Consider the following 72,089-nt stretch of genomic DNA (forward strand, 5'->3'; position numbering starts at 1 on the left):
TGCTCAAAGGTCTGAAGAGAAGGCTAGACAAAGCCAAAGGGGCCTGGGCAGAAGAAGTTCCTAGAATTGTGTGGGCTTACCACACTACCCCCAGTCCACAACCAAAGAGATGCCCTTTAACTTGGTGTACGGTTCAGACGCGATGATTCCAGTAGAAATCCAGGAAAACTCGTTGCGTTTCTAGAATTTCGTGGTTGAAGAATCCAATGAAGAGAGGAAGGTGAACCTGGATCTACTGGACGGAGTAAGGGAGGAAGCAAGGATTAATGTTGAAGCCTCAAAGAGGAGGGTGGAGTACAAGTACAACTCCAAGCTGAGACCTCGGAGTTCCAGGTCGCCGACCTGGTAATGCGAAAGGCCCACCTGTACCAGTTAGAAAACAAGCTATCTCCCAAGTGGATTGGTCCTTTCAAAGTGACAAAGGCCTTTGGGGACGGAGCATACAACCTCAAAACGTTGGAAGGCGGGGCGATCCCTCGTACCTGGAATGCGACCAACCTTAAGTTTTATTTCAGTTAAGTTGTTTGCATTGTACATAGTCTTAGGGGACACTTTTTTTTCCCTTATATGGGTTTTTTAATGAGGTCACCCCCAATAAAATTTCAGTTATTCAGTTGAAAGTACGTTGTGCAATGCAATTAAATGAACCTCTCCCTTGAAGTGTTAAGCCAAGAGAGGAAGTAGTATGGTTCCTCGGTGAACCTCCCTCTTGCGTGAGTTCATCAAGGCTGAGAATAGTATGGTTCGAGAGTTAAATGAACCTCTCCCTTGAAGTGTTAAGTCAAGAGCGGAAGTAGTATGGTTTCGCAATGAACCTCCCTCTTGCGTGAGTTCACCAAGGTTGAGAATAATATGGTTCGACAGTTGAACGAACCTCTCCCTTGAAGTGATATGCCAAGGTCGGAAATAGTATGGTTCCTTAGTGAGCCTCCCTCTTGCGTAGGTTCACGAAGGTCGAGAATAGTATTGTTCAGCTGCTAAAGACTTGTCCCTTGACTTTTTACAACAAGGTTGCGGTCAATTATTCAGACCTGTCTCTTGACTTCATACAGCAAGGTAGCGGTCAGTTGTTAAAAACCTCCCTTGCCTTATGGGTGAGGACGAGGTTAGTTAAGAACCGTTCACATCAGTTAGAAACACCAAGAGTGAAGCAACATGGTTCCTTGGGGGACCCCCCTTTTGTGTCAAACACCACTCCCAAGCTAGAGAGTAGTTGACACATCTCTCGGTCTGGTGGAGTTAGGTCCTTTACACTCCTTGGCCTTTTTAGTCCAGGCTTCTCCACCCAATAGAGGGGGAACCCATCCAGGAGGGTGGGGTCGGGGATGCTACAACAAATCTTCAAGAACTTCTTCTTGAAGCCCTTGTATGACTGCTGGAACAAGGTCAAAAGGGGCCTCCCCACCAACCCATTGAAGCTCAGTCATAGCTTCTTTCCCGGGTTCTTGGCCTCGAAGAAGTACAAGAAGACATCTACGAAGGGAGGATGCCCCAAGTAATTGCAGAGGATCACAAAGGCTCGCACGAACGCCCAACTGTTGGGATGTAGTTGGGATAGGGCCACGTTAACCTCAGTGAGTAGGGCGCACTCAAACCCCGTGAAAGGAAGGCGGAGTTTGAGCCGCTTGAAGACTGTGGTGTACAGGAAGAAGAAGGGCTCGTTAGGATCCGCCCGATCGCCAGCACACACAGGAAGAACCTTTAGGAACGCGTCGAGCTCTTTCTCGAAGACGTGGAATTTGTCTTGGGATTCGCTTTGCTTATACTTATGTATGTCCTCATGGGTGTTCAACTGAGAGGTCTCAACAAGGAGGGCTTCAGTGGCCCAGTGGTAAAGGGCTTTGTAGTTAACATGGGGTGGAGGGTTCAATGTTGTTTTCGTTATGGCCATCTCGTGAAAGCTAAAAAGAGAGAAGAGAAAGGAAGAAAATGAGGGTTCAGAAGAAGGCGAAGACGCGACCCAGAAAACCCAAAAAAACAGAGTCACGAAGCGTAAAACAGGGGAAATGAAAGTGCAAAAAACCTAAAATGTAGAAAACATAAACAGTCCCAGAACAGTTATGGCATGTTATAAGCAGTGAAATCAAAGAGCAATCGGTGAGTAAAAATCATACCTTTGAATGAGTTGAGGTTTGAGTTTTGGAAGGAGAAGAGAGAGCGTTTTGAAGAAATGCTTGAGAGAGGGTTTGCTTAAGTGAGAGTAATGAAACAATGCACGAAGAAGTTCAAGCGCCAACGAGTCCCAACCATTGATCTTGCCACGGGTATGCTGGATTAAAAAGTTGGTGAGACGTCACTTCGGTGTACTGTTCACATCCCGTTACCCAGTGCCACGTAGGTCGCCCAGGGCGATCACTTAGTCTCTTCGCTGTTCGCTAAAACAAGTTACAGCTCGAGATTGGGGGGCTTGTGTCCCAACCACTCCTGGGTCATTAGTTCCAGAGACTGACCTCAGACATCTCACACCAGTTCCTGATAGTGGAAGGGGGCCACGTAAGGGGGGGCCCAGACGCACCTATCAGGAGACTGGTCAATCTTCAGACATCGGTACCATAGACCCCGATGTTGGAGATCGACATCAGACCTCGACAACAGAGGGAGAGATCGGACATCGGCGGTCTGAACGTTATAGTTGTTGAACCAAGTGGTGTTCAAGTTTTGAAGAATCCAAATCCTTTGAAGGATGTTGAAGCCTCTGCTTTGCTTGATGTTGATGTGCTGGTTTAGCTTAGTTCTGGGGTAGTTTATATATTGTAATCCACCCTTTTATTAAATCTAAAGCATTAGCATTCTCAATCTTTGTGAAAGTAAAATGTTTTCAAACTAAGTTAAAACAACCGATTGTTTTGTCGAAACAACCGATTGTTTATACTTAGGTGTTTTGAGGAAAAGATTGAAAACTATTTTTAAATGGTTGAACTGTTAAGTACCAAAACAACCGAATGATTTGAGGAAACAACCGATTGTTTGTTTTGGGACTATAACATAAAAACTGTTTTCTGTTTGACTGAGCTTTAAATGATTTAACTACTTACGCTCCAGTCATTAAATGTTTTGACCAATCTTTTAATGCAACTTAAGAGTTTGTTAAGATTTGATAACAAACTACATCCTTGAATGTATTCAGAAAAACAGATTTCAGATTTAAGAATCTTTGACAAGTTTTTCCTAAGAGTTTTTTGAGTTTTTCAAAGAGCTGAGATTGCTAAGAGTTTGTGATTGATCAAAGTGTATGGAATAGGATTCTGCTTGTATTGATTTCAGATTATCTTCTGTAACAAGTGTAATCCTTGTACTCTGTTGAACAAGTATTCGTTTATGTGTTTTGCTGAGATTGGCTGTGTGTTCTTGAGGGGATCAAAATCAACAATCTTAGTGTTGGTGTGCTGAGCAAGGAGAGTGCGTTTCTTGAGGTGTTCAAGGTCATTCTCTTTGTTGTTTTGTAAGTGATCAAGTGGTGATTGCTTAGTGGATTTCCTCAGGGTTCTGAGAAGACTAGATGTAGCTCTGGGTTTGGAGTGAACCAGTATAAACAACTGTGTACAATCTCTCTATCTCTCACTCTTTAAATTCAATTTATTTTGTTGTTTACCGGTATAAACAACCGATTGTTTCTACGAAACAACCGATTGTTTTTCTGGTACTACAACTTTTGTTTGCTGTTTTGGCGAACTGAATTTCTGAATCAATTGTTTCCTGAGATAAATTCTAGTTTTGAAAAGTTTGCGAAAACCCTCTTTAAACAATTCACCCCCCCCCTCCAGTTTAAAGCCATCTTTTCTAACAATTGGCATCAAGAGCTTGGTTCTTGAAATTTATTCAAGTTGATCCTAAAAATCTTTTTAATGGCTGATAGACTACCTTTTGGGGAAGGTGCTTCAATTAACAGACCACCTTTGTTTTGTGGTTTGAACTACCAGTTTTGGAAAGTAAGAATGAAAATATTTATGGAATCTCTTGACTAAGGAATTTGGGATGCAATTGAAAATGGTCCTTTTATCCCAAAGTTTGAAAATGATGGATCTGTCATTGAGAAACCATAGTGTCAATGGACTGATGCAGAAACCAAAAAGGCCAAATTCGATTGCATTGCCAAAAATATTATAACCTCTGCTTTAAATTCTGATGAGTTTTTCAGGGTCTCGCAATGCAAATCATCAAAAGAAATGTGGGACACTTTGGAAGTCACTCATGAAGGAACAAATGAGGGGAAAAGAGCTAGAAAGCATGCTCTTATCCAAGAGTATGAGATGTTTAGAATGCTTAAAGGAGAAATAATTGCTTAGGTGCAGAAAAGATTTATGCACATCATCAATCACCTTATGAGCCTAGACAAGACCTTTGAAAAGAAGAGCTGAACATCAAGATCTTGAAATGTCTTGATAGAGCATGGCAACCAAAGGTAATTGCTATTTCTGAATCTAAAGATCTAACATCATTAAGTGTTGCTTCTTTTGGAAAGCTTAGGGAACATGAGCTAGAGATGAATAAACTCAATGTTCAAGAGAGTGAAGATAAGCACACAAGGAGCATAGCCTTGAAAGCATCCAAACACAAGGGAAAGCAAGATTCCAGTATTGATAGTGATGAGGAAAACCTTAGCTTGCTGTTAAGAAAATTCAGAAAATTCTTAAAGAGAAACCGCAACAAAGACAACAACAAGGATAGGTATGGAAACAAGAAACCCAATGAATTCAATTCAAATAACTATACTTGTTTTGGTTGTGGTGAGCAAGGTCATATAAAGGCAGATTGTCCAAACAAGAGCAAAGAGAAAAAGACTAGTTACAAGGAGATGAAAGGCAAGACAAAAAGAGCCTACATCGCTTGGGATGAAAATGAGGTGTCATCATCAAGTTCTTCATCAAGTGAAGATGAAAAAGCAAACATATGTTTGGTAGCTGAAAATGATGATGAATCTTGCAGCTCAAGTGAGGTAAGTTCATGTGCTTCCTTAAATGAACAAAATTACAGTGAATTGCTTGAAGCTTTTCAAGAAACACATGATGAAGCTAATAGATTGGTTCTTTCAAACAACCGATTGAAAGATCTTAACAGTTGGCTTGAAAAGAGAGTTAAATCACTTGAAGAGGATCTGGAAAAAGCAAAAAGTGATTTTGAAAAATTGGAAAATCATTTCAAAAATGCTTCTTGCAAGTGTGATACTCTCATTTGAGAAAATTGTGAAAATCTTGAGAAAAAGGTTCATTATCTTGTTGAAACTGTGGACAAGCTTTCAAAGGGGAAATCAAACTTTGAGAATGTCTTGGCATCTCAAAGCTGTGTTTTTGGAAAGGCTAGTTTAGGCTTTAATCCACAAAACAAGCAAGATAAGTTTTCAAAAAGTTTTTCAAGAAAATCAGAAAAACAACCGATTGTTAAGACGAAACAACCGGTTGTTACATGCTTTTACTGCATGAAGAAAGGCCACTCTGTTAGGTTCTGTAAAATAAGGAAATATTCTGTTCCAAGAGGTTTTATGAAATGGATTCCTAAGGGATGTGATGTTTCTAACTGCAAAGAAAAGACAAACGGACCCAAATTTGTTTGGGGACCAAATCTTGCTACTTGAAATCGTTTATGCAGGAAAACTAAAGAAAAAGGAAGGACTGAGTCATCTGATCAAGCTGTTGAAGAAAAAGGCAGTCATTGAAGCTGAATCAATGCTATGCAAAAGACCTCAATAGTGAAAAGAGGCTTCTTGATCATAAAGCATATGACTCATTGAAGAATCAACATAAGGATAAGACTTTCCTTTATTTGTTCTTAATTTCTGTTTCAAAGTTCTTTCTTATGGTTAAACAATCCTTTTATAATCAATGTCATCTGCTTTGAACTCTTTCTGCTCATGGTTAAAATTCAAAAACAAGTTTTTAACTGCTGCAGAAAAACAACCGATTGTTTCTTCGAAACAACTGATTGTTTTGGGTCTGACAACACTATGAAGAAATTGTTTTAATTGCTATTTTGAATTTCTATCCGTTGAAGATCAATTTAAAAGAGAGAATCTTGGTCAAAGAATCTGTGTTGAAAGCTGATTATGTTCAGAGAGAAGTTACAACAGTCATAAAGGAATATATTCCAACATCTTGAAATTTCAAGAGCCTTAATGACTAGTCAAAAATCACATGGGAAGACCATGTGATTTTCAGCTTTTTCTGACATTTTCTGTGCAGAGCAGAGTCAAGTCCTCTCTCTCTGAAAACCAGGTACCCATTGAATGAAATTAAATTCAAGTTGATTCTTTTACTGCTATAAAATCTGGTGCAGATTTCTTCCACAAGAACAACCAATTGCAACATCTCTTGCAATATCTCTTGCAACATCTCTTGCAAAAATCTGTGAAGTGAGTTCTCCTCCGTTTTTGTCTCTGCCATCATGGAATCAACTCCTCCCACCGCAAAGAGAGTCAAAACAAGGGTTGTAAGGTCTGGAAGAAGGCTAGAAGGCTGGTTTTCTGGAGACAATGATCTCATTAAGAAGTATAGGTATGAAACAAGTATCAAGAAGATAAACAACCCCAAGGTTGTATGCTTTGATTGGCTGAAAAGTCAAAAGCTTGATAATGTGAGAAGGCTGCTCAAGGATCAATCTCTCAGAAAGTTTCTAGAGATGAAGGGAAACATTTATCCAGATTTGGTGAGGGTGTTCTACACAAACTTGAAGTTTGAGGAAAACAATCTAGTTTCTCATGTGAAAGGTGTAGAAATGGAGATATCTCATGATGTATGGACTGTTGTTGCTGGTCTTAAGTTCTCTGGTCTGAGAATCAACAAGGGAAACCTTGGAGTGGTGGAGGATTTTAACAAAATCCAATTCTACAAAAGTTGCTTGAAGAATAAACATGCTCAAGTTAGTACATGCTCGGTTGGAGGTTTGAAGCTTGATGAGAGATTGCTTGCTCTCATTGTAACTTGGATTCTAACTCCAAGGGGGAATAATCATTCTGTGCTAACTGAAGAAGATCTGGTATATAACTTCTGCATCACCAAGAAAATCAAAATCAATTGGATCCATATCATCAAAGAACACAAGCAAAAAGCCATGAGGTTAGGAGATTATCATTATCCATATGTTGTTTTGATATCTAAATTTCTACTCTATTTTGAAGTTAATCTTGAAGATGAAACTTCTGAGTTGGTCAAGTCAACTCAAGAGTTGAGCAATGGATCACTTAGCAAGATGGGTTTTACAAAAGTAGGTGGAAAATGGATAAGCAAGGATGGTGATCATGGTGCCTCATCTAGTGGTGCTGCTAATCTTGAACAAGATGAACCTGCTGATATGGATGTTCAAAATGAAGATCAACCTGAAGATTATCAAGACGCTGGACCTAGTGCTGGTGCTAGAGATCAGGAAGATGGAATGCCAACCATGTCTTCTTTTGAAAGATACATGATCAATAGGCTTGATACTTTTTGGGAGAATCAAATAAATCTTCATGATCTGTGTGTTAGCAACTTCCAGAACATTGATAACAGATTCAACAACATGGATGCAAGATTCATGACTCTGGATGAACAGATTGAAGCTGTTCAGAATCAAATCTTTGATCTTCAGTTTGCTGATGAAGAAGAATGAAGGAAAAACAACCGATTGGTTATCAGAACAATCGATTGTTTTCTTGCTGTTACATATGGTTTTTAAATTTCTTTCTTTCTGCTGTTGCTGCTTTAATTCTGATGTAATCCAAACAATATCTTGTTTTATATCTTATCTCTGTCTATTTGTGAAGACAAATAGGGGGAGATATATATGTTGTGTTTTAAGTTTCTGTTTTTAGTTGTTAAAACAGTTTGGGTTATGTAATATTTTTTTTCTGATATTTAGTTCTGAAGGTTATTAACTGTTTATCTGTGCGCTAACAAAATATCAGAAGTTCAATGTTTTGCTCAAAGTTCTATTGCAAGAACTGCTTCAGATTTAATCAGGTACAACACAAGCATCAGGGATTTGTCTTCATCAAATAGGGGGAGATTGTTTACCAAGTGGTGTTCAAGTTTTGAAGAATCCAAATCCTTTGAAGGATGTTGAAGCCTTTGCTTTGCTTGATGTTGCTGTGCTGGTTTAGCTTAGTTCTGGGGTAGTTTATATGTTGTAATCAACCCTTTGATTAAATCTAAAGCATTAACATTCTCAATCTTTGTGAAAGTAAAATGTTATCAAACTAAGTTAAAACAACCGATTGTTTTGTCGAAACAACCGATTGTTTATACTTAGGTGTTTTGAGGAAAAGATTGAAATATCTTTTTAAATGGTTGAACTGTTAAGTACCAAAACAACCTATTGATTCGAGGAAACAACCGATTATTTGTTTTGGGACTATAACAGAAAAACTGTTTTCTGTTTGACTAAGCTTTAAATGATTTAAATGTTTACGCTCCAGTCATTAAATGCTTTGACCAATCTTTTAATGCAATTTAAGAGTTTGTTAAGATTTGATAACAAACTACATCTTTGAATATATTCAGAAAAACAGATTTCAGATTTAAGAATCTTTGACAAGTTTTTCCTAAGAGTTTTTTGAGTTTTTTAAAGAGCTGAGATTGCTAAGAGTTTGTGATTGATCAAAGTGTATGGAATAGGATTCTGCTTGTATTGATTTCAAATTATCTTCTATAAGAAGTGTAATCGTTGTACTTTGTTGAACAAGTATTCGTTTATGTGTTTTGCTGAGATTGGTTGTGTGTTCTTGAGGGGATCAAGATCAGCAATCTTAGTGTTGGTGTGTTGACCAAGGAGAGTGTGTTTCTTGAGGTGTTCAAGGTCATTCTCTTGGTTGTTGTGTAAGTGATCAAGTGGTGATTGCTTAGTGGATTTCCTCAGGGTTCTAAGAAGACTGGATGTAGCTCTGGGTTTGGAGTGAACCAGTATAAACAACTGTGTACAATCTCTCTATCTCTCACTCTTTAAATTCAGTTTATTTTGTTGTTTACTGGTATAAACAACTGATTGTTTCTACGAAACAACCGATTGTTTTTCTGGTACTACAACTTTTGCTTGCTGTTTTGGCGAACTGAATTTCTGAATCAATTGTTTCCTGAGATAAATTCATTCTAGTTTTGAAAAGTTTGCGAAAACCCTCTTTAAACAATTCACCCCCCTCTAGTTTAAAGCCATCTTTTCTAACAATAGTGGGCCACGTAAGGTGGACCCTAGAATTATACTAAGTCAACAGTTAAGACGTGAGGTATGAGGGAAGCCTAAGTCACGAGGGATCCATGCACGTGGTGTGTATAGCGCATACAGGCACGACATGTGAGAATGATCCTTGGAGTCGCGGAGGCCCATTAGGGCTAGGGTTTCCAAGGAAAACTGCATGCATGACACGTGAATACTTAGGGCACCCGCAAAAATAGATGGCGCCAGAGATTAGGTGCACAGGTTGGTACCCAGGCGACCACTCTATTATTTGTTGCACTCTAGTTAAGGGAAGTTCTATGTGCCAGATACACTAAGATCATGTAAATAGCGACGCAAGGACGTTCCCCAAGGAACCCTAGACAATGGTAACAACACAAAGGTAAACTCTAGTTTCAACCTATATAAAGGGTGCCGAGAACCCTAACAAGGTACATAGTTTCTAAGATTTAAACTACTTTATACACTTGGTGTTTCTTTGCTCTTATACTAACTTGAGCGTCGGAGTGCAAACGGTCGTCAAGGCGCCCTTTGTCTTTGTAGGTGAGAGATTTCTTGATCAAGGAAGGACGATTCTCAGGCGGAGATAGTAGGGCCAAAGGCTGCCGTTCGAGTCAACCGACGAGGCGAATCAACCGACAGGAACACATAATACTAGACAACTTCTAAACCTGAAACACGTTAGATGGTCTAATCATCATCATCATCACGTTAGACGATCTTCATTTTCGTAATAGACGGTCTATCTCATCAAGGAGTTTCTAAACTCAATGCTTATATTCTTAAACTACATTCTATTCTTACGAAAATGTTTTAAAACTTCATATTGATAGTATTTAACTACTCAAATAAAATATTTCATTTAAACGCGTCAATTGTAGACCGTTTTTTAATTAATTTACTAGTAAAGTTTCTAGTATATAAGATCTTTTAAATTGGGATTCTGAAAATTAAATATATATGACATTACCCATTGCATTTAATGATGGTTAATAATGATTATAAATTTAAAATTATTTTTAGAAAATTTTTACAACACTAAAGACGCCATATAAGATTAAATTGAATATTTTATTACAAATTGTTTAACGAGAAAATAAAGGTGCTACAATGTCTATTCAAGTAAACTTCAAGTTAAGATGATTCAAATCTCAACGTTCAAATACTTACAAGAGAAAGTTTTTGAAAACCAACAACATCAAATTAGAAGATAAGATGTGCAAATAATATATATCATATCAAAAGTTTCTACATAGAGCATCTAATAGAAAACCGAAGATGATATAGTGCAAGAATTACAAAAATTTCGAGTTATGCAAATTGAAGATTCAACATTCTACTTCATAGAGTTGTAGAAAGTTTTCAAAGTGCAACATTAACAAATACACATTCCACATGTGCAAAAATCTTCAAAGAAGAAGTTTTCTTTTGGAGCGTCTAATACTAAAATGATGAAGTACAAATTCAAGTTTCAACATTCATCTTTTCAAAGCTATATAAAGAGATAGAAGACGAAGAAGAACATATACAACAACAAGACATACAAGAAAAACAAGTTTAAAAGAATGAAAAAGAAAGTAATTTTTTCGTAGATTATTTGCTACTTATAGAGAGTCTAGTGAGTTGGGTTGTTTGTTTAAACATTGTAAATTCTTTACTTTTTGAAGTATACCCTGTGAGCTTTGATTGTTCTTTTTGTTAGAGTGTTTTTTCTCATATCTTGAGAGGTTTTAGTCTTAGGGGGGGATTATGATTGATTTACTTGGAGAGGGTGGGATACTTATACCAGTAGAGATGGAGAATACTTGTACATGGAGAGATGGAGAATACTTGTTCCTAGAGAGGCGTTAAAAGTCGTTGTAGCCAAAATGATTTTGGTTAGTGAAAAGCTCTTAAGTGGTTTGCTTAAGGGAACTAGATGTAACCCACGTGGTAGGGTGAACTAGTATAAAACCGGTATAAATCTGTGTCTTTACTTTTTAGACACTCTTTTTACTTTATTAGTTCAAACTCCATTAACCCCCTCCCTTATGGAGTTAGTTGTTCCTATCTATGAACTTTGAACTTTGGAATTAACTTCTTTGATTTGATTGTTATTCCTACATCAATTAATAATGTAATTTAAAAATAAAATACATGTTTAGAAAAAAAAATAAAAATTCTTAAGATTTCTCTTTTGGTATGCATAAGATTTCTACTTATCCATAAATGTTTTCAAACTTTATTTAAGTATAAAACTTACAAATAAAAAAAATTAATTATTCAACCCTCATTTTGAGAAAAATCTTCACCCTTTTAAAATAATTAACCATATCCTTCCATGTATAAATAAATAAAGTAGAAACGGAGATTATAATATTGGTTCCTCTTAATTAATATGATGTTCTTAATGTATTCTATTAATATAATATAAAAAAATGTTTTAGTTTAATTTATGTTTTAAAAAGAATAATTGTACATAGTTTGGTTTTTCTCAAAAATATGATAAATTTATATATTTATATTGTGAAGAAAAATTAAAACCAGTTAAAATTATTATTTTTAAGAAGTATGCATAAATATTTATTAGTACTCACATTTTTTGTTATTTTTATATAAATTTATAACAAAGAAAGTTTGAATAAATTTTTTATCCAAGGAAGCAAGTAAAGTAATGGGAAGCTATTATGTCGGTAACTACCACACATCTCTCGAGTTTTGATTCAGATCTTTATTTTTTAAAATTCAATTCAAAGATATCTGCGGTTACCAAAGAGACTATTCTTCTATTTCCTTTACACCAATAATAATATATTATAAATGAAAATAACTATTTCCAATAAATAATGTTTTGTTATTATTTTTACAATGAAAATGCTCTACTAATTTCTTTTCACAATAACATGTTTAGAAAATTCCATCTCTATCTTTTAATCTATTATTTTCAATACTCTTTTAATTCTAATTTAAATTTTAACAATAAAAAAATCACCAATAAATTTAAAAAATTACATCGTAATATAAATTGTTTATAATAAATTTAAAATTTATTTCACATGTTCAAAAATGTTAATTTATTATAAATTTTGATTGTAACATAGTATATATTTAAAAAATTATTCATTATATATTTAATTATATGAAATAAAAATTTATTATGTGTGCACTACGTAAACTAATTCTCCTAATATTTAAGTTATAAATAAAAATTGGTTTATAGTGATTTAATACACATTTTATTAATTTCAAAATAATTACTTTAAATTAGTATTAAACATAATTATTAATTGTTTGATAATACAAAGAGATATATGTATATTAAACCCGAAAGAAAAATAAGTAGTTGAATAATTTCTTTTATCTTTTTATAATAAAAAAAGTTGGTATAATGCTAAATTTATTTTTTATAAATTTATTTATTTATCTTTTTTCCATCATAGAATTTCTTTTATCTATCACTAGAGGAAACACATAAATGCATTTTTCTTTTCTACTCAATTTTCATTATTATAGAAATTTAACATATATACAAAAATAATTTTGGATGAGTTTTATTAAAAAGAAAAAATAACATGCAAAAGAAAAATGATGAATTGATTAATCAACCTCTTTTTCTTTTTCTTCTTTGGTTTGATTTTCTCTTCTTCCTCAAGTTTTTTCTCTTCTTCCATTAGTAGTTTTGATATTGAAGGATGTGACGATGTTTACGTTAAGGGTTAGGATTCACTTGATGGTAGATACAAAAGAATAATGACTTTACAAAAGAATAGAGTTGGTTGAAATCGAGTGAAAAGAGTGATTGAAAATTAAGGTTATTTTATTTGATATGTGAGATTTGGTGTGGGGGTGAGAGTATGCTCTTTCTTTATTTCTCTCTTTCTTTCTTTCTTTCTTTCAGATGTTGCCTTAAAATAAAGAATTAAGGAAAGAGTGAAGAGTTTCATTGTATTAATAAAATGAGATATATTAAATAAAGATAAAATTAGAAAAAAAAAATATGTAGATCAAACGGTTGTTTAAAGAAATCCTCTTTTTACATAATTATAAATATTGACAATAAAGAAAAAGTTACGAAAACTTAATTTATAACAACAACTCTATCTAACTTCATATAATCCATTAAAACTTAATTAATATTAATTAACATTAAGACGTTTGGATAATTTGTTTAAGATAAATAAATTTTAAACTTACCAATTATCCAAATTTAACTTATAACTGTTATATTATAGTATATATTAAATTTATAACACATTACATTTATTTCTATATTTAATATTATTATTTATTAATTAATGAAAAACAATTCTAAATATAACTTTAAAATTAATTATAAAGTTAACACTATTAGTCATTAGTTGAGTCGGATGTGGATTTGATACTACTTGGTTAAATATAAAGAAGAATCTAAAAATTTAAAATGATACAAAAATGTGTTTTCATTCACCTTGAAATAAAAAAACATGTATCTACACGCTTTTATCAATTCTTGTAATTCTCCCCATAAGAATGGGTAAAAAATTCAAATTAACAAATCTAATTTATAATTATAATATTATTTTTAAGTTTATTTAAATAGATTTATCTAAAATCGAAATTTATATTTTTAATTTTAAATCTAATTTATTTAATTAAATTTAAATATATGAGATATATTTAGATTATCTAAAATGGATTTTAGATTAGATTTTAAATCAAATTCATATAAATCGCGTTCATCTGGACCAAATCAATTCTAGTTATCATTTATCCATATCAAGGTGCAGAGATAATTGGTCCACAATTTTTTTAATTAACTAATATTTTTACTTTCATTGAAACGGTATTATCTTTATAGAAATTTTTTTAAATAAATATAAAAGATAAAATAGAGTATAAACTGATATGAATTACGTCTCAATTTTTTTTTTAAATTTTCATCGTAACTAACATACAGTAACCTTTTTTAAAATATAAAAATGGATAAAGACTTATTGTCTTTAAAAATATAGGTTTTTAGGAGTTTTTTTACCTTAATTTTATTTGAACTTTTTTATTAAGGTAATTTCAAAATATGAAACGTGTTTTGTTTTTACTAATTATATGTTTATAAAATAAAGTTAAACTCCCGTTTATTAGTTAAGGTAATTAAAAAATATATGTATAAATATAATTATTAAAAGGAAATTAACATTAAATGTAATTAATTTTACAGAAATGATTAAATATTTTAAATTTTAATCTTGAAAAAATAGCTAAAAGTTTTAAATTTACAAAAATAAAAAGAATAATTTTTTCATAAGTATACGTGGTAAACAAAATACATCTTTAATTAGTTTAATAGTTCACAAAAAATTAATAAAATTAAATTATTTTTATTAAAGTTATAATTTTTTTATTATACTAAAAATAAAATATATCAATATTTATTATACTCAACCAACACCTTATTTATAATATTTCTTTTATAAAAGTATTATATATTATTATTATTTTTATCAGTCACCAAAAGAGACTCACGGTATTTATGAAGTTTGAAAGTTTTGAACATATAAAAAGATTAATTGTTTTTGTAAAAACAAAGTACTAAATCAATTAATTAATTCCTTTTAATAAATACATCAGGTTCCTTTGAGTATGACTAAAACAGAAAATATCTGAAGAGAAGACAAGAATATTAATTAAAAGGATCATGTTTTGCGACAGAAGAACTTTATTCATAACATAAGTGCATAACTCAGTTGTTATGCACAGCCACACAGAGACTAAACATATAGTTTTCACATGAAAGTAATACTATAATACATAGTTTATGGATCCAGTGCAAGTCTTATTCCATATATAATAGTTGCTGCTTTATTTTATATCAGGTCCTGGATTTACTTAACAGTTTCTTGTGCACCAACAGCGGAAATCATCCCTGCATCTGCCACGCAGCAAGTGTTCTTTGTTCTTGCAGTGATCATCGCAGTTGCCAGTGGCGAAGCATGGACCCCTGAATGTATCAGCCAGGTTCTCGCAAGTCTTTGCCTCAGTCTGCAACACACATTCTTCTGCATGTTCAAATAAATTCATCAACATATATCAGAGATATTGAATTATAAAGTATTCAGCAGTAACAATGATTGAGAAGAGCAACTAAAGAGACTATATAAACAGTACTTTAATCTTGTAGAAAACTAAAAGTTACACTGAGTATGTAAATACACAGTTATAGGATGGAAGGAGAATGATTAAAGTTATAGACATGCAGAAAAATAAACATAATTGTAGTGACTCACGAGCAACAAAGAGAACAAGGAAGAGGAAGCATAATCCAGCAAATGATTTCTTCTCCATGGCTTATAGTTAGTGAATATTCACTTGTATATGTGTGTGATGAGTGGTTTGTGTTTATTAAACACACATATATATAGCTGTGAGGAGTTGAAAAGTAAACAACAACGAAGTTGTCGCTGATGAGAAATGTATGTAGAAACTACAAGAAACTAATGAATCGAATCTGTAAGAAGTTTGGTGGATTTGTATTTTGATGGTGTAAAAAGTCAACATTGTACCAAGATATATAGGAAAGGAACTTATCATGATATTAAATGTTAGGCTTCTATCTAGAATATGTTGACACAATAAATATACTTTAACATTATTCTAAAAAATATTTCATATAGATCATTATCCTTTTTTTTCATTCATTTTTCTGTTATTTACAATAATGAACTTTCATAGAAGATTTTAAAATATAAATAAAACAAAATGATTTCTTTTATAAATTAGGACTAGCATTAATTTATTTACGAATTAATTTATAAAATTTATTTAAATACTATTTTTAAAATTTTAGTTTCTATAATCTCATTTTAATTTATAAAATCTTTATAGTTTTATTTAAAGATGTTCGAAATATTTCTTTACTTATCTTTTTTGGAAGTTGGATAAGTTAAAAACAGGTTTTTCTCTATTACTTAGGAAAAGGAAGTATATAATCAAAGTTAAAATAAAATAATAATAACCTTTAAATGTTAACAGTGAATGGCGGCTTGACATTCATATATATATATATTTTGTGAACGGGTGAGATGAACTCAAAAATATATTTAATTATTATAATACAAGTTCTTTACATTATAAGTTTGGAATTTTTTAAAATATTTTTAATACATGATTAAGACTTATAAAAATATAAATATATTTACAAATTCATAGTTCAAAATAATCTAAAACCTTTCATACTCTCTTGCACCTGTATGATCATCTGTTTTTGTACATAGTACAATCATAGTACACTAGTGCAAAATGTATAAACAGGTGTGGTTTATTTAGTGCGGCTTTGCGCTCAACCACTCCGTTAAAAACGCGGTGACATTTTTGTAATTAAGTTCATTTACAAGTGCGGTTATTAGTAAAGCCTTGTAAATCAAGCGTTTGGATTTACAAGGGGCGGCTATTTGTACAGCCGCCCTTATTTACGAGGGCGGCTATTTGTATAGCCGTCCTTGTAAATCAAAACGCTTGATTTACAAGGGCGACTATTTGTATAGCCGCCCTTGTAAATAAAAACTTTTGATTTACGAATGCGGCTTTATAAATAGCCGCCTTCTTAAAACCTTTTTAACCTAATTCAAAACGCACCACTTACATTTTGATACTCTTCTTACCCTCGCGTTTCGTTTCTCTTATGTGCTTCCTCCATTCTTTTCTTCCTCTCTTCTTTGCATTGTTTTCGTGCTATCGGTAAGCATTGTCTTCCTCTCTTCTTCTTCACCATTGATTTTTATATGTTTTGCGTTTCTCTTATGTTTTCTTATGCCATTGTTAAGGTCATGCTTGGGAATGTTTTTGTTTGCTTTTTGCTGTGCCTTCCTCGTCGTTGTTACCGCCTTGCTCCATCATATATTTATGTTTCATTGGAGAATTTTTATTTTTGTTTTTTGGACTTCCATTGGGATGAAATACAAAGAGATATAATATAAATGCACCAAGAGATTGAAAGAAATGCTAAAAATAATGACAATGTTCTTCGGAAAAGAACTTTGATTAGAAACCCAATCAATAACGACGAGGAAAGAAACCTTAAACGCTTCTCGTAAATGCGATTTATAAATACGGCTATGTAAATAGCCACATTTATAAATCGAATTTTCGAATGTGGCTATATAGCCGTCTTCTTATCTCTTTGATTTACAAATGCGTGCTCATCAAATGTGGTTATATAGCCGCCCTTATAAATGTAAAATAGTCGCACTCGTTTTGCTTTTCTGCAGCAGTGGTAGTTCATACACAAACAACACATGTAAGGGTAAGCTATCAAAATAATGTTTTTACACGCAAAAATATAAGCAAAATAACTAATTTGATTAGTAATTCATAATTAATTTTGTTCCCTTTTTCTTGAAACACAGTCATACAAAATCCAAATATCAATCACAATAATTCGATTTTATTTCAATCCACTGTAGTTTGATTTCATTTCAATCGTACTGACCTGACATATATTCATTTGCCTCATAATACCTTGATTTCCTTTCAACCCTAAGTACCCTTTATTTCGGGTCAATCATAATGATTGCATATGAATCTTTCGTCTTCCAAAAGACTCATTAATCAAATTTGGGCCACATAAATCCATTTGTTTCACGATACCTTAATTTCCTTTTAGTTTCCAATACCCTTTTGACTTCTTTTCAATTAGTGATAACATATGTATTTATTCTCTTTCGGAAGACTCATTAAGTGATATGAGTTTATTTTAGATGTTTTCATTTATGGTGACACTTTTACTTAAGGTTGGGATTTTAACAATTAATGGTGAGGACCTAAGGAAGATTGCCACTAGACACAAACTTAATCAAGTGGTTAAGTAAGTGTGAAGGTTCACTTCACAGGGAAAAAGATGAAAAACAAGATATGGTGAGGATGAGATGCAATTGCGGAATTGAAAATGGGCACAAGGTTAACATCAATGGTGGTCATGGCCTCCCAAATGATGCACCATACTCATGATTATGAGTGAAACCCAAGAGCAACAAAGAAGAGAAACTAAGAGACAAACACATAAAATGGAATCGAGAAATGGAAGGAAAATGGAATAAGAAAACTTATGATGGTGGGTGAGAAATGTCACGCCACTTGGAGGGTGATGTGCTCCAAGATGAGTGTGTTGGCCGTCACTTGAGAGCTTCCCAATAACTCAAGATAAGACCTCAAACCTAAGAGGACATAAGCTTCACTAAGAGCTCACACAATTTGTGCAGAGTTTCTTTACTTTATTCAAATTCAACTTGTAAAATAAAATGATGTAGGTCTCCTATTTATAGGTGAAGGAGCCTTGGAGAACAAGCATGAAAGGTAGGATGAGAAACACTAAAAAAAGGGCAGCCTTAGGGTTTTACTAAGTCAAACCCGCACCCTAGGCTTGTTTTTCTAGAAACTAGTGTTAGAATTGTAGGCCTTAAACAAGAGAGGGTGAAATGTTTTCAAACGTTTTTCGAAAGTTTTGAAGGTATGAAGAAAGTCAAAGAAGAATTACAACCAAAGGAATCAAAGAACACAAGATAGAAAAGAGTTTTAGTTGATTTTCAGAAATTCAACCGATTGTTTTTGCGATTCAATTGATTGTTTTTATCAGCAGAGTGTAAAAACAACTAAAAATAGATATACAAGAGATAAGGGAGAGAAAGAATCACACAAACAATATTTTATACTGGTTCACTCTTATACAAAGAGCTACATCTAGTTCCTAGAAACCTCTGGGTATCCACTAAGTAATCAAAAACCAGATTACAAACACACAACCACCAAAAAAGTGATCTTGATCCCCTCAAGAACACACAATTCCTTTGGCACACCACAATCACACCACAGTTCAGAACACCCTCTGACTCTGTGAACAATTGTTTTACAAAAGTACAAATCAAGAAGAAATAGGATTGATCACACTCGGTACAAATCAAATCAAAGTACATAACAAGTCCTACTTCACTCTTAGAGAAATATCCAAAGCCTTAAGCAATCTTGGAGAAAACTTGATTTCAAAAACTGATCTTGTAACCTTGTCTGCTAGGAGCGTATAACAGAACATTTCTACTCCAATTAGCAGTTAAAAACAATTATTATAAAAGCCAAATCAAATTCAAATCATTTAAAACAGATTTAACAAACTTAATAGAAATTTGTTAAGGCAGTTAAAAAATAGTCGGTTGTTTTGTCAAAACAACCGATTGAATTGGTTTGAGAGCAAAGTCAACTAAGTTCAAATCTGGCAAAACCAATTTCAAAAACATTAAGTATGAAACAACTGATTGAAACGATAAAACAACTGGTTGTTTTTCTATTTCTTCATAAAACACTTTTTTAAAAAGATTTGAATTAAACCAGCTTTTGGATTCAAACTAAGACCTAATTAATAAATTCAAACTACCCCACAATACACCCAACTAAGCTACAATCAACCTTAAAGCAATCCATGGAGATTTGGAGTCATCAAAGCTCTTCTTCAACAATCTCCCCCTGTTTCATTAAGACAAATCCCTGGTTTGCTTTGTTGTGTTCTGTTTGATTTTGAGGGTGTTAGAATATATGGCCTTAAACGAGAGGGGGGAGGGGGGTGAATTGTTTAAGAGGGATTTTCGCAAACTTTGAAGGTATAATGAAAATCAATGCTGAATTACAGAGAAAAGAATCAAGGAAACAAATACCCAAAACTGTTTTAAGATGATATTAGAAAAACAATCGGCTGTTTTTATCAGCAATTTATAAAAACAACTTAAAAACAAAATTTAAAGAGTTAAGGGTAAAAGATAAGCACGTAAGCAATTTATGCTGGTTCACTCTTACACCAAGAGCTACATCCAGTCCCTAGAAACCATTGGGTATTCCACTATGCAATCAAAACCAGATTACACACACCACACACAAAAAAGTAGTCACCTTGAACCCCTCAAGAAACACACTACCTTTGGCAAACCACACCAAGAATGTTGATCTTGAACACCTCAAGAACGTACAACACTCCTTGGCAACACAACTACAGAAATACAGTAATCAAGGAAGAAGAGAATAGAATACACCTGGGTATTACAAAGCTTAAAGTTCAGAATTACAACCCAATCCTATTTCACACACTTAAGAATGATCCAAAGCTCTTTCAAATCTTGGAAAAACTGTTTTGATAAACTCTTTCTGTTACTCCAAGATTAGGAGCGTAAAACCACCTTTATATAGACCAACCAAGTGGTCAAAAGCATTTAATAAAGGAGCCAAGTTAGTTAGGATCATTTAAAACATATTAAAACCACTTAACAAAATTCTGTTAAGGTTTTCAGGAAAACAATCGGTTGTTTTGTCGAAACAATCGATTGTTTTGGTTTGACAGCAAAGTCCACCAAGTTTTTCAAAAACTGCTAAGGTAAAACAGAAATGAACTTGGATCATCTTAAGGAGTTAATTAACAAGTTTCAAATAACTAGACAACATACACACACCCAGCAGCAAGGTCTTCAAGCTTTCCTCTTGGATTTGGAGACATCAAAGCATCTTGTTCAACAATCTCCCTCTATTTGATGAAGACAAATCCCTTGTTTGTTTGTGTTGTTGTTTTTGAACTTGAAAGGTCCTGCGAAACAGAATTTGTGCATATACAAAGCAAGTATACCAACAGGATACCAAGGCACACAAAACCAGTTTTCTGCATAAGTCTTTAAGTAGAAAAATAAGTCAAATAACCATAAAAACAGTGCCAAAAAGAGACTTGTGTGCAGCAGAACTATGGTGAATAAGAGCATAACGACAACAAAATTTAAACCATGATAAAACCAGATAACACCATAGTGTAGCAGCAGCAACACAACACATAAAACCACACCATTCTCCCCCTATTTGTCTTCTCAAATAGAATGAAAGAAGGGATACAAACAGCAGAATTTCCAGCATTGAAAACCAGCATATAGCAGCAACATGATAAACCAGAAAACCTGTGTGTTGTAGGAACACCATTTCAGCAATAAATCTTTGATACCATATCAGAATTGCAGCAAAATCTATGGTTTATCAGAGCTATGACAGCAGCAGAATCAAAGTACCATAGACCCCAGAAATTTCAACAAGGAGACCACAATTTCTCCCCTATCTTCCAGACATTCCAAAAGATACATTTGCAAATATTCATCAACCCCATGACCACCAATGTGGTTGCCATTCATAAAAAGCTTTGAATTTCAAGGAAAACAAAGAATACATCTCTTTATGATCTAATTCAGAGGCACAAAGAATGCATATTTGACTCATAATGGGTTATGAAAGAAAATAAACAGTTGTAATCATGCATAAGAAATCATAACAACTTTATTCAAATGTGCCAGAGGTAACACAATCGGTTGTTTTTCTGAGACAGCGAAAAAAATGTTATATTTCAAAGCAAATCATCTTTCAAAGTCATGGGAAATGCATAATGAAATACATTCATACCTTTGCATTACCTCAAGCATGTTTAGAATCTCATTTGATCTTATGAAGCCAAAAGCATAGGATGAACATATACAACTTACTTTACAAAGGATGAACATATACAAGTTACTAAGCCTCTCATACCACACTGCCTTGGAGCTTGTTTAAGCCTATACAAGGCATTTTTCAGCTTGTATACATGGTTAGGATGTTGATGATCTTCAAAGCCCGGTGGTTGTTCAACATAGAAGTTTCTAATCTTGCAACTGAAGCAAAGGTTTCACCATAATCTATGCCTTCTTCTTGATTATAACCTTTAACCACAAGCCTTTCCTTGTTCTTTGTAATTACTCCAGATTCATCCAACTTGTTTCGGAAAACCCATTTCCATCCAATGATGTTCTCCACTGAAAGATCCCTTGGAATTCTCCATTCCTTTGGCAACTCTTCCTGTTGAAAAATTTCAACCGGTTGTTTCGCAGAATCAATCGGTTGTTTTTATGGACAGGATTCCAGCTTCTCCAAGGTGATGTTCTGCTCATCTTCTTTTGCATAAACATTTGTAGAACTTTGATCACTATGAATGATTTCATCAAACACCACATGGACAGACTCCTCCACAGTTGTAAGCCATCAACAACACCAGATCAAACTCTTTATTCTTGAAGTTCCTTTACATAGGTCATGAATTTTGACTTGTCAAGAATATGAGTAAGGTGTATATGCTTTTGAACCATAAACATCACATTGATCATTCTTCATCATAGCACCTGTACTTGAAAGGTCCTGTAACATATAATTGATGCATATACAAAGCAAGTATAGCAGTAAGATAACAAGACACACACAAACCAGTTTTCTGCATATACAACATTAGCAGAAAAACCAGAAAAATTGAAGTAATCAAGTGCTTTCAAGTGCAGAGAAGCAACAACATAATGCATCAGTTTTAAAGCTAACTATACAACCAAATCAAGCATACACTTCTCCCCCTATTTGATCTACAAATAGAAAATGAGAAGGGTTGTACAAAGCAGAAAGCAGAAATCAGAATGATAACATAGTAGTTTGACAGTACAAACAATTTTGACATTTCAAGAATAGAACATGTCATAGAGCTTTCAAGAAAACAAGTGGATATAATAATTTATTATCCGATTTTGAGGCACATTCAATTTATATTTGTCCAAAAGCAAGATTTGAAAAAGAGAAAAGGTTTAATCATGCATAAGCAAACTTGGCAGCATTATACAAGGGTGCTAGAGGAAAAACAGTCGGTTGTTTCGTAAAAACAATCGATTGTTTTTCTGTGACAGCAATTTAAGCATTTCACAGATCCAGAATTGACAGGTAAAGGCGAATCAAAAGGATAGACTTCATATTCACATTACATAGATGAAAGATAAAGACTTCAATCAATATTTTTGGGAACAGAAAACCTTCTTACTCTGCAGAATCTAATAGTGTGGCCCTTTTTCATGCAGTAATGACAAATTTCAATCGGTTGTTTCGATAAAACAACAGGTTGTTTTTCAAAGAAACTTGAAAAGGGTTTTGAAACAGATCTGTTATTGCTGTTTAGATTAAACCCCAACCCAGCCTTGCCAAAAACACATTTTTGAGAAGCAAGAACAGGTTCAAGATTGGATTGGCCTTTGGAAAACTTGTCCATGGTTTTTAAAAGATAGTGAACCTTCTTTTGAAGAGATTCATAATTTTCACAAGAACTTGAATCAACACACTTACAAGAAGAGTTTTGGTAAATCATTTCCAAATTTTCAAAATCAGTTTTTGAATTGTTCAACTCTTCTTCCAAGATCTTGACTCTATTTTCCAACGAGTTGTTTAAACCTTTCAACCGTTTGTTCAAAAGGCGATGAGAATAAAAAAGATGTTGTTAATAGGAAGAATGGACAAGGGTCAAAACATCTAAAGTTCTTCTTATTAGTATTTTCAAAAGATGAGGCCCAAGCCCAAGAAGCCCAAACCCAAAAAGGCCAAGCCAAGAAGCCCAAGCCCAACCATGACGAGCAAGGCTAGAGCATTGGGTGAAGAACATCATTTAATGAATCTTGTAATTTCTATTGTTTAGTAGTGTGGATATTAAATAAAATGTGTGAATAGTTAGGGGGGGTGTAGACGCATTTTAGGAGGTGCTAAAAGTAGGAAGTGGATCACACTTACTTCATGACTAGGTGGCACCAATTTGCATTTGAATTTGGAGCGAACTTTGAGTTTCATTTGTGTTTCATTTCAACCCTCTTCTATTATAAATAGAGAGGTTGGGCTCTTGTAAATTCAGATTTTGATAATTGATATAGAGAAACTCTACTCATTTTGAGAGAGCCTTTTGTGAGATTTTGATCTCCTTAGCATAGTCTCATCTTGTGAGCTTTTGGAGAGCTTCCTTCACTCATCTTGGGACTCCATCACCAAGTGGCGTGATCATTCTCCTAATCCATTCCAGCCGGTTCTTCAACCATCTAAGTTCCATTTCTTTCATCTCCTTGTTGTTTTCATTCGTAATCTAGAGTTCTTCAAGTGTTCTTCATCTTTTTCACCGATTATTTTGTGTTCTATGTGTTGTCTTAAGATTCTGTTCGGTTCATCTTATTCATTTGGTGTTTTCAATCGGTGCAACTTGTTCTAGATTCAATTATGTCCAGTTTGATATATTACATATAGCATTTGTGTTTCTATTTGTGTTCTTGATTTGTTCTTGCTTTCCTTTCAATTTTGCCAAGTGTTTGTGATAAGGACATGGCACTCATTGTTCAATGAGTTTGGTTTCTCTCTTGGATGGCATTATCCTCCATTGAGATGACCTTAAGCCTCCTTAATTGTTGTGTATCTTGTTAGTGTCAATCCAACTCAAATGATGTGGTATCTAGAGCTATGGTTGTGTGCAAAATTTTGTTGAGTTGCTGGACACTTTGATTCTGTTTTTGTGATTAGTGATTCTGTTTTTTTTTTTTTTGTGTATTTCTTGTTGTTTTACTTGTTAATTCATTGTGCTTGAGTCTTTTTAATTTTTGAATCCCTACTTGTTTTGTCTAGTCGTTTTTTTTCCTATAATGTCATCAATTCCTTGTAGTACTTTTCTTGCTATCTTTGGTTGATTGCTTTTATTTGAGTACAAATTTTGGTTTATTTTTTTCTTGATCCTTTGGTGCATTTTTTTTTTAGTTTTGAGTTCATGCTTGTGTATTAGATCTATACAAGTTCTTAAACATCAATTCTATTGTGTCTTTTGAAGTTTCTCCATTCTGTTTTTCATTCCAGTATAGGTTCCTCTGTTTTTCTTATAAACGTGCTGACTGTTTGGTTTATCAAAATTTATGTGATTACTAGAAAATTCTGGATTTAAGTAGTTTGAGGTGTTATAAAAGAGTGAAAAAAAAGAAGTACATCAAAATTCAATATAAAAAAAATGATAAATGAAATACGTACAGTGTGTAAAATTCTGACGCTGGAAAACGGTGATTCGACAGTAATTTTTATCACAATTAATTGGCTTACTGTTTTTGAGTGATTTCATTGCCAATTTTTAGATAACATCTCGAATTTACAGTGGTTAAAATTTCACATTCCAGTTCGCTTTCTATAGTTACAGTTAAATATTTTAAGTCACGCACAATTTTAACAAAATAAAATAAAATTCCAGTAGCATTGTTTTTTGTTTTCTTCATCTATTCTAGTACTATTCTTTAGGACTCCTTTGTGTGCTATCCTTTCATTGTGTGCTTTACTTTTCTTGCTTGTCTTTTAATTCATATTATTTTCCAGTTTTGTCATATATTGCATTCTGTTTTGGTTTAGCTTTTCTTGCTTATATCTTTTCTTGATAGTCTTCTTGTTTCCTCTAAGTTTTGTGGTGACTTGTTCTTAAGTGAGTGTGGTTTGCTTTGACATTTTTCATTTGAAGCTCATCCAATCCACAAGAGAGGCTTGACTAAAGAAAGAACACTTTTCTTGGAGTGGTTGAGTACATTCTTTTGGCCTTTTCCAGCAAGCTACATTTTGCTTTATTCTGCTAACAAGTTTCCTTAATTTTTTGTTTCTATTTTTGTGCCTTTTAATTATCATGGATAATTTTTCTAGTGGAGAATCCTGCAAACCTTGCTCACCTCAAAAGGCAGCTCTTTTTGAAGATTTAAGGAATGCTAGACAATCAAATGCACAATATCTTGACATGATAAGACAAATGGAGGTCAGGCTCCAAATCTTGGAGAAGGCCCGTGAAGATGTTCATCAAAACCGGGAGAGAAGACATCATCATCATCATAGGAATTCTTCAAGGACTTCTCACTCTTCTCATGGATATGATGAAGGCAATGAACGGCGACGACACCATCATCATGAAGAGAGGCGCCAACATGTGGCTGGCCCTTATTCACCTATTGTAAAACTACCTAGCTTTAGTGTTGAGAGTGATCCTAATGTGTACTTAGGGTGGGAAGCCAAGGTTGAGCAAATATTTGATGTAAATGGCGTTTTAGATGATCAAAGGGTTAGACTAGCATCCTTAGAATTCTTAGACTATGCCATGCAATGGTGGCATCAAACTCTCGTGGACATTGGGCTAAACAAGAGACCGCCCGTGGTCTCTTGGAACGATTTAAAAGATTGTATGCGCGATAGATTTGTTCCTCCACACTTTAGGAAAGACCTATTGTTGAAACTCCAAAGGTTTCATCAAGGCACGCTAAGTGTGGATGATTATTTTAAAGAACTCGACACGCTTTTAGTTAAAGTTAATATGAATGAAAGTGAAGATGCTAAGATGGATAGATTTGCTAGTGGTCTTAGGAGGGACATTCAAGATGTGGTAGAGCTTCAAGAATACTCTTCTCTCCAAACTTTAGTTCACCTTGCTACCAAAATTGAAAATCAAATTGCAAGGAAAAATGCTTTCAAAAATTCTTCTAAAGATAGCTACTACCACTCTTTTTCGAAAAGCAAAAATATATCTTTTTCAAAGTTTCCTTCTAAAGACACTGCTTTCAAACCTAGAGAATCTAAGCCTTCTACTTCCACTTCCGCGCATAAATCACCAACTAAATCGTCTAGTAAGAAATGTTTTAAATGCTTAGGCTATGGACATATTGCTTCTAATTGCCCTTCTAAACGAAATATGTATATGCATGATGGGGTAGTGGTTAGTGAGCATGAGTCCGAATACTCTAGACATTCCTCACCTTCTAGGTCCCCAAGTGAGAATGAGAGTGAAAGCCCACATGAGGATGACCTATTGGTAATAAGACGCATGCTTGGACAAGTTTTAAAACCCTTTGATGAAAGTCAAAGAGAAAATATCTTTCATTCAAGGTGTCTTATTAATGATAGGCTATGCTCTTTGATTGTGGATGGGGGGGGGAGTTGTGCTAATGTGGCAAGCACAAGAGTGGTAGACAAGCTTGGATTGTCTACCATCTCTCATGCCAAGCCCTACAAATTACAATGGTTAAGAGTGGTAGGTGAGATTATTGTTAATAAGCAAGTCCTCATTGCATTTTCTATTGGTAAATATAAAGATGAGGTCTTGTGTGATGTTGTCCCAATGGAAGCCACACATATTCTTTTAGGTAGGCCATGGCAATTTGATAAAAAAGTTTTTCATGATGGCTTTACCAACAAAATTTCTTTTAACTTCCATGGACACAAGGTCATACTTAAGTCTCTCTTTCCAAAGGAAGTCCATGAGGACCAAGTTAAAATGAGAGAAAAGAGAGAGAAAGAACATGATAAAAAAGTTCAAAGAGAAGCCTTTTCATGTCCACACAACAAGTCAAAAAGGTAATAGTTACTTAAAAGCCTATATTGTTAACTATTCCTAGAATTATTGATTGTGAGTTGGCTAAGGATAGTCCTACGTGTTTGGATAACTTGGTAATGGAATATGAAGACGTGTTTCAAGATCCTCCTAAAGGCTTACCACCTCTAAGAGGGATTGAACATCAAATCGACTTCATGACCGGGGTTTCTGATGTGAATGCAACAACAAGAATACATGATTCTTTGACATTCTTAGGAGCAACTTGAGTTGGTCATAAAATGGCACTTTACTTAGAATTGGATCAATGTTCTAATTCAAGAACTCACCAAGACTTTGCACCAAACCAAAGCTCATATGGAAGTCCATATATTGTCAAATGGAATCAAACAACAAGGAATGAAGAACAAGAATGGAAAACCGAACAGAATTGCAAGATTAAGCTACTGTACCGAACAAAAATTGAACACAAAGCTGGAAAACACACTTTCAATCGGTGGAAATGAATGGAAAACACTAAGCATTGGAAACTACCGAATAAAATGAAAGAAATGAAGGAAGGAACACTTATGGAATGAAGCTTGCTGGATTTGAGACTTTGGAAATTCAGTCACGCCACTTGGAGCCTTGTTCCAAGATAAGTGCAAGGTTGCCGCCACTTGAAGCTCACCATTGGCACACAAGATAAGGCAAAGGAAGAAGAAGACAACAAGACTCACAATTTCTCTCTAAATTTGAGTATAGTCTCTCTACTTCTAATTTCCAAATCTGATTTGTACAAGGGCATCACCTTTATTTATAGCCTATAAGGTGCTGAAATGCAAAGCCAAATGTGTCCCAAATGACACTCAAATTCGGCGCCAACTAGTGCATGAAGGAAGTGTGACTTTCCTTCCTAGTTTGGCACCTCCTAACTCCTATCTACACTCCCCCTAGCATCCCTTACTACTTACAGACCTATTTATTACATCCGCACCCCTACTCTATAAAAGAATAAGAAGAGCCATCTTTTGATACTCTTGTCCCAAAGCTCTTGCCATGCTCCTAGTGATTCGTTGGGCTTGGGCCCCTTGTTGGGCTTGGGCTTCATGGGCTTGAGCATCCTCTACTTGGTTTCCATCAGTTTCTTTACCAAATCGTCCAACATATAGGACCAATCCTAAAGAAACTAAAAGAGAAAATGAAAAAGCAAATGAAGTACATGATAAACTGAGTCATAATACCTTCTCAACTAAATCAATTTTTTTGACTTGTGCTACGCCTACGAGGTATCCTTCTTCTTTGTCTTTTTCATTACCCAAGGTTCCTACTTATACACCATATTGGATAAAGAATGTTAAGGATGATTTTTTCATACCTTCTAGTTTTCCAAATAATATCATTTCTAAAAATTCTTTTCCAACATGGTCTGTGTATAGAACATCTTTTTCTGAACTCCCAACATTTCAAAGTACTAAGTCCAATTTGCCTATTTCTTCCTCTATTCTCTTATCTAATTGCAATCTGACTTTTTTTTATGCAGGAGTACTGAATTCGTGGACGAATTCTCTCCAACTTGGGGAGTATGATGAGAATAAAAAATATGCTGTTAATAGGAAGAATGGACAAGGGTCAAAACATCTAAAGTTCTTCTTATTAGTATTTTCAAAAGATGAGGCCCAAGCCCAAGAAGCCCAAACCCAAAAAGGCCAAGCCAAGAAGCCCAAGCCCAACCATGATGAGCAAGGCTAGAGCATTGGGTGAAGAACATCATTTAATGAATCTTGTAATTTCTATTGTTTAGTAGGTGTGGATATTAAATAAAATGTGTGAATAGTTAGGGGGGTGTAGACGCATTTTAGGAGGTGTTGAAAATAGGAAGTGGATCACACTTACTTCATGACTAGGTGGCACCAATTTGCATTTGAATTTGGAGGGAACTTTGAGTTTCATTTATGTTTCATTTCAACCCTCTTCTATTATAAATAGAGGTTGGACTCTTGTAAATTCAGATTTTAATAATTGATATAGAGAAACTCTACTCATTTTTGTTGAACCAAGTGATGTTCAAGCATTGAAGAATCTAAATCATTTGAAGGATGTTGAAGCCTTAGCTGTGCTTGGTGTTGCTGTGCTGGTTTAGTATAGTTCTGGGGTAGTTTAAGTTTTGTAATCCACCCTTTGATTAAATCTAAAGCATAAGCATCTCAATCTTTGTGAAAGTAAAATGTTTTCAAACTAAGTTAAAACAACCGATTGTTTTGTCGAAACAACTGATTGTTTTGACTTAGGTGTTTTGAGAAAAAAATTGAAAACTGTTTTTCAAATGGTTGAACTGTTAAGAACCAAAACAACCAATTGATTCGAGGAAACAACCGATTGTTTGTTTTGGGACTATAACAGAAAAACTATGTTATTTTTTACTGAGCTTTAAATGATTTAACTGCTTACGCTCCAGTCATTAAATGCTTTGACCAATCTTTTAATGCAATTTAAGAGTTTGTTAAGATTTGATAACAAACTACATCTTTGAATAAATTCAGAATAACAAATTTGAGAATTAATCTTTGACAAGTTTTCACTAAGAGTTTTTGAGTTTTTCAAAGAGCTGAGATTGCTAAGAGTTTGTGATTGATCAAAGTTTGTGGAATAGGATTCTGCTTGTATTGATTTCAGATTATCTTCTGTAACAAGTGTAATCCTTGTTCTTTGTAAAACAAGTTTCGTTTCTGTGTTTTCTAAGATTGGCTGTGTGTTCTTGAGGGGATCAAGATCAGCAATCTTGGTGTTGTTGTGTTGGCCAAGGAGAGTGTGTTTCTTGAGGTGTTCAAGGTCATTCTCTTGGTTGTAGTGTAAGTGATCAAGTTGTGATTGCTTAGTGGATTTCCTCAGAGTTCTGAGAAGACTGGATGTAGCTCTGGGTTTAGAGTGAGCCAGTATAAACATCTGTGTACAATCTCTCTTTCTCTAACTCTTTAAATTCAGTTTTAATTGTTGTTTGCTGGTATAAACAACCGATTGTTTTTGTGAAACAACCGATTGTTTTTCTGGTTGTGCTGATTTTGTTTGCTGTTTTTGTTAAACTAAATTTCTTATCAATAGTTTTCTGAGATAAATTCATTCTTGTTTTAAAAGTTTACGAAAATCCTCTTTAAACAATTCACCCCCCTCTAGTTTAAAGCCATCCTTTCTAACAATTGGCATCAAGAGCTTGGTTCTTGAAAGTTATTCAAGTTGATCCTAAAAATCTTTTTTAATGGCTGATAGACTACCTTTTGGGGAAGGTGCTTTAATTAACAGACCACCTTTGTTTTGTGGTTTGAACTACCAGTTTTGGAAAGTAAGAATGAAAATATTTATGGAATCTCTTGACAAAGGAATTTGGGATGCAATTGAAAATGGTCCTTTTGTCCCAAAGTTTGAAAAGGATGGATCTGTCATTGAGAAACCATGGTCTCAATGGACTGATGCAGAAAGCAAAAATGCCAAATTCGATTGCATTGCCAAAAATATTATAACCTCTGCTTTAAATTCTGATGAGTTTTTCAGGGTCTCGCAATGCAAATCATCAAAAGAAATGTGGGACACCTTGGAAGGCACTCATGAAGGAACAAATGAGGTGAAAAGAGCTAGAAAGCATGCTCTAATCCAAGAGTATGAGATGTTTAGAATGCTTAAAGGAGAAACAATTGCTGAGGTGTAGAAAAGATTTACGCACATCATCAATCACCTTATGAGCCTTGACAAGACCTTTGATAAAGAAGAGCTGAACATCAAGATCTTGAAATGTCTTGATAGAGCATGGCAACCAAAGGTAACTGCTATTTCCGAATCTAAATATCTAACATCATTAAGTGTTGCTTCGTTGTTTGGAAAGCTTAGGGAACATGAGCTAGAGATGAATAAACTCAATGTTCAAGAGAGTGAAGATAAGCACACAAGAAGCATAGCCTTAAAAGCACCCAAGCACAAAGGAAAGCAAGATTACAGTGATGATAGTGATGAGGAAAACCTTAGCTTGCTGTCAAGAAAGTTCAGTAAATTCCTAAAGAGAAACCGCAACAAAGACAACAACAAAGAAAGGTATGGAAATAAGAAATCCAATGATTTTAATTCAAATAACTATACTTGTTTTGGTTGTGGTGAGCAAGGTCATATAAAGGCAAATTGTCCAAACAAAAGCAAGGAGAAAAAGCCCAGTTTTAAGGAAAAGAAAGGCAAGACAAAAAGGGCCTACAAAGCTTGGGATGAAAATGAGATATCACCATCAAGTTCTTCATCAAGTGAAGATGAGAAAGCAAACATCTGCTTAGTTGCTGAAAATGATGATGAATCTGGCAGCTCAAGTGAGGTAAGTTCATGTGCTTCCTTAAATGAACAAAATTATAGTGAATTGCTTGAAGCTTTTCAAGAAACACATGATGAAGCTAATAGATTTGTTCTTTCAAACAACCGATTGAAAGATCTTTATAGTTGGCTTGAAAAGAGAGTTAAATCACTTGAAGAAGATATGGAAAAAGCAAAAAGTGATTTTGAAAAATTGGAAAACTATTTCAAAAATGCTTCTTGCAAATGTGATACTCTCATTTGCGAAAATTGTGAAAATCTTGAGAAAAAGGTTCACTATCTTGTTGAAACTGTGGACAAGCTTTCAAAGGGGAAATCTAACTTTGAGAATGTCTTGGCATCTCAAAGCTGTGTTTTTGGAAAGGCTGGTTTAGGCTTTAATCCACAGAACAAGCAAGATAAGTTTTCAAAAAGTTTTTCAAGAAAGTCAGAAAAACAACTGATTGTTAAGACGAAACAACCGGTTGTTACATGCTTTTACTGCATGAAGAAAGGCCACTCTGTTAGGTTCTGCAAAATAAGGAAATATTCTGTTCCAAGAGGTTTTATGAAATGGATTCTTAAGGGATGTGATATTTCTAACTGCAAAGAAAAGTCAAACGGACCCAAATTTGTAAGGGGACCAAATCTTGCTGTTTGAAATCTTTTATGCAGGAAAACTAAAAGAAAAAAGGAGGGAATGAGTCATCTGATCAAGTTTTTGAAGAGAAAGACAGTCATTGAAGCTGAATCAATGCTATGCAAAAGACCTCAACAAAGAAAAGAGGCTTCTTGATCATAAAGCACACGGCTCATTGAAGAATTAACATAAGGATAAGACTTTCATTTATTTGTTCTTAATTTCTGTTTCAAAGTTCTTTCTCATGGTTAAACAATCTTTTTATTATGCTCAATGTCATCTGCTTTGAACTCCTTCTGCTCATGGTTAAAGTTCAACAACAGTTTTAACTGCTGTAGAAAAACAACCGATTTTTTCTTCGAAACAACCGATTATTTTGAGTCTGACAGCACTATGAAGAAATTGTTTTAATTGCTATTTTGAATTTCTATCCATTGCAAATCAATTCAAAAGTGAGTATCTTGGTCAAGGAATCTGTGTTGAAAGCTGATTACGTTCAGAAAGGAGTTACAACTGTCATAAAGGAAAATATTCAAAAATCTTAGGAAATCAAGATCCTTAATGACTAGTCAAAGATCACATGTGAAGACCATGTGATTTTCAGCTTTTTCTGACGTTTTCTGTGCAGAGCAGAGTCAAGTCTTCTCTATCTGAAATATCAGCTACCCACTAAATAAAATTGAATGCTAATTGATTCTTTTTTCTGCTATAAAATCTGGCGCAACTGATCTCTTCCACAAGAACAACCAATTGCAACATCTCTTGCAAAAATCTGTGAAGAGAGCTTCTTCTCTGTTTTCTTCTCTGCCATTATGGAATCAACTTCTCCCACCTCAAAGAGAGTCAAAACCAAGGCTGTAAGGTCTGGAGGAAGGCTAGAAGGCTGGTTTTCTAGAGACAATGATCTTATTGAGAAGTATAGGTATGAAACAAGTATCAAGAAGATAAACAACCCCAAGGTTGTATGCTTTGATTGGCTGAAAAGTCAAAAACTTGATAATGTGAGAAGGCTGCTCAAGGATCAATCTCTTAGAAAGTTCCTGGAGATGAAGGGAAACATATATACAGATTTAGTGAGGGTGTTCTACACAAACCTAAAGTTTGAGGGAAACAATCTAGTTTCTCATGTGAAGGGTGTAGAAATGGAGATAACTCATGAAGTATGGACTGCTGTTGTTGGTCTCAAGTTCTCTGGTCTTAGAATCAACAAGGGAAACCTTGGAGTAGTAAAGGATTTTAACAAAATCCAATTCTACAAGAGTTGCTTGAAGAATCAACATGCTCAAGTAAGTACATGCTCGGTTGGAGGTTTGAGGCTTGACGAGAGATTGCTTGCTCTCATTGTAACTTGGATTCTAGCTCCAAAGGGGAGTAATCATTCTGTTCTCACTAAAGAAGATCTGGTATATATTTTCTGCATCACGAAGAAAATCAAGATCAATTGGATTCACATCATCAAAGAACACATGCAAAAAGCCACGAGGTTAAGTGATTATCATTATCCATATGCTGTTTTGATATCTAAATTTCTACTTTATTTTGAAGTAAATCTTGAAGATGAAACATCTGAGTTGGTCAAGTCAACTCAAGAGTTGAACAATGGATCACTCAGCAAAATGGGTTTTACCAAAGTAGGTGGAAAATGGATAAGCACGGATGGTGATCATGGTGCCTCATCTAGTGGTGCTGCTAATCTTGAATAAGATGAACCTGCTGATATGGATGTTCAACATGAAGATCCACCTGAAGATTATCAAGATGTTGGACCAAGTGCTGGTGCTGGAAATCAAGAAGAAAGGATGCAAACCATGTCTCCTTTTGAAAGACTCATGATGAATAGGCTTGATAGTTTTGCTAAAAATCAAAGGAGCCTTCATGATCTCTGTGTTAGTAATTTCCAGAGGATTGACACCAGGTTTGACAACATGGATGCAAGGTTCATGACTTTAGATGAATAGATTGAAGCTGTCCAGAACCAAATCTTTGATCTTCAGTTTGCTGATCAAGAAGAATGAAGGAAAACAACCGATTGGTTATCAGAATAATCGATTGTTTTTTATGGTTATGTCTGGTTTTTAAATTTTTTTTTTTCTGCTGCTGCTGCTTTAATTCTGATGTAATCAAAACAATTATATCTTGTTTTATCTCTTCTCGTTGTCTATTTGTGAAGACAAATAGGGGGAGATATATGTTGTGTTTAAGTTTTTCTTTTTTAGTTGCTAAAACAGTTTTTGGGATGTAATATTTTCTAATATTTAGCTCTGATGTTTTTAGCTCTGAAGTTTATTAATGTTTATTTGTGCTAACCAAATATCAGAAGTTCTATGTATCTTGTAGGAACTGCTTCAGATTCAATCAGGTACAACACAAGCATCATGGATTTGTCTTCATCAAATAGGGGGAGATTATTGAACCAAGTGATGTTCAAGCTTTGAATAATCAAAATCCTTTGAAGGATGTTGAAGCCTTAGTTGTGTTTGGTGTTGCTGTGCTGGTTTAGTATAGTTTTGGGGTAGTTTGAGTTTTGTAATCCACCCTATGATTAAATCTAAAGCATAAGCATCTCAATCTTTGTGAAAGTAAAATGTTTTCAAACTAAGTTAAAACAACCGATTGTTTTGTCGAAACAACCGATTGTTTATACTTAGGTGTTTTGAGAAAAAGATTGAAAACTGTTTTTCAAATGGTTGAACTGTTAAGAACCAAAACAACCGATTGATTCGAGGAAACAACCGATTGTTTGTTTTGGGACCATAACAGAAAAACTGTTTTATTTTTTACTGAGCTTTAAATGATTTAACTGCTTACGCTCCAGTCATTAAATGCTTTGACCAATCTTTTAATGCAATTTAAGAGTTTGTTAAGATTTGATAACAAACTACATCTTTGAATAAATTCAGAATAACAGAGTTAAGAATTAATCTTTGACAAGTTTTCACTAAGAGTTTTTGAGTTTTTCAAAGAGCTGAGATTGCTAAGAGTTTGTGATTGATCAAAAGTTTTTGGAATAGGATTCTTCTTGTATTGATTTCAGATTATCTTCTGTAACAAGTGTAATCTTTGTTCTCTGTAAAACAAGTTTCGTTTCTGTGTTTGCTAAGATTGGCTGTGTGTTCTTGAGGGGATCAAGATCAACAATCTTGGTGTTGTTGTGTTGGCTAAGGATAGTGTGTTTCTTGAGGTGTTCAAGGTCATTCTCTTGGTTGTTGTGTAAGTGATCAAGTTGTGATTGCTTAATGGATTTCCTCAGGGTTCTGAGAAGACTGGATGTAGCTCTGGGTTTGGAGTGAACCAGTATAAACATCTGTGTACAATCTCTCTATCTCTAACTCTTTAATTCAGTTTTAATTCAGTTTCAATTCACCCCGCCCTCTAGTTTAAAGCCATCCTTTCTAACAATTTTGAGAGAGCCTTTTGTGAGATTTTGATCTCCTTAGCATAGTCTCATTCTCCTAATCCATTCCAGCCGGTTCTTCAACCATCTAAGCTCCATTTCTTTCATCTGCTTGCTGTTTTCATTCATAATCTAGAGTTCTTCAAGTGTTCTTCATCTTTTTCACCGATTATTTTGTGTTCTATGTGCTGTCTTAAGATTTTGTTCGGTTCATCTTATTCATTTGGTGTTTTCAATCGGTGCAACTTGTTCTAGATTCAACTATGTCCAGTTTGATATATTACATGTAGCATTTGTGTTTCTATTTGTGTTCTTGATTTGTTCTTGCTTTCCTTTCAATTCTGCCAAGTGTTTGTGATAAGGACATGGCACTCATTGTTCAATGAGTTTGGCTTCTCTCTTGGATGGCATTATCCTCCATTGAGATGACCTTAAGCCTCCTTATTTGTTATGTATCTTGTTAGTGTCAATCCAACTCATATCAAAAGGGCCAACCTATTAGCTTCTTCATGAGTCTTATTGAAGGCCTCAAGAAGTTGACTATAATTCTCAAAATTAATAGAAGTGCTTGAACTTACACTGCTTGTGTCACTTTCTTGTCTTGTCATTAGACATAAATTAGCTTCTTCTTCATCACTTGAAGAGGAGCTCGATGAGTCATCATTATAAGCTCTTCTTGATTTTCCTTTCTTCTCATGCTTCTTGAAGTTTTTCCTCTCTTTGTTGGGACATTCAGTTTTAATATGACCCTGTTCACCACATCCAAAGCATGTATATTTGTTAGTGTTAAACTCAGTAGGTTTCTTGTTATCATACCTGTTGGATGAATCACTTTTGTTGTTTCTCTTATTTAGGAACTTGCTGAATTTCTTAAACAACAACCTAAACGTTTCCTCTTCACTCTCATCACTTGAGTATTGACAGTTTTTGTTCCCAGCAGCTTGACGTGATCTAGATTCTTCTTTTGTCATAAGAGAAACCTTCTTTCTGGATTCTAAAGAGAAAGATTCAGCAGAAGATTCTTCTTTGTCCATCAAGGCACTCCTTGGATTCTTGTGATACTCTTTAAGGGTATTCCACATTTCTTTGGAAGAACTACATTTTGAAACCTTGAGCAATTCATTAGAATCAAGTGCAGATGCAATGATGTTCATTAGAAACATTTTCAGATATAGGCATGAGATAGTTATTTGTAATAACATTCTAGATTTTTCTATCTATAGATTCAACAAAGAATTTCATTCTAACCTTCCATAATTGATAATTCAGTCCATAAAACAGAGGTGGCCTGTTAATTGAGGCACCCTCCCCAAAAGGTAGTTTTTCAGCCATAGAAGAAAAAGATTTAGGATCAAAACTTGAATGTCTTTAAAGAACCAAGCTCTTGATACCAATTGTTAGAATATATGGCCTTAAACGAGGGGGGGGGGGGTGAATTATTTAAGAGGGATTTTCGCAAACTTTGAAGGTATAATGAAAATCAATGCTGAATTACAGAGAAAAGAATCAAGGAAACAAGTACCCAAAACTGTTTTAAGATGATATCAGAAAAACAATCGGTTGTTTTATCAAAACAATCGGTTGTTTTTATCAGTAGTTTATAAAAACAACTTAAAAACAGAATTTAAAGAGTTAAGGGTAAGAGATAAGCACGCAAGCAATTTATACTGGTTCACTCTTACACCAAGAGCTACATCCAGTCCCCAGAAACCACTGGGTATTCCACTATGCAATCAAAACCAGATTACACACACCACACACCAAAGTAGTGACCTTGAACCCCTCAAGAAACACACTACCTTTGGCAAACCACACCAAGAATGTTGATCTTGAACACCTGAAGAACACACAACACTCCTTGGCAACACAACTACAAAAATATAGTAATCAAGGAAGAAAAGAATAGAATACACCTGGTATTACAAAGCTTAAAGTTCAGAATTACAACCTAATCCTATTCCACACACTTAAGAATGATCCAAAGCTCTTTCAAATCTTGGAAAAACTGTTTTGATAAACTCTTTCTGTTACTCCAAGATTAGGAGCGTAAAACCACCTTTATATAGACCAACCAAGTGGTCAAAAGCATTTAATAAAGGAGCCAAGTTAGTTAGGATCATTTAAAACATATTAAAACCGCTTAACAGAATTCTGTTAAGGTTTTCAGGAAAACAATCAGTTGTTTTGTCGAAACAATCGATTGTTTTGGTTTGCAGCAAAGTCAACCAAGTTTTTCAAAAACTGCTATGGTAAAACAACCTGTTGTTTTGAAAAAAAAACCTGTTGAAATTTTGATAGCTTTTTAGAAAACACATCTTTTCAAAAGGTTAAAGATTCAAATGAACTTGGATCATCTTAAGGAGTGAATTAACAAGTTTCAAATAACTAGACAACACACATACACCCAGCAGCAAGGTCTTCAAGCTTTCCTCTTGGATTTGGAGACATAAAAGCATCTTGTTCAACAGAAGGTACCTGCAAAACAATCCAAACAACAGTATGAGAGAGCAATTCCATCCAAAATCTCTTATACTACTGAACCAACTACCACTATGTGATTTTCATAAAGAGAAACACAAAATCAGTGTGAAAAACCAGTGAAGTAGGAGAGAAAAATAGAGTTTGTTGCACAACTATATATAAGCAATTAAAATAATTAAAAACGGCAATCAAAACAACAATCAAACCACAAATGTTGTTCCTTTTAGATATTTCAGGATTCTCTTGGCAGCTTTAAAATGAGATTCCCTTGGACTAGATTGAAATCTTGCACAAAGACAAACAACAAACATGATATCAGGCCTACTTGCAGTTAGATAAAGCAAGGATTCAATCAACCCCATGTATTAGTTTGATCCACTGCTTTTCCAGCCTAATCAGCACTCATGTAGCATCTTATAGACATGGGTGTTGTTGCAGCTTTACAATTTTCCATCTCAAACTTTTTGAGAATCTCTTTGCAATACTTAGATTGACATAGAAAAATGCCATCCTTAGTTTGCTTGACTTGTAATCCCAAGAAGAAAGACAACTCACCCATCATTAACATCTCAAACTCCCCCTGCATAGCTGCCACAAACTCTTTACACAAGCCATCATTCTTAAGAGCTTCACTAATTGTCTTAAGCTCAAATTGAGAGACAAATGCCATGTGCTTGCAGTAGTTTGAGACAATTCTTTAGGTAGACAAACCTTTATGAATCTACCCAATAATGTTCTCCACAAAAAGATCTCTCGGAATTCTCCATTCTTGGGGTAATTCATCCTACTGCAGAAATTCAACCAGTTGTTTTGCAGAAACAATCGGTTGTTTAACTTTGATGCTGAGTTCCTCTTTATCAAAAGTTTTCCCAAGACTCATAAGATGATTTACTATATGGGTAAATCGTTTTTGCACTTCAACAATGGTTTCACCCTTCAGCATTTTAAACATCTCATACTCGTGTATCAGAGTATGCTTTCTTGCCTTTTTCACATCATTTGTCCCTTCATGAGTCACTTCAAGAGTGTCCCACATTTCCTTTGCAGACTCACATTGAGATACCCTGAAAAACTCATCAAAGCTTAAAGCAAATGTGATAATGTTTTTAGCAATGCAATCATATTGAGCTTTCTTACTTTCTTGCTCAGTCCATTGAGACCAAGGTTTTTCTGAAATAACTTTTTCATCTTCATCCATGGGAATAAAAGGTCCATTTTTAATTGCATTCCAAATACCTTTGTCAATAGATTCAACAAAGATTTTCATTCGTACCTTCCAAAATTGGTAGTTCACACCAAAAAACAATGGTGGTCTATTTATAGAAGCACCTTCCCCAAAAGGCAGTTTATCAACCATCAATTCAGAACTTTTGATCAACTTGAATATCTTTCAAGAACCTAGCTCTTGATGTCAATTGTTACAATTGTAAGCCTTAAACAAGAGGAGGGTGAATTGTTTTCAAACGTTTTTTGAAAATTTGAAGGTATGAAGAAAGTCAAAGAAGAATCATAGCCAAAGGAATCAAAGAACACAAGATAGAAAACAATTTTAGTTAAATTCCAGAAATTCAACAGAGTGTAAAAACAACTAAAACAGATATACAAGAGATAAGAGGAGAAAGAATCACACAAGCAATTTTATATTGGTTCACTCTTATACCAAGAGGTACATCCACTTCCCAGAAACCTTTGGGTATCCACTAAATAATGAAAAACCAGATTACAAACATACAACCACCAAAGAAGTGATCTTGATTTCCTCAAGGACACACAATTCCTTTGGCACACCACAATCACACCACATATCAGAACACCCTCTGACTCTGTGAACAACTGTTCTTACAAAATGAGAAATCAAGAAGAAATAGGATTGATCACACCTGGTACAAATCAAATCAAAGTACACAACAAGTCCTACTTCACTCTTAGAGAAATATCCAAAGCCTTGAGCAATCTTGGAGAAAACTTGATTTCAAAAACTGATTTTTAACCTTGTCTGGTAGGAGCGTATAATAGAACATTTATACTCCAATTAGCAGTTAAAAAAATTTATTATAAAAGCCAAATCAATTCCAAATCATTTAAAGTAGATTTAACAAACTTAACAGAAATCTTTTAAGGCAGTTAAACAAAACAGTCGGTTGGTTTGTCGAAACAACCGATTGAATTGGTTTGATAGCAAAGTCAACCAAGTTCAAATCAACCAAAACCAATTTCAAAAACATAAGTATGAAACAACCGATTGAAGCGATAAAACAAATGGTTATTTTTCTACTTCTTCATAAAACAATCTTTTAGAAAGATTTGAATTAAACCATCTTTTGGATTCAAACTAAGAGTAAATTAACAAATTGAAACTACCCCAGAACACACCCAAATAAGCTACAATCAACCTTCAAGCAATCCATGGAGATTTGGAGTCATCAAAGCTTTTTTTCAACAATACTAGGTCAAAATTCCTTCCTAAAGGTCTAGGAACAAACTAAAATGCTAACTACACCCCTATTATGCTAAATGTACCTTATTCTAGCCTATCTCTGGTATTTGGACCCCTAAAGTGAGTCCAAATTATTTACAACATATTTTATCTTTTAAGAAGACCAGAAGGAAGAACAATTGGTGCTCTAGTGATGTGAGTTGATTTTAGGTTGATTGATTAGATGACACTTTTTTGAATTAGGATCAAGATTCTTAAGCAATTATGGTGAATGGATGCAAAACAAGATACATATTTATGAACACAAGAACAAGAAAAAATTAAACAATTAAAAACAACAACAAGAAGATTGAACTAATTAGAATTAGAAAAACAAGACAATGAACCAATTGAAACATCCAACGAACACATTCAACCGATTATAATCAAGAAACAACAACATTCTACTGATTGAAATCAAGAACAAATGAACAAGATATGTTTTAGAATTGGATATGGAATGGAAATGGAAGAAGAAGATGAAAAGTTGGAAAACTTATGTGGTTGAAGCAAGGGAAGAGGAACATGCCACTTGGAAGGTGAATAGACTCCAAGATGAGTGAAGGTAGTCACCACTTGAGAGCTCCCAAAGACTCAAAAGATAAGACTAGGAAAAGGAGAACAAGTCTCACAAATTCTCACTCAATTTGAGAAGAGTAACTTTACTTCAAATTCAATGTGTCTTTACAAGAGCCAAACACCTCTATATATAGTGTAAAGGGTCGGTCATAAAAAAGGCAAAAGTGGGAAGAAGCGAATGAAAAGGCATTTTGAAATGTCGTCCCAAACAAGTCACATACTCTATGGAAAGTGTGACTTTTCTACTACTTCCTCATTAGTCCTATACTCCTATTCATACTTCCCTTTTATGTTCTGTTTTAAATCTATTCTAAAGATATTACAAAAAGAGACATCGATTGATGATCATCTCCTAATGCTAGTGCCTTGCTTATAGTAATTCTCTGAGGCATGGTGGAAGATGTAATCATAGGTTGTGCTTGGGCCTCAAATTGGGCTTGGGTTTGTTGGGCTTGGACCTCAGGCGTCCTCTCTCCTTGGTCTACATCATGCTCCTCGGGTGAGAGAGAATTCGTCCACGAATTTTGAAGACCTGTAGAGAAAGGAGTTAGATCACTAATATTAAAAGAATGACTACCAAGGTATGTATTAGGCATATCTAACTCATAGGCATTATCATTAACCTTTTTTATGACTTGAAAAGGGTCATCACTACGTGGCATAAGCTTGGACTTCCTTTGAGTAGGGAATCTATCCTTCCTCAAGTGTAGCCAAACCCAATCCCCGGGTTCAAAGATTAATGCCTTGCGCCTTTTGTTGGCAAGTTCAACATACTTGCCGACCTTTCTTTCAATTTGCAGCTTGATGTGAATGTGCAAGTCTTTAATAAAAGAAGCCTTTTCAAAACTATCCTTGCACAACACCTCATCAAGTACATGAATTGGAAGAAGTTCAAGGGATGTGAGGGGATTAAACCCATAAACAACCTCAAAAGAAGTATGGGCAGTGGTAGAATTTACTACTCTATTATAAGCAAATTCAATATGAGGTAGTAAATTTTCCCATACCCTTGGGTTCCCAAAAATAAGGCATCTTAACATTTGACCCAAAGTTCTATTAACCACCTCAGTTTGACCATCAGCTTGGGGGTGGCAAGCAGTAGAAAACAAGAGTTTAGTGCCAAGTTCTCCCTATAAAGTCCTCAAAAAATGGATTAAGAACTTTAAATCTCTGTCGGACACAATACTTCTAGGAAGCCCATGCAAACGAACTACTTCCTTAAAGAAGAGATTTGCAATAAAACAAGAATCATCTACTTTGTGGCATGGAATAAGGTGAGCCATTTTAAAAGAACGGTTAACTACCACGAAGATAGAATCCATACCCTTCGATATCTTGGGAAGACCTAAGATAAAATCCATAGAAATATCTACCTAAGGCATTGTTGAGAAAGGAATAGGGGTATATAAACCATGGGGTTGCACTTTAGATTTAGCCTTCCTACATGCTATGCATTTATCATAGAAGTTATGTACGAATTAGCGCATGTGTGGCCAAAATAAATGTTCATGCAATGTATCTAAAGTTTTAGCTACCCTAAAGTGTCCCACAAGTCCTCCCTCTTGTGCTTCTATAACAAGATATTGTCTTAAAAGATCCTTGGGGAACACAAAGTCTTTTTCCTTTGAAAAGGAAACCATTATGTATGAAAAAGTCCTTGTGTCCTCCTTTGGAACACTCTTGATAGATAAGAGAGAAATCAATGTCATCATTATAAAGTTCCTTTATGAGATAAAAACCTAAGTATTGAACATTCAAAACATTTAACAAGGTATATTGTCTAGAAAGAGCATCGACAACCACATTTATTTTACCTTGCTTATGTTTGATTACATAAGGAAATTGCTCAAGGAACTCCACCCACTTGGCATGTATCTTGTTAAGCTTGTTTTGGCTTTTCAAATATTTAAAGGATTCATGATCACTATGTATCATAAACTCCTTTGGAAAAAGATAATGTTGCCAATTTTGCAAGGCTCTTACAAGAGCATAATGTTTTTTATCATAGGTGGAGTAGTTGAGATGACTCCCCTTGAGTTTCTCACTAAAATAAGCTATGGGGTGGCCCTCTTGAAGGAGAACAACCCCAATGCCTATATTAGAAGCATCACATTCTATTTCAAATGTTTGAGTAAAGTTAGGAAGGGCTAAAATGGGGGCCTTAGTCAATTTTTCTTTTACAGTTTCAAAAGCATGAATTTGGTCTTGTCCCCACTTGAATTCCACATCCTTCTTTACTATAACATTTAGAGGTGCGACAATGGTATTGAAGTTTTGCACAAACCGCCCATAAAAGCTATCAAGTCCATGAAAACTTTGTACCTCATTAACATTGGTGGGTGTTGGCCAATGTTGAATTGTTGCAACCTTTTCTTTGTCTACATGCACCCCTTTAAAACTTACCACAAACCCTAGGAAGTCTATATGATCTAAGGCAAACATACACTTAGCATGATTAACATACAAACTTTCCTTCCTAAGAGTTTCTAAGACTTGCCTAACATGTGAGTCATGATCTTTTAAAGACAAGCTATAGATAAGTATGTCATCAAAATAAACTACTACAAATTGGCCAATGAAAGGTCCAAGAACATGGTGCATGAGTCGCATGAAGGTACTAGGAGCATAGTCAAGTCAAAAGGCATGACTAACCACTCATATAAACCAAATTTGGTCTTAAAAGCGGTTTTCCATTTATCCCCCGATTTAATATGAATTTGATTGTAATCATTCTTAAGATCAATTTTGGAAAATATTTTAGACCCATGTAATTCATCCAACAAGTCATCTAATCTTAGGATGGGATGCCTATACTTGATGGTTATGTTATTTATAGCGCGACAATCCGTAGACATCCTCCATGTCCCATCCTTTTTAGGGACAAGGATTATAGGCATAACACATGGGCTCATGCTATCTTGTACCCACCCCTTAGCAATTAAACCCTCTACTTGTTGTTGAATTTCTTTTGCCTCGGTTGCATTGGTCCTATAGGCATGCCTATTTGGTAAAGAAGCACGGGAACAAAATCTATTTGCTGCTCAATGCCCCTTATAGGAGGCAATCTCTTTGGAGGGTCTTGAAAAACATCATTAAATTTCTTTACCAAATTTGCCAAACAATGAGGACTATCCAACACTAACTCATTCTCAAGGGTCTTAGGAATAGCTATAAACATATTCTTTTGGGATATCATTACCTTTTTTACCTCTTGGTGGGAAATGAGAAGGCTTATCTTTGAATTCCTTTTTTCTTTTTCGATATCTCTCTTTTCATTCATCTTAATTTGGTCCTCATGGACTTCCTTTGGTGAAAGAGACTTGAGTGTGACCTTATGCCCATGGAAGTTAAAAGAAATTTTGTTGGTAAAGCCATCATGAATTGTTTTTCTATCAAATTTTCATGGCCTACCTAAAAGAATGTGAGTGACTTCCATATGTACAACATCACACAAGACCTCATCCTTATACTTGCCAATGGAAAAGGCTATGAGGACTTGTTTATTTACTACGATCTCCCCTTCTTCACTTAGCCATTGAAGCTTATAGGGCTTGGCACGAGAGATAGTAGACAAGCCAAGTTTATCTACTACTCTTGTGCTAGCCACATTTTCACAACTAGCCCCATCCACTTTTAAAGAACACAACTTATCATTGATGATACATCTAGTATGAAAAATATTTTCTCTTTGACTTTCATCAAAGGGTTTCAAAACTTGGCCTGGCATTCGTCTCACCACCAATAAGTCTCCTTCACAAGGTATCTCACTCTCATTTTCACTTGAGGATCTAGAGGTATTGGGAGACTTAGAGTGTTGGGAACTATGATCACTAACAACTACCCCTTCATGCACCATCATGTTTCGCTTAGAAGGAAAATTAAAAGCAATGTGACCATAGCCTAAACATTTAAAGCATTTTCTATTTGAAGTTTTAGTTGGAGATTTAGTATTAAAAGGTGACGTTTATAATCTCTAGTTTTGTTAGTGGACTCTTTAAAATTTGAAGGAAATTTTGAAGAAGTTTTGTTTTTGTTTTTCCAAGAAGAGTGGTAAAAGCCATCATTGTGAGATTTTTTAAAAGAAGTTCTTTAGAAATTGGGATTCTACCTTGATGGCAAGGTGAACCAATTTTTCTAAAGAGGAATATTCATACAATTCTACTACATCTTGGATATCTCTTCTTAAGCCACTTACAAACCTAGCCATCTTGGACTTTTCACTTTCATGCATATTAATCTTAAGCAACATCGTTTCAAGCTCTTTAAAATAAGCATCCACACTTAGCGTGCCTTGATGAAACCTTTGGAGTTTCAACTAAAGGTTTTTCCTATAGTGCGGAGGAACAAATCTAGCGCGCATGGATTCTTTTAAATCCTCCCAAGAAACCACAGTTGGTTCTTGTTTAGCCCAATGTCCATGAGAGTTTTGTGCCACCATTGCATGGCATAGTCCATAAATTCCAAGGAGGCTAACCTAACTTTTTGGTCATTTTGGACCTCATGTACATTAAAAATTTGTTCTACTTTAGCCTCCCAACCTAAATACACATTAGGATCACATTCTCCACTAAAACTAGGCAATTTTACATAAGGTAGAAAAGGCTTTGCCACATTTTGGCGTTATCATCATATTGGTGCCTCCCCCATTCGGCTTCTTCTTCATATCCTTGAGAATTTTGAGAACTTCTTGAATCATATCTATGATGGTGCCTCCTTTTTCTTTGGGGTCTTTCATTCATCATTTCCAATCTTTGGAGTCTTTCCTCCATTTGTCTCATTTCCTCCTCCTTGGTTCTTTTAGCCTCCTTCAATTCTCCAATTAGAATAGCTTTTTTAGGAGAATGAGGTTTTGAGCATTCACCACTTGAAAGATGATCCATATTAACAAACAAACACAAAACACAATGAGCAAACAATTAAAGAAAACAAGTTAGAGTAACAATATGCTCACGACAAAATGAAGAAAAGGAAAGAAGCACTCAAAGAAAAATTTTCTTTCCTTAACCAAGGTCTCACTTGTGGATTGGATAATTCTCAAGTGAAAGATGCCAAAGCAAACCACACTTGCCCAAAGTCAAATTACCACAAAACTTTTAGGGAAGAAGAGAAGACAATTAAGAAAAGTATAAAACAAGAAAGGCTAAACCAAAGTTAAAAAAGAGATATGACAAAACTTGGAATAGAAGACAAGCAAGAAAAACACAAAAGAAGACTCGAAGAATCTTACTAAACATTTAACTATGATACATTTTGAACTAGAAAAATGCTAAAGCAAAAGGATACAAAATTCCACAAAGTAGAAAGCAATTTGTTAATCAAGTTGAATCCATAAAAGTGAAAAAATGAATTTCTAAACAAAATATAAGCAAGATGCCTTTAGAAACTGTTCTCGCCGGTGGACTCAGCCGTCGTTGACTTCATAGGCAGATGGTGGCTCCTCCTATTTCCTGGTGGTTTTTTCTCTCTCCTTGGGCGGTTGAGAGTGGCTCCGTTGAAGCAGAGGGGGTCATACCTGTTGATTGCACTCCGACGATCAAGTCAGTACTGGGCTAAGAAATAGTAAAGTATGTAAAGCAATTTCAGTCTTAGAAATGGCGTACCTGTCTAGGGTTCTTTCCACCCTTTATATAGGTTATATCTAGGTCAACTCCCTATCCCACGAGGATCTTTCCTTTAGTGGAATTGGGTTTACTGGTGAGGCATACTATGACGTGCTGCACTAGCTTGGCGTAGCCGCGACACAGGACTTCCCTTTCCTAAACAGTATGGCCGCCAGGGTACCAACTCATGTACCAACGTTGCGGGGCCATCTGTTCTATGAATGCCCTAAGTATTTACGTGTCATGCATGCAGTCTATCCTTGGAAACCCTAACCCTAACGGGCCTTAGTGCCTCCAAGGATTATTTACTTGTGCTAGACATGAACGCACTATACACACCACATGCATGAACTTCTCCTGTGACTTAGATCCTTCTTACATCTGGGTAATAACTCATTATTATTTCTGGGGCCCACCTACGTGGCCCATTAATGTGACCGGACCACCGAGGTCCGATGCCACGTCTGATGGCGATCTATGCAGCCGATGTCTGAGGTCTGGCCAATACAGAAACAAATGCTTTGCTGTTTTTAATGTCACTTTTATGTGAATTCGTGACAGTTTTGGAACCAAGCAACCTTTGCTGTAAAGAATTAACATCAAAAGGCTCACTATTATTTTTTGTAGAAAAATATGGTACTATTTTTTGTTCTTTTAATACAAATCCTTGATGTTTTTTTTATCCTAATTGCATCATACAAAGTGTCAAGAACATTCAATTTTCCACAAAAAATTTAGTGGATTCAAGATAATTGAAATCTTGCAATCATATGTTTGGAACTTAACATTAACTTTTACTAAAACACATTTCTAATTGAATTGTAAAGTTCAGAATTAAAAGTAAGCAAGAAGAATCAAAGTAATAACACCTAGAACACTAAAGAACATATGACACAAAGTAAAAAGCAAGATCAATGAAAAGGCACAACAAGGAACATATTCAAAACGAAAAATGCAATGAATATAACAAGATAAATTTTTTTTGCAATGAAATAAAGGTAAAGGTGCTGGAAAATTAAAAACAAGAATGTAATGACAAGAAAGTAAAGGTACTTGAATTTAAAGAAGAATAATGTAAAGGTACTTGAAAGTAAAGGTACTTGAATGTAAATTGCTTGAATTAAAAGTGCCAAATCAACTCAAAAGATGAACAAAACCATAGCTCATGATACCACATGATGTGAGTTGATTTTAGGTTGATTCATTGGATGACACTTTTTAGAATTAGGATCAAGATTCTTAAGCAACTATGGTGAATGGATGCAAAACAAGATACAGATTTATGAACACAAGAACAAGAACAAATTAAACAATTAAAAACAACAACAAGAAGATTGAACCGATTAGAATTAGAAAAACAAGAAATGAACCGATTAAAACACATTCTAAAGAAGATAAACCGATTGAAACATGCAACAAACACATTCAACCGATTAGAATCAAGAAACAACAACATTCTACCGAGTGAAATAAAAAACAAATGAAAAAGATATGTTTTAGAATTTGATATGGAATGGAAATGGAAGAAAAAGATGAAAAGTTGGAAAACTTATGTGGTTGAAGCAAGGGAAGAGGAATATGCCACTTGGAAGGTGAATAGACTCCAAGATGAGTGAAGGTTGTCGTTGTTGAATCAAGTGTGTTCAAGCTTTGAAGAATCTAAACCCTTTGAAGGTTGATGAAAGGCGGGATGTGCTTGTTGTTGCTGAGCTGTCTTTAGATAGGATCTGGGGTAGATTAATTATATATATCCACTCTTGATTGAATCCAAAGCAGAAGCATTCTCGAACCTTTTAATTGAAAAGTGTTCAAACTAAGTGAAAAACAACCTGTTGTTTTGTCGAAACAACCAATTGTTTTATACTTAGGTGTTTTTAGAAAGGTTGAAAACTGTTTTTGATGGTTGACTTGCTGTCAAACCAAAACAACCGATTGATTCGTGGAAACAACCAATTGTCAGTTTTGGGACCATAACAAAAAACTGTTTTGTGCTTTGACTGAGCATTAAATGTTTTTACAATTGTTTACGCTCCAGTTTTTAATGTTTTGACCAATCTTTAAATGCAATTAATAGTTTGTTAAGATTATGCAACAAACAACTTTGTTTTAAACACACAAAAAAAACATATTTGATTTTTTCACAGATTGAGCTTTTGAAAAAGTTGAGATTTGCTTAGAGATTGCATTGATCAAAGAGTGTGAGATAGGATTTTCATCTTGTATTGATTTCAGATCTTTTCTGTAACAAGTGTAATCCTTTGTACTTTGAAAGAAACTCTGTGTGTATAGCTGAGAAGTTCTGTGTGTTCTTGATGGGATCAAGATCAGCATTCTTAGTGGTGTTGTGCTGGACCAAAGGAAGTGTGTGTCTTAAGGGGATCAAGGTCACTTCTTTGGTTGTGTTGTAAGTAATCTAGGGTTGATTGCTTAGTGGATTCCCTAGTGGTTTCTGGGAAGACTGGATGTAGCTCTTGGTTAAGAGTGAATCAGTATAAACCTCTGTGCGCATTCTCTCTGTCCTTAATCTCTTTATATTCAGTTTTTATATTTGTGAACTGGTATAAACAACCGATTGTTTCTACGAAACAACCGATTATTTTTCTGGTTCTGTGCTTATTTGCTTTGTGTTTTGGCAAACTGAATTTTGATTCAAGTGTTTCTCGAAGTAATTTCATTCTTGGTTTAAAAGTTTTCGAAAACCCTCTTTAAACCATTCACCACCCCCCCCTCTAGTTTAAAACCATTCTTTCTAACAATCGTCACTTGAGAACTCCCAAAGACTCACAAGATAAGACTAGGAAAAGGAGAACAAGTCTCACAAATAATCACTCAATTTGAGAAGAGTAACTTTACTTCAAATTCAATGTGTCTTTACAAGAGCCAAACACCTCTATATATAGTGTAAATGCCTGATCATTCAAAAGGCAAAAGTGGGAAGAAGCAAATGAAAAGGCATTTTGAAATGTCGTCCCAAACAAGTCACATACTCTATGGAAAGTGTGACTTTTCTACTACTTCCTCATTAGTCTTATACTCCTATTCATACTTCCCTTTTATGTTCTGTTTTAAATCTATTATAAAGATATTACAAAAAGAGACATCAATTGATGTTCATCTCCTAATGCTAGTGCCTTGCTCATAGTTATTCTCTAAGGCATGGTGGAAGATGTAATCATAGGTTGTGCTTGGGCCTCAGATTGGGCTTGGACCTCAGGCGTCCTCTCTCCTTAATCTAGATCATCTGGTTTATGTCCATCTCCTCTGGAATTGTTTGCTGAGATGACTACTCACCATGTGCTTTGTCTTTTGGTTCCTTGGTCATCTTTATAACTACTTGTGAAAAACAAATTATGTTGTTATTGATGAAAAATGACATTATGTTTGAACCTATTGTGGATTTTTCACTATAAAGTCATATTAAGGAGAAAGAATGATATAGTAGTACATGGAAGGAAATGTGTTGATTGAAATGACATGTAACCTTATTATTTCTGTATCCTTGATTTTGATTAATGATAGAATCAATTTATGTAAGGCCTTTTAAATGTGCATTTATGTAATTATTAAATCATGAAAGTATTATAACTCATATGAGTCAAGTGGGAGAATGTAAGAAATTATGTAAATTAATTTCTATAAAGTGACTCACATGACTTAGAGTTTGGGCTTTGGTCTCAAATATGATTTAATAATAATAATAGAATAAAGGGCCCATTGGTTAACGTGAGAAATATATATCTGATGATATACCTAATGAAAACCTACATCTGATGGAGATTGGGAACTAAAGGCTATAGGGTTCTGTCTCTGCAAATAATAGTTGTCTCACGGTTAGTCATCACGAAAGTGTGTGACAAGAACAGAATTGCTAAGAGATAGATTGGGACAAAGGTGATAAAGTAATTGCTCAAGTTGGATCACTCATGGATCAAGGTAAAGTGCCTATTCCTTCTTGATTGTATGATTGTGTGAGAATCATAATATGATAAGATCTGTATGTGAACATTATTGTATGCGTACATAATCATGTTTAATCGTGTTTTAACTTACACATGTATCCGCATTTTTCTCTTCTACTCAATTTTCATTATGATAGAAATTTAACATATATACAAAAATAATTTTGGATGAGTCAAAATTAAAAAGAAAAAATAACATGTAAAATAAAAATGATGAATTGATTAATCAACCTCTTTTTCTTCTTCTTTTTGGTTTGAGTTTCTCTTCTTCCTCGAGTTTTTTCTCTTCTTTCATTGGTAGTTTTGAGATTGAAGGATGTGATGATGTTTACGTTAAGGGTTAGGATTCACTTGATGGTAGATACAAAAGTATAATGATTTTACCAAAGAATAGAGTTGCTTGAAATCGAGTGGAAAGAGTGATTGAAAATTAAGGTTATTTTATTTGATATGTGAGATTTGGTGTGTGCTGAGAGTATGCTCTTTCTTTGTTTCTTTCCGATGTTGCCTTAAAATAAGGAATCAAGGGAAGAGTAGAGAGTTACTTTGCATATAAAAACTATCGATAAATATTAATTTAAAAATTAAAAAATAATTATATTTTTTAATTAATTCATATGAAATGAAAAAAATACTCCATTGTACTAATAAAATGAGATATATTAAATAAGGATAAAATCAGAAAAAAATTATGTATATCAAACAATGGTTATTTAAAGGAATCCTCTTTACACTACATAGTTATAAATATTGACGATAAAGAAAGGTACATCGTTTCTAAGACTAAAACTAGTTGTTTATTTACTCATTGTTTTTGAGTCCAGTACTGACTTGATCGTCAGAGTACAAACAACAGGTAGGGCCCTCTCTGTTTGAAACGGAGAGTCGCGTTCCAACATCCCAGGGAAAGAGCAAGTCCAGTAGAGGCTGACAGAATCACAACCAGTTCTAAGAGTCAACCGGCAAGTACAATAATATTGACGATTAAGAAAAGGTTATGAGAACTTAATTTATAGCAACGGTTGCTTCATATAATCCATTAAAACCTAATTAATATTAATTAACATTAAGAAGTTTGAATAATTTGTTTAACATAAATAAAGTTTAAACTTACCAATTATCCAAATTTAATTTATAACTGTTATATTCTAGTATATATTAAATGTGTACATTACGTTTATTTCTATATTTAATGTATTATTTATTAATTAATGAAAAACAATTCTAAATATAACTTTAAAATTAGTTATAAAGTTAACACTATTAGTCACTAGTTGAGTCGGATGTGGATTTGAAACTACTTGGTTAAAATATAAAGAAGAATCTAAAAATTTAAAATAATACAAAAATGTGTTTTCATTCACCTTGAAATAAAAAAACATGTATCTACACGCTTTTATCAATTCTTGTCATTCTCCATTTATGGGTAAAAAATTCAAATTCAAATTAAAAAATCTAATTTATAATTATTATATTATTTTTAAGTTTATTTAAATAGATTTATCTAAAATCGAAATTTATATATAGCAGTGAGGAGTTGAAAAGTACATATATATATAGCAGTGAGGAGTTGAAAAGTAAACAACGATGAAGTTGTTGCTGATGAGAAATGTATGTAGAAACTACAAGAAACTAATGAATCGAATCTGTAAGAAGTTTTGGTGGATTTGTATTCTGATGGTGTGAAAAAGTCAACATTGTACCAAGATATAGGAAAGGAACTTATGATATTTTAAATGTTAGGCTTCTAGCTATAATATGTGGACACAATAAATATACGTACTTTAACATTTTTCTCAATATTTCATATAGATCATTATCCTTTTATTTCATTCATTTTCTGTTATTTACAATGATGAACTTTCATATAAGATTTTATAAACAAAACAAATTGAATTTTTTTACAACTTAGGACTAGGATTAATTTATTTACGAATTAATTTATTAAAGTTATTTTATATACTATTTTTAAAATTTTAATTTGTATAATCTCATTTTAATTTATAAAATGTTTATAATTTTATTTAAAAGACGTTCGAAATATTTCTTTACTTATCTTTTTGGTAGTTGGATAAGTTAAAGCAGATTTTTCTCCATTACTTGTATATATATAAAGGAAAAGGAAGTATATAATCAAAGTTAAAATAAAATAATAATAACCTTTAAATGTTGACAGTGAATGGCGGCTATTTTATTTTGTTAATTGGGTGAGATGAGTATTTCTTTTATATAGTTAAAATTGATCATAAATAGATATTTTAAGTTGTTTTTATTGGGTTGAGGTCAAAAAAACTATTGAGAGGATTCTTCTTTTATAGTTTTCTTCATCGCAAGTTCCTAGCTCTTCTTTACTCGTTTCACTTCTCGATCTTCTTGTAGTCCAGACTTGGAGGGTATCTGTAGAAGGCACTCCGACACTCAACTCTGTAAAGGTGTTCGATGCTCGGTTGTTAGAGCAGTGTAGATGATGACGTGGACCTTGGAATGCGGGCTATTTACATTACCTTTGGTGGGCTTTCCTTATTGGGCCGGTTTGGGAGTTGGACCGCGTTTAGGGATGCATTACGTAGTTCTTAATCGCGGATTAACTTGATTAATCCTGCTTAAGCGTAATTGAATTTGTGTTGTCGATATGCCCATTAATGTGGGTCACGATCTTGGTTGACCCAGTGATGGGGACCGAGGCATGACATTAGTCGTACAAACCTTACCGGTACACTTGCCCCCAGGCTCGAGGATGATTACTCCGAAGAGTCTTGAGAGTAATGTGTCGGTTGGGCTTCTGAGATTTGGTGTGACGATTGGAGTTCCCGAGGCCTGATGTAACGTCAGGTGACGCTTGTACGCGTGACATGAGTTGCATTACTGAGGGGTTTTTTGGGCACTAAACAACAAGGACCGTTGGATCGACAAGATCTAACAGTTGAGATGGTTGTGATGCTTCGTCTCCCGAGACACTCGAGGGCTATAAATAGTGGTCCCAACAGTGCCGAGACAGTATGCTACTGTTCCGATATCTGCTCCGAGACCCGAACACTCCTCGTCCTCCTATGTTGCTATCTTTCATGTTTCACAAGGTTAGTCATGTCTTCTTTGTCTCGTCGTACCTCTTCTTCTTTGACTCCCCATTCCCCCCGTCCCATGCGGTCTTCGTCTCCTTCGTCTTCTTCACCTTCATCTTCATCTTCTTCTTCCAACTCTTCCACGATTGAGCTTTTTTTGTGTGGAAGATGTGGTCAGGGGGGACGACCCGGGCAGTGTTATCGACCGATCGGGCTCCCCTGAGCAGTTGATCTCCCCTCCGAAGCTTGATTGGGTGGATCCTAAGGTAACTAATATCACCTCTGCTTTTAGAATTGAGACCTCTATTGCAAATTTTTTGGACAGGGTCCCAATTTTGAAGGCAGATACTAGCAATAACCTTATCTCCGTTGAGCCTTACTCGCTGACTGAGGCCATAAGTTTGGGTCGGTCTTCCACCGAGGTACCCTTCTTCTATATGTATTCGTGTCTGTTCGCAAACTTACACGTTTCCTTACCCTTTAATAACTTCATGATGGACGTCCTTCAGGCGCTCAACGTGGCTCCCACACAGCTTCATCCAAACACATGGGCGTCCATTTAGGTCTTCCGCCTGATTTGTAACGTTCTTCATTTTCATCCTACTCCTTCGTGCTTTCTGAGTTATTCAACCTCCCACTCGGGCGAGCTTGTTTTGTGGCATTCACTGATCAGTCGGTCGGGTAATGTTCTCTTTAGTTCTTTCAATACTTCATATAAAAATTTCAAAGAGAAATTCTTCATGGTTTTCATTCGACCGAAGGGTGTGCCATTCTTTTTTGTAGAAGTCGGTCGGTCAAGTTTTCCTATGTTCTGGACTAGAAAGTCTCAAAAGTTCAAGGAGTGGCCTCGTCCGACCTAGAGTGCCAAGGAGGGAGAGATTCTCTCTCTCTTTGACGAGCTCCCACAAAAACTTCCCACACGACAGTTGATAGTTGTGTACACGTCATCACTTCATTAAGTGGCTTTTAAGGGTATGCTAGTTTTCTCTAGTCTCAGTCAAACGACTAGCCTTCAACTAACATTTTTATTCTTATTTATGCAGATATAGTGACTAAGGACTTTCCTCAATCGAACGACCTGCTCGATGCCTTCAAGGAAAGGGTTGTGCAGAGAAAAGATCGCCCAAGCATTGAGGCCTTGGCTTCCAGGAAGGGGCCAACCGGGAACGTTGGTCCCTCCGGTAAGAGCAAAAAGAGGGTAAGGGAGGGTGGTAACATAGATAGAACCACTCGCTCCCATGGTACGATGCTGACAGCTCCTCCACGCCATGCGCCCATCAACATCGACTCTCCACCGAACGATGATTTCAACCAACCATTCCCCCCTCCTGCTGCCGAGACCACCCTAGAGGTTTCAATGTCACCCCTATCGGTGTTGTGATTTGCAATTTTTGAAGGGGGTGAAGATTGGTCTGACCGCCCCAAGAAGGAGCTCATCCAGGTTGTCCCCTCGGACGACCTGCTCAAAGGCAACATCAAGATGATATGTCGAGCACGTCCTGGCCCACTTGGGTTCCAAGGACTAGTTCAACCATGCGGAGACGATCTCTCGGCTTGAGCAAGAGCTAGATGAAGCTTCGGGAAACTTGAAGCAATCTCTCGTGCCAAGACTGAATACGTGGAGAAGCTTGCTCGGGAGGCCGCCGAGCAGAAGATCGCCCAAGGCCGAGCGGCTGAACTCGAGTGAAGGGTTGCGAAGAATGCGGTCGAGATTGCTTGACTGAAGAAGGTTGCAGAGGAGTAGGACAACAAGAACTCGGTACTACAGGCTGAGAACTCCAAGATGAAGGGTGAGAAGAAGGCGGTGGAGGTGGAACTGGATAGGAACATTGAGGATACTCTAGTGATGCTTAGCCATATCTTTTTCCAGGTCTTCCGCCAAGCCCACGTCCTCTAGAACGGTTCGCCACCGTCTGGCGACTTCGAACCTGAAATGGATGTGTTTGAGGGTCGGATCTTGTCGAGGGCTGAGGTGAGGGCTTTGAAGAGCGCAGTGCAACTGCACCGACCAAGGATGCTGAAGATGAAGACCAGTGAGTCTTAGGATTTAATTTTTGTTTCCTTTTGTCAGGATGTTGTCCTTTATTGCTTTTCCTTTGAGGTCAAGGTGTGGCCTCCTCTTTGCTTTCTTCATATATGATACAGTTGTTTTCTTATAAATAATTGTTTAATCGGTTGAAATAACTTAATTGAACAAGTTAAGTAATCGGTCGGAATAACTTAAATGAACAAAGAAATTTGAACAAGTTAAGTGATTGGTTCGATTGTGTTTGCAGTGCGTGTTTTAAGGTTTCAGCAAGGTATGTCAGTTAAGGCTTCATCCAGACCGAACCGAGTCTTCAAGGTATCAGTAGGGTGTGCTGGTTAAGGCTACGTCCTTGACCATACCAAGTCTTTGTAGTATCGGCAAGGTATGTCCGTTAAGGCTTCGTCTAGACTGAACCGGGTCTTCGAGGTGTCAGTAGGATATGTTGCTTAAGGCTACATCCTTGGTCGCACCGAGTCGTTTTGGTGTCAATAGGAAATGTCGGTTAAGGCTTCATCCAGATCAAATCGAGGTTTTGCAGTATCGATAGGGTATGTCGGTTAAGGCTTCATCAAATCCGAACCGAGGTTTTGTAGTATCAACAAAGTATGTCGGTTAAGGCTTCATCCAAACCGAACCAAAGTTTTTGCAGTATTGAAAAGGTATGTCAGTTAAGGCTTCATCCAAACCGAATCGAGTGTTGAAAGATGCATGAATTTGACTTTAAATTGCTAAACAGTTGGAGAAACGCCTCGTTAAAACCTGTCCGACCAAAACCCTCAGAAAAAAAATGGTTGGGTGAGGAAAGAGTGCGTAAGTTTTATTGCTTGACTGTAATGAACCTTGAGGTACGTGGCATTCCATGTCCTTAGTACAATTTTTCTCGACAGCCACTCTAGGTGGTACGCTCCCAACTGGAACCTCTCAGATCTAGAAGGGTCCTTCCCAGTTGGATGAGAACTTGCTTTTTTTCCTCTTCGCTTCACTTCTCATTTGCCACACTAGATCTCCCTTCTGAAAGCTCATCGGCCAAACTTTCGTGTTGTAGTGCCTTGTCGCTCGCAGCTTGCATGTGGCCTCCCATATCTTGCTTTTATCGCGAAACTTGTTGATCAGATCCAGGCCAACCGAGAGACTCTTTTGATTCAGAGTTAGGTCAAATAGTTGCCTTCGGATGGTAGGCTCGCCTACCTCAACCGAAATCATTGTTTTGGTCTCGTACGTTAGGTCGTACGGTGTTTCTTGTGTGGACGTCTGGAGGTACAACGATATTCCCAAAGGACTTCTAGTAGTTCCTCGGTCCATCAGTCTTTTGCATTGCCGAGTCGCTTCTTCAGCTCATTCAAAATGACCTTGTTTGCAGCCTCGACCTGCCCATTGGTTTAGGGGTGTTCGACCGAGTCTGTTATTGACTTGATACCGAGGTCCTCGTAGAAAGATTGGAGTCCCCGGTCGATGAATTGTCGGTTGTTATCAGTTATTATTGTGTACAACACGTCGAACCGATACACAATACTTCGCCATACAAAATGATGCACGTTCTTGGCGGAGATAGATGCGAGCATTTCGACCTCGATCCATTTGGTGAAGTATGTTGAACCACGTGTGTTCAAGCTTTGAAGAATCCAAATCCTTTGAAGGATGATGGAAGGCTAGTTGTGCTTGCTGTTGCTGAGCTGTCTTTTAGATAGGATATGGGGTAGATTTAATATGTAATCCACTCTTGATTGAATCCAAAGCATAAGCACTCTCAATCCTTTGAAAAGAAAAGTGTTTTTCAAACTAAGTGAAAAACAACCTGTTGTTTTGTCGAAACAACCGATTATTTTATACTTAGGTGTTTTTATAAAAGGTTGAAAACTGTTTTTCAAATGGTTGAGTTGTCAATACCAAAACAACCGATTGATTCGTGGAAACAACCGATTGTTTGTTTTGGTACCATAACAGAAAACTGTTTTGTGCTTTGACTGAGCATTAAATGATTTTCTAACTGATTACGCTCCTATTTTTAATGCTTTGACCAATCTTTAAATGCAATGAATAGTTTGTTAAGATTTGATAATAAACAACAACTTTGATTATATGCAGAAAAACAAATTTGAGTTTTTCACTGATTTTTTATTAAGAGAAAAAGTTGAGATTGCTTAGAGATTGAGATTGATCAAAGAGTGTGAGCTAGGATTTTCTGCTTGTATTGATTTCATATTCGTTTTGTAACAAGTGTAATCCTTTGTACTGTTGAAAGAAACTTTCTGTGTGTTGCTGAGAAGTGTAGTGTGTTCTTGAGGGGATCAAGATCAGCATTCTTATGCTGATAAAAAAAAAATAAAAAAAATAAAAAAAATCAGCATTCTTAGTGTTGGTTTGTTTGACCAAAGGAAGTGAGTGTCTTGAGGGGATCAAGGTCACTTCTTTGGTTGTGTTGTAAGTGATCTAGGGTTGATTTCTTAGTGGTTTTCCCCAGTGGTTTCTGAGAAGACTGGATGTAGCTCTGGGTTTAGAGTGAACCAGTATAAACCTTTGTGTTCATTTTCTCTATCCTTTAACTCTTTAAATTCAATTTTGATATTTGTGAACTGGTATAAACAACCGATTGTTTCTGCGAAACAGCCGATTATTTTTCTGGTGCTGTGCTTTTTGCTTTGTGTTTTGACAGACTGATTTCTTAATCAAAGTTATTCTCAAAGTACTTTCATTCTTGACTTAAAAGTTTTTGAAAACCCTCTTTAAACCATTCACCCCCCCTCTAGTTTAAAGCCATATATTCTAACAAAGTAGTCCACTCTGCGAGGAGGATTTTTTCCTGACCCTTCACGCAAAGGGACCAACGATGTCCATCCCCTAGATGGCGAACGACCATGGGGATGTCATACTATGTAGCACTTCTGACTTTAGGTGGTGTAGGTGACCAAACTCCTGGCACTTTGTGCATTTCTTTACAAACTTTGCGCAGTCTCCCTGGACGGTCGACCAGTAATAACCGACCCTGAGGATCTTTGTAGCCATCGTTCGTGCGCCCGAGTGGCTACCGCATACCCCCTTGTGGATTTCCTCAAGGACGTACTCCTTGGGATTAATTTTAGCAAAGGCCTTAAGTAGCCCCTATGGTAGAAATCCTGGTTGAGCATGGTGTACCTTAAACACTGCTACTTCATAGTCTTCTCTTCTTCTAGCTTGCATATGTCCTGCTCAAGATATTGGACGATTGGTGTCATTCAGGTCTTCGCTTCAGCCTCGAGGACCGCTAGACACTCGGTTTTTTCCATTCTAGGTTGACCCAACCAGATTTGCATGACAGATCGGTGGTGGCTTTTCTTCTTGGTTGTTGACAGCCGAGACAACGCATCGAATCTCTTGTTCTCTTGCCGACGGATGTGTTCCACTGTTACCTTCTCAAACCGAGCGATGTTGTTGTTGACCGTATGGTAGTATCTCTGGAGCAAAGGCTCCTTTACCTCGAACTCCCTTTTGATCTTGCTGATCATAACCTGGGAGTCGCCCTTCTCAAACTAACGAGAAGAGCTTCATACTCGGCTTGGTTATTGGTGGCCTTAAACCCAAATTGGAGGGCTTGCTCAAGAGGAGGTCATCGGGTGCTTCGAGGACGACTTTCGCTCCACATCCGGTGTTGTTTGAGGAGCCATCAACATATATCGTCCATCCGGCCGAGAGGTCTAATAGAGGTGTGAGCTCAACGGAGAAGTCGACCAAACATTGGGATTTTATTGCACCTCTTGGCTCGTACCGGATGTCAAACTCTGAAAGCTCTACTGACCATCCTATCATGCGCCCTGCAAGGTCAGGTTTAGATAAAAAATTTTAAAAAAAAGGTAGTCAATTCTTACTGAGATGGAATGGTTCTGGAAGTAGGGGCGCATCCGCATGGTCGTCAAGACTAAGATGAGAGCCACCTTTTCTATCATCTAGTACCTCGTCTTTGTCGCATGAAGCGTCCAATTGATGAAGTACACTGGTTGTTCTTCATTCTCCATTTCCTGAACCAGCACGACACTGACCGCTTCTTTAGAGATCGCTAGATACACCACAATGGGTTGGTCGGGTATCAGCTTCTGGATGACTGCAGGTGACGAAAAGAAGTCATTCAGTTGTTGTAATATTTCTTTGCACTTCTCGTCCCAGTTAAACTTGGTTGCCTTGCAGAGCAGCTGCACCATTGGCCTCGTCCTCTCGGTCAGCCGAGGGACGAACCTGGAGAGGGCAGTAAGACACCCTACCTACTACTGAACCTCCTTTATGTTTTGGGGGCTTTGCATCTCTGCGATCGCCTGACATTTATCCGGGTTGGCCTCTATCCCATGGTAGGTTAACATGAATCCCAAAAACTTCCCTCCTTCAACCCCGAACATGCATTTCTTGGGGTTGAGCCTCATGTTCGTCCATCTGAGGGCTTCGAAGGCCTCCTCAAGGTCTTTGATGTGTTGGTCACACAAGTGAAACTTCGCCACAATGTCGTCCACATAGACCTCCACACACCGACCAATAAGACCCTTGAAGATCTTGTCCACGAGGCGCTGGTAGGTTGCTCCAACATTCTTTTGGTCGAATGACATCACCTCATAGTAGTAGTTAGCGTCGTCCGTCACGAAGGCCATGCTTATCTGGTTGTAGCTAGAGTAAGCATCCAGGAAGCTAAGGATCTTGTGGTCGGCCGCTCCATCTACCAACCGGTCAATGTTGGGAAGCGGGTATGAATCCTTAGAGCAGACCCTATTTAGGTTCGTATAATCTACGCACATCCTCCACTTGTCGTTCGGCTTGGTGACCATGACCACGTTGGCCAACAAAGTGGTGTACCGGGCTTCTCGGATGAACCCGACCGATAGGAGCTTCTCGGCTTCTTCTTTATTGTGAGCCTCTTCTCCTCACCATGATTCTTATTCTTCTGCACGACCGAGCGTGCTTCCTTGAACACTGAGTGCTTGTGCGTAATGATATCTGAGCTCACTCCTGGCATATCAGATGTTGTCCACGTGAAGAGGTCCATGTTTTTTTTCAACATGGCGCTATAGCCGTACCGACACTAGTGTTGTGTTCTTCATCGAGAAGGGCACTCGGCAAAGCTCTTCTCTGGCCTTCAGCCTATCCTCGGTCGTTCGGGGATCTAAATCCACCAAAGCAACCATCTGATCCATCGGTCCAGGCTCAACTTCTCTATGAGGAGACTTTCATCTCCGAGAGGATTTGCGCTTTGGGGACCAGTCGTACTGCATCGGTTCCACCCTAAGGCTTTTGACGTAACACTCCAAGCATGTTTTTGATCTACGTGCACCGTGAGAATGTCTCCTGATAGTGATGGGAACTTCATTGCCAGGTAAAGTGTTGAGACGATCGCCCTCAACCTGTTGATAGACGGTCGTCCCATGAGGATGTTGTACGAGGTGTTGGCATCGATCACCAAGTACTGAATCTTGATGATTTTGCTGGACTTCTCTTTGTCGAAGGTGGTATAAAGCTCGATGTAGCCTTTAGTACCAACCCTCTCGCCTGTGAAACCGACAACATGGTCATTGTATGACATCATCTCAGCCTTCGGTATCCTCATCGTCTTGAAAGTTTTCCATTAGAAAATATCTACTAAACTTCCTTGATCTACCAACGTCTTCATGATGGTAAACTTATCAATGTCGACTAAGATCACCATGGGGTCGTCCTATGAGGAATCAACACCCTTGAAGTTGTCGTCGGTGAAGGTAATGGGTGCCATCCTCGGTCGGAATGACATCGCGTTCACTTGGTGTATCGCTCTAAGGTGCTTCTTTCGTGTGCTATTGGAGCTTCCACCATAGGCGAACCCTCCGACGATGATGTTGATGATTTCCCAATCACCCCTCCTCTTATTCTCCCTCAGGCATCTTCTTTTCTTGGAGGGTCATCCCTCTTCAGCCAACGCTTGAGTTGACGGTCATCTCCTCGTGCTCTCGGAGGAGAGTAGTTCCTCCGTTCTGTAGGCTCATCCCTTCTAGGGGACTGTCTTGTGCGTCGGCTCCTTGAACGAAACCCCGTAGGTGCCCGACCTCGATAAGCTCTTTTATCTTATCATTGAGGGTCGACATTCCTTGGTGGAATGTCCACTGTTCTTGTGGTACCAACACCGTTTATTACGGTCGACATTCTCTAGGCTTGACGTCTTCTTGGGTCGAGGGATCAGTTCGGCACTGAGGGCCTCGTTCAGAATTCTTCCCCTCTCGATCATCAAGGGGGTGTATATTGCGAACCAGCTACCCTGAGTGGTTGATCGACCCTGATGCTCCTTTTCTTCTTTTCCCTTATCGTTGCTCACCTCCACCTGGGCCTGGTTATGGAACTCTCTCAGTTCCTCCAACTACATATACTTGACAACTCTCTTCTTGAGCTCGTTCAAGCTAGCGGCCGGCTGCAAGCTGGCTGTCAGCGAATGGTCCCGACCGTAAGGTCATCAGCATGTGGTGCATGGCCACGTCGGGGCTAAGGTTCTGGATGTTCATTACGACCTTCCCAAACTTATCGATGAAGGTCTTTAGGGACTTTCCCTTCTCTTGGCGAATGCCGACCAGGGCAATGGAGGTTAGGTGGTGCGGTCAACTTGTGGCAAAATATGTCTCAAATTTGGACATCAGCATCGCAAAGTTGTCGCAGGAGTTGGGAGAGAGCTTGGTGAACCCGCTCAGAGCTTCTCCCTTCAACTATGTGGGAAACACTCGACATAAAACTGCGTCATCCAAGGTTTAAAGGCTCATGGGCGTAGTGTACACGTCCATGTGCTCATTTGGGTCGGTCGTGTCATCATAGCGATCCCTGTTAAAGCCCTTCCACTTATCCGGCAGCAAAGCTCCAATGATAGAATCGGTGTAAGGATGTCGACACACCGAATCCAGGGTCTCGATCGTGCAGACTGACTTGTTAGGACAAGACTCACCATCCATCTCCTAGGTGGGGATCTTGTCCTTGGTTTCTTCGATTGCCCTCGGGTTGGGAGGGGATGTGATTAACCTACCGACAAGGTTAGTCGACACAATGGATGGTCCTCGCTCGACCAACTTCTTCTTCATATCCTCGTTCTCCCTCTGGAGAGCTTGGATCTCCTCTTCATTTTTCCTTGTAACCTCTTCATTCCTCCTCTTCATTTTTCCTTGTAACCTCTTCATTCCTCCTCTTCATCTTAGTCATCCCTTTCTGCAGAGACATCAACAACGTCAACTGGTCAGCTTCGATCATCCTCTCACTTGTCATGTTGCGGGTTGATACCATCTACTAGCGTTCTTCACTCAATTTCTCTCGACCCCACGGTGGGCGCCAATTGTTCTCGATCAGGGGTTAGGGTCTAGAGAACTATTGAGAGGATTCTTCTTCTACCTTCGGTTGGTTAGATTGTACTTCAGCTTCCTTCATCGCAAGCTCTTAGCTCTTCCTTACTCGTCTCACTTCTCGGTCTTCTTGTAGTTTAGACTCGGAGGCTACCTGCAGAAGGCACTCCGTCGCTCAAGTCATTAAAGGTGTTCAACGCTCGGTTGTTAAAGCATTGTAGATGATGACGTACCTGGACTTTGGAATGTGTGTTATTTATATTACCTTTAGTGGGCTTTCCTTATTGGGTCAGGTCAGGGAGTTGGACCGCGTTTAGGGATGCATTACCTAGTTCTTAATCGCGGACTAGCTTGATTAATCCTGCTTGAGCGTAATTGGATTTGTGTTGTCGGTCGACCCATTGATGTGGGCGACGATCTCGATCGGCCCAGTGATGGGGACCGAGGCATGACATCAATCGTACGGACCTTACCGGTACAGAAGTATATAAATATATTATAAAAGAAATTATAATAAATATAACATTTTTAATATAAACAAATTATTTTAAACTAATTTAAATTATAATACAAGACATTTTTAATAATAACATATTTTTGGATTTAATTTATAAGAACATTATTGAAAGATAATTTTTGGTTAGTTACAAAGTGTATTAATTGAAATGTAGATGATAAGAAAAAGAGTTGAGAATGTTAACTAGAAGTGAAAAGAGTAAGTCTTCTCTTCAAATTATTATTTAATAGTAAAAAATTATATATTTTATAATACCTTTTAAAATTATTTAAAAAATGGTGCGAAAAAATATTTTATAATCATTTTATACTTTTATGTGAATGTTAAATTTCATAAATTTGAATATTTTTTATTTACCAATTTTTTTTTATACAAAACTTATTTTATTTCTCAAGCTTTCTCCCATGTATTTTTAATTATGTGAAAATTTTCATCTCAATAAATATTTTCCAGTATTTATTATTTGTGTCAATGTACAATATTTCATATCCATATATGAAAAGTAAGATTTTTTAGTTAAAGTGACTAATAAATAAATAAAATAATAATAATAATAAAATTATTATTAAATTATGAAAATAAAATTTATAATAATAATTATTATTTGATAGAAATAATTACTTACAGTTAGGTTCCTATCAAGTCCCTATAGTTTTTATATAAAAAAAATAAATTAAATAGAGTAAAATCTTCATCATTCACCTAATTAAAATATGGGAAGATACTTTTTCTCAAAAGGTTTTTGAGATTATATGATAATTGGGTAAATTCAAAGATTAATTTTCTATATAGTGTAATCACTAGAAAGATATTATAGTTTTATATGTTATACCATAATTGTATTTTGAAATTACATTGTTTTCTTTATAATACTTTTTATATGTAAATTCTAATTATGAATTTAGGATTTTTAAAAAATTAAGGTTATCACACACTATTTGTATTAAGAAAATCATAAGTTCTCTCCTAAAAGAAAAATTAAAAAGACTCTTCCCGTTAGATGATTGGAGTTTCCTTCAGCAGGTTGAGTTAAAATTAACACTGATGGAGCTGCTAGATGATATCCTGGTCTTACTACTTGTGGAGGTATTTTCCGTTGGAGTATGGGGGACTTTATTGAAGTTTTCTTTGCATTTTTTTATGTTCACATCGCTTTGGTTGGTGAGTTTTATGGGGTTATACATGCTATGTAGGAAGCTTAAAAGATGGGCTTACTAATGTTTGGTTGGAATGTGATTATGTTTTGGTTTGTGTTGCATATACTGTTAGGACCAATGTTCCCGGATGCTTCGTAATCAATGAAATACTTTTCTTAATTACTGTGGAAAAATCAGGTTTAGGGTTACTCATATTTTTCGTGAAGGAAATGCGTGTGCTGATAAGTTGACTAATTTATGATTTTTTTCATAGAGAATCTTTTTATTATTATAATAGGCTACCATCTAGTATGTTCTTAGAATTCTTTATGAATAGATATAGTCTATCTACGTGTTATTTTTGTTAACATATGAGTTTTTGTATAGTCTCCCATATTTTTGTATTTTCCTTCTTTTTTCTTTTTTTTTAACAATATGTTTTTTCATGTGAAGACAAATGATTGTTATTATTTGAGGTATCAGCATAATTGAGATGTCAAGTTGCATAGTGATGTCTAACATGAAAACTTTTATTTTAAAAAAAAATTATAAAAAATTATGTTTTCTCTTTTAGTTGATTCCACACTTGACCGAAAAAGTTACTTCATTTACCATTATTACGTGATTACTGAGGAAAGTTTATTCTTATAAAAACATAATGACGAAAACAAACAAATAATAGAAACAAAATATAAAATTAAGTAACAAGTATTTGCAAAATATAGTTTTATACGTACACATAACTTGAATCTTTTTAATTCTAATAATATAAAAATTGTGTTTGAATCTATCTATAAAATTATGTATAAACAAAATTTGATTAGTGCTTATTGTTACATCTAACTTTATGTAGAATGTTTTTTATTTAATTAAATTTTAAGTTCTTCAAAAATTTTAATATTTTTGAATGAGTTTCTATTAATTTTATTTATTTATTAATATATTGATAGGGTCCGCACGATCAACATTCTTATTCGGCATCCGGTACAAATCGACTAACACAATCAAAACCATTACGCTTAAACAGGATTAACAAGACTAATCAGTGATCAAGCACTAGATAATGCACTCCTAATCATGACCCAACAATTCCCTAATCCGGCCCAATAAAAAAGAATCCATGATAATCATATAAATAGATACAGATTCCAAGAATCAGGTACATCATCATCCAGTACTAATAGCAGCGAGTGTCGAATACCGAATTCTCACTTGAGCGTGGGAGTACCTTTTGCAAGTACCATCTGAGCCAGGAGCTAGCGAGGAAGAGGAGTGGAAGAACGAGTGGGAAAGCACAACCGAGAAGAGGGAGTGAGGTGCAGACCGACTAACAGAACGACCAACCGAATGAGTGTTCAAATCGTTCTCTTGGTTCCAACCCCGTTCTAGAACAATTGATGCCCACTGTGGGGCCGAGAGAATTATTGTGAAGAGGATGGTGTCAACCAGAAGCATGGTGAACGAGAAGATGTATGATGCCGAGTAGCCAGCGCTCTTGATGTCTCGGCAAAGAGAAATGACTGAGATGAAGAGAAGGAATGAGGAGACTAAGCAGAAGAATGAGGATGAGATTTTGGCTCTCTGGAAGAAGAATGAAAAAATGAAAAAGTGTGAAGGGGGGTCCACCCTGCTGGGAGGTCTTTCACCACCCCCATCAGCCTTAGAACTATCGAAGAGTCGAAAGATAAAATCCATACCTAGGAGGCTAACGACGAGTCCTATTTGAATAGGTTGATCCCTACAAGTGGTACCCTGGACCTGACCCCCTGACACCCATTCACTGACTCTATGATCGGAGTACCACTACCGGCTAGGTGGAAAGGCTTTAACAAAGACCATTATGACGATCTTGACGAGCACATAGACGTGTACACCATGCACACGAGCTTGTACACCTCGGACAATGTAGTCCTCTGCTGGGTGTTCCCCCCCTTGCTGAAAGGAAGAGCCTTGAGCTGGTGTACGAAGCTTCCTCCAAACTCCATCGATTGCTTTGAGACACTGGTGTCGCTACCAGTCGATGACATCACCTGACTTCCATCGCCCTGGTCAATATTTGCCAGGAGAAGGGAGAATCTTTTAGGACGGTCATGGATAGGTTTAGTAAGGTAACCTTGAACACCCAAAATCTGAGTTCGGACGTGGCCATGCATCACATGGTCACAACCCTACGACCGAGACCGTTTGTTGACAGCTTGTGCATGGAGCTAGCTGCAAACCTGGACGAGCTTAGGTGGAAAGCTACTAAGTTCATGCAACTGGAAGAGTTGAGGGAATTCAAGAATCAAGCCCGAGTCAAGGCAGGCGACGATAAAGGGAGAAAGAAGGAGAAAGAGCATTAGAATCGACTTGCTGCTGGTCAAGAAGATAGGCACAGGGACAACAGGGACCCCGGTTCACGAGATACACCCCTTTAAATGTTGATAGGGAATTTTTTTTGGATGAGGCCTTAAGTGCCGATTTGATTCCACCACCAAGAAGAGTTGCAAGTCTTGAGAACGCCGACCGAACTCGTAGATGTCGATACCATAGAAACAGTGGACATACCACTGAGGAGTGGCAAGCGCTGAAGGATAAGATCGAGGAGCTTATCCAAGCCAGGCATCTCCATCTGTTTGTGCAAGGGGGCCGAGGTTCGAAGCGGTCCCCATGAAGGAGAGAGGCGACGAGACAGAGGGACTACTCCCCTCAGAAGATGAGAGAGGACGACTGTCGACCTGAGCGTCGGCCGAGAAGGGAGGACCCTCCGGGAAGGGAAGGAGGAGGAAGAGGTGGGCGAGAGGTCATCGACACCATTGTCGGGGGCTTTTCCGGGGGAGGTAGCTCCAACACGACTAGAAAGGAACACATGAGGGCGGTGCAATAGGTGAATGCCATATCTTTCCGACCGAGGATGCCACTTAGCACCTTCACTGACAAGGACTTCAAGGGTGTTGACACTTAACAAGATGACCCCATGGTCATATTAGTCGACATAGAAAAATTCACCATCATGAAGACATTGGTGGATCATGGGAGTTCAATGGACATCCTCTACTAGAAAAATGTTTAAGCAGATGAGGATAGCTGAGGGGGGGATGAAACCATATGACAATCAAGTGGTCGACTTCTCGGGTGAGAGAGTGAGCACCTGAGGTTATACTGAACTCTATACCACCTTTGCACGAGGGTGAGGTGAGCAAGACCATCAAAATCTAGTATCTAGTGATAGATGCCAACACCTCCTATGACATCCTGCTGGGATGACCGTTCATCAACAGGTTGAGGGTGATCGTTTCCACACCTCATCTGACCATGAAATTCCCGTCGGCATCGGGAGACATTCTCACGATGCATGTAGATTAGAAAGTAGCACGACAATGTTACGCAACAAGCCTAAGGGTAAAGCCTACATGGCTGGACGCTCATCGCAATTGATCCCTTAGACGAAAGTCCCCTCGAGGAGAAACTCAGTCGGTGCACAGAGAGCACATGGTCACTTTAGTCGATTTGGATCCCCAAACGGTCGAGCCAAGGCTCGAAGCTAATGAAGATTTACGCCAGGTTCCTCTCCTCGATGAGGAACACAACACCTATGTAGGCACGACCATAGCGGCGACCGAGGCCGAGCTAGTACACCAAGCGTTGAAGAGGAACGTTAATCTCTTCGTCTTGATAGCATTTGATATGCTGGGATTGAGCCCGAATATCATTACCCACAATTTACAAGGAGGCGCATCCGGTAGCCTTGAAAAAGCGCAAGCTAAGGGAGGAGAAGAGGTGGGCAGCGAAGGAAGAGGCCGAGAAACTCCAGTCAGTCAGGTTTATACGAGAGGCTCAGTACACCACTTTGTTGGCCAATATAGTCATGGTCACCAATTCTTAGAACAAATGGTGGATGTGTGTGGACTACACGAATGTCGACAAGGCATGCCCAAAGGATTCGTACCCGCTTCCTAGCATCGACTGGATGGTAGATGGTGCAGCCGACCACAAAATTCTCAGCTTCTTGGACGTATATTTTGGCTATAACTAGATAAGCATGCATCCAATGGACAAGGAGAAAACCGCCTTCATGATAGATGACGCAAACTATTACTACGAAGTAATGTCGTTTGGCCTTAAAAATGCTGGAGCGACTTACCAGAGGCTCATGGACAAGGTCTTCAAGGGGATGATCGCCCGGAATGTGGAGGTCTACGTGGATGAAATAGTAGTAAAGTCGGAATCATGTGACTAACACATCAAAGACTTGGAGGAAGTCTTTGAAGCTCTAAGGAGGACGAACATGCGGCTCAACCCCGAGAAATGTGCGTTCGGTGTCGATGGAGGTAAGTTCCTAGATTTTATGTTAACCCACCGGGGAATTGAGGCGAATCCGGACAAATGTCGGACGATAATCGAGATGAGAAGCCCTCAGAACGTGAAAGAGCTGTAACAACTCATTGGGCGTCTTACCACCCTCTTGAGGTTCGTCCCTCATCTGGTCGACTGAACGCGTCCGATGGTACAATTGCTTCATAAAGTAGTGAAGTTCAGTTGGGATGAGAAATGCGAAGAAATCTTCCAGCAACTAAAAACGTTTTTATCCTCACTGGCGATGATTGAGAAGCCGAGACCCGACCAACCAATAATAGTTTACCAGTCGGTCTCAGAGGAGGCGGTAGCGCGGTTCTTGTACCGGAGGTTGAGAAGGAGGAGTGCCCAGTTTACTTCGTCAGCCGGACACTCCATGCGGTCGAGACAAGGTACCAAGTGATAGAGAAGGTCGCGTTTTCCCTGTCCTAATGGCTAGACGGATGAGACCATACTTCCAAAATCATACCATCATGGTAAGGACTGACTACCAAATATTTAAAATTTTATCTAAACCAGATCTTGAATGGTGCATGATAGGGTGGTCAGTAGAGCTATCGAAATTCGACATCCGGTACGAGCCGAGAGGAGTAATAAAGTCCTAGTGCTTAGCTGACATCTCAACCGAGTTAACTCCCCAGCAGAACCCTTTAGCCGATTGGACGATATATGCAGATGGGTCGTCAAACAAAGTGACTTGTGGAACTAGATTCGTCCTCAAAGGTCTGGGCCACCTCATTCTATAGCAAGCACTTAAATTTGGGTTCAAGGCCACCAACAATCAGGCCGAGTACGAGGCCATCCTAGCCGGTCTAAACTTGGCGTACGACATGGGAGCTCACGAGGTAACATGTAAAAGCGACTCCCAGTTGGTGGTTGGTCAAATAAAGGGGGAGTTCGAAGTGAAAGAACCATTATTACAAAGGTACTACCACACAGTCTCCAACCTTATAGCTCGACTCAAAAGGGTAACGGTGGAGCACATCCATAGGGAGGAAAACACAAGGTCGATGCCTTATCTCGGCTCGTTACAATTAAGAAGAAGAGCCACCAATGATTTATGGCACAAATTTATCTAAACAACCCCAGCGCGGGAGAGGCCGAATGCTTGGCCATAACTGAGGCCAACACTTGGATGACTTCGATCATTCAATACCTGGAGCTCGGCATATGCAAGTCGGAGGAGGAAAAGACGATTAGGCAGCAGTGTGCAAGGTATACCATGATCGACCAGGACCTCTATAAAAGAGGGTACTCAATGCCGCTACTGAAATGTGTCACTAAGGAGCAAGCAAAATATGTCTTCGGAGAGATCCATGAGGGGGCATGTGGGAATCATTCGGCTGTACAAACAATGGCCGCCGATGATGGAGGAGGGCCCAAGCTCACCACACGATGAAAGCCAAGCCTCCAAGACTAGACGGTCTAGCCTATGATGAGGAGCGTCTAGACTCAAAAAGGAGCGTCTAGCCCATGAAGAGGAGTGTCTAGGCCATGATGAGGAGCGGCTACATAAGGAGCGTCTAGGCCATGATGAGGATTCCTTCTAGACCGTCTAGCTTCACATACACATGGGTCAAAGCTACGGTTTTGGGAAGAGAAGACCTTTGTAATTGTTACATAAAGGCCCATTAGGGGTGCTTAGTAATTAGAGTAGTGTAGAAAGCATATTTGTGTGAAACATTCTAGAAAGACTATGGAGGGGGTGAGCATAAAAACTAGACACACCCCTCCCCATGTGCACCCATGTGCCATGTGCACCCATGTGCTTCACATTTACATTTCATTTGGCTAGCATTAGGGTTGCATTATGGTCCTCCTTAGCCTATAAAAGGAGGAGCCTACACCTTGTATTTTCAAGTTTATTTGAGTATTGTTATGCTGCCCATTTTGTGCACTAGCTATACTTCTCCTAGAAATCTAGGCTATAAACTTCATTCCCTTCACCTTTCTTCATAGAGCTGGCCGAACCTCTCTAATTCATACTCATCATGCACCTTCAAAGCCATCACAACTCCTAGGAGGGCTTTGTTTCACTCACCCATTGCTTCCGCATCCATTTTTACTACTTTGATTCAAGAAGAACACATGAAATGCCATCATTTGGTATCAGAGCTATTGGTTCTTCAAGATGAGTAGCTTGTCTTTTTAATTTCAGTTCTTCTTTATTTTCATCTTTGTCATTTCAATTCCTTACTTGTCTTGCTGTTTTTATATTTTAATTTGTTCTTGGTGTGCTTTGTGGAAGATCCAACCCAAGCACTCTTGTTCATTTGATCTTGAACAAGTTCTTGTGCAATTTGTGATAGGATTCCATACACCTTTGTGTTGCTATTTTGTTTTAGGCTTTGAGTCTTTATTGCTTTCATTATTTTGCTTCATATTATGCTTTGAGTCTTTAAATTTCTGAATCTATACATGTTTTGTCAAGTCATGTTCATCCATATTGTCATCAATTCTTAGTAGTCCTATTTTTTGGCTTGATTGTTTCTTGTTTTGGGTCTCTTTATATTGCTTTAATCTGCTGTTATTTTGATCCTTTGGTGCTTTTTATTTTTAGTTTGAGTTCATAATTGTGTCTTAGTTCATACACAATTTCCTTTCTCACATTTCCATTGTGTTAATTTTGATTATCTTGTTGTTTTCTTCCAGTTTTCCAGATTTCCCCTGTAACACCTCTCTGTTCTGGGCTGTTTTGTTTAACAAAATTTTTCTACCCATAGGAAAATTCTGAATTTCTGGAAAATGCAAATTTAAGGTGTTATAGAAAAGACAAAAAAAGAATGAGGTCAAAAGGAGCAACAGAAAAAAAATGATAAATCTCACAAAATCAGAGTGCGAATCTTGAGCGTTACAGCTGGCCTAACTGCACACCAAATTTGCAAAAATTATTAAAAAACAATGGTGCATACGTTTTAGGTGATTCCAAAGCCAAAATTTAGCTAAGATCCTGAATTTTCTT

The 72,089-nt window shown here is 36.6% G+C and overlaps 2 protein-coding genes across 2 annotated transcripts; both read right to left on the bottom strand.

Annotated features, from left to right (window-relative positions):
• Window positions 1-14,794: 14,794 nt before the first annotated feature.
• Window positions 14,795-15,470, bottom strand: LOC137835207 (defensin-like protein). The gene is made up of 2 exons (XM_068643592.1): window positions 15,381-15,470; window positions 14,795-15,152 (listed from the first exon to the last, which is right to left on the bottom strand). Exons 1-2 carry the CDS (start codon window positions 15,436-15,438, stop codon window positions 14,983-14,985), a joined length of 228 nt encoding a protein of 75 aa, XP_068499693.1. The 5' UTR covers window positions 15,439-15,470; the 3' UTR covers window positions 14,795-14,982.
• A 23,447-nt stretch (window positions 15,471-38,917) lies between these two features.
• Window positions 38,918-39,490, bottom strand: LOC137834019 (uncharacterized). Its single transcript, XM_068642085.1, has one exon. It carries the CDS (start codon window positions 39,488-39,490, stop codon window positions 38,918-38,920), a length of 573 nt encoding a protein of 190 aa, XP_068498186.1.
• Between the last annotated feature and the right edge of the window lie 32,599 nt (window positions 39,491-72,089).

The sequence above is a fragment of the Phaseolus vulgaris genome, chromosome 5 (assembly GCF_000499845.2).
Source record: "Phaseolus vulgaris cultivar G19833 chromosome 5, P. vulgaris v2.0, whole genome shotgun sequence".
In the NCBI taxonomy this organism is placed as follows: Eukaryota; Viridiplantae; Streptophyta; class Magnoliopsida; order Fabales; family Fabaceae; genus Phaseolus; species Phaseolus vulgaris.

What these genes read in the sequence shown, in the direction of transcription:
- LOC137835207 (XM_068643592.1), bottom strand. Translation starts at nt 15,438, where the DNA reads ATGGAGAAGAAATCATTTGCTGGATTATGCTTCCTCTTCCTTGTTCTC. An exon ending in CCTTGTTCTCTTTGTTGCTC is followed by an intron (nt 15,153 to 15,380) that starts GTGAGTCACTAC and finishes TTGAACATGCAG; the next exon opens with AAGAATGTGTGTTGCAGACT.
- LOC137834019 (XM_068642085.1), bottom strand. Translation starts at nt 39,490, where the DNA reads ATGGTTGATAAACTGCCTTTTGGGGAAGGTGCTTCTATAAATAGACCA.